The sequence below is a fragment of the Hakea prostrata genome, chromosome 1 (assembly GCF_041222555.1).
Source record: "Hakea prostrata isolate BN-2017 chromosome 1, UWA_Hpros_2, whole genome shotgun sequence".
In the NCBI taxonomy this organism is placed as follows: Eukaryota; Viridiplantae; Streptophyta; class Magnoliopsida; order Proteales; family Proteaceae; genus Hakea; species Hakea prostrata.
In genome coordinates this window covers 60,646,795-60,718,883 of record NC_142600.1, presented here as the reverse complement: position 1 = coordinate 60,718,883, position 72,089 = coordinate 60,646,795, and the positions used below count along the sequence as shown (strand labels likewise).

The following is a 72,089-nucleotide window of genomic DNA, read 5'->3' as shown; positions in this document are numbered from 1 at the left end:
GCTAACCTCTGCAATAAACAGATGAACAGACTTATTCATGTTAAAAAGATCCCACAATGATCAATTACCAATAAACAAGAAAACCACAGATAATATAGCAATACAAAATGCAAACATACATGTCAGACACACCATTCTGTATCTTCCATCTCAGATCTACAAATGTTTTGGGTTAGAAGGGTTTCTTAAAGTAGTTTCAGACCAGGATTTGATATTATCATCATCATTCAATCAACATATCCACAAGTATGGAATGGATGTGAACATCAAACTTGGTCAACTTTGGCAAAAAGAAAAACATAACACTACAGCAGTGTGCTTTTACGGGCTGAGAATGACCCCATATGAAGCATATGCACCACCAGATATGCAGTCACTTAACTTCGGTAAGGTTTATAATTTACTGTCAAGAAGGGACCTTTCTATTCTATAATCCCAAGAATGACACTAACCCTCCAATTGGCGTGGGGTGACATCAAATTCTTGCCACCAGACCTTCTCGCCATCAGATGGAAGCTTCACTTTCAGGAACTTGGCAGCAAGGAAAATGGCTCCTGCCGCAATGTGGTGGGGCTTAAATTGCAGGCAGAGAGATGTCCGCAGCCTACATGCCAATTCACAGTTTGTCACCATGGAATTTAAACAATTGGGAGCAACAAGAAGGAAAATAGATATCCTTTCATACCCATCATTGACAAAATTCCACGCTACTTGGGCAAGTGCATTCTGTGCAACCTTGAACTTTTTTATTGCTTCAACAAGAGGTTTATATGGGTGCTGCACATTGAGGTCAAAACCAAGAGTCGCAAGCACAACCCGCTCTCCAAGTAAAACCAGCTCCTTTTGTTGTTCATAGACTTCCTACATACCACATGCAGAACAAAACAATAAATTTTAAGGCCAAATAATTGCAACTACAACAATTAAATTTAAACAGAATCTAAAATCCCATCAGAAGGATGTGGACTTATCGCTTTTGGCTGGCCAAGAAAAGCTTTTTTGGGGTGGGGAGGGGGGAAGGGGGATGAATACTTATTAAAAACCTAACACCCATAATCATTCTTGTAGGAGCCAAAAAAAATACATAAAATAAGGAAAAGAAGACTAAAATGTATTTATAAAGCATCCACATGTCAGATTAGTCAACAGATAATACTAGGTGACTTTGACTCCCCTCCCCTCCACATGTCTACCCCAATATCATGGTTCATCGTGCTCAATGACTATTGTGGTAATCCTAGATTCCTATTTCACAAAATACAAGAAATCAATACAAATATGGTTTCACGGTAACATGACCAAGAAATATGGAGAAAATTAATGTAAAATTCTGAAAACATGTAGAAAAAAGGTAGAAACAACCTCAAGAACAACAGCCAGAATGACCAAGTACAGACATAAACAGGTACAACTGTACAAAGCACCCCACCAAAAGGAATGGTACCTTCTGCTTGATTCTCTGAACTGCAGCAGGATCCTTTTTATATATTATTTCATAAGAAACTAGGATAACATCCTTCAGCGGCCGAGGAGTCTCCTCAACCTTCCCCGCAAGGAACATGCATACAGTTGCAATTGTCTGTTAAGTATTATAGTTAGAAACTTGTATTAGAAAATGACAAAGTAGTACAAACTAGAAAGCTTACAATAAATATGCAAAAACAATCGTTAGAACATTGTTAACAAAAACACTAAAAAGTGTAGCATGCAAAAACAGCCACCTGAACCTTAGGATGACAAACAAGAACATCCCTGCAACTTTTGAGACTAATGACCCTGATTGCAAGATGTGATACCCTTTCAGCCTACTTTATTTTTACCTTTTTAAGTACACCTACCTGTCTACCTGCTTCATTGTCTTTCGACATAGATCATAGGTCTCGTCAAAAGTAGTAGACAAGAATTAATAAAGTGTAATCTACATTTAGCCACTACACTGACATAGAGAGCTTGTGCCATAGAAGACCATTAGAACTTTCCTTGAGTTTAATAGAAATAATTCAAATAGTCAAATGATCAGTAGACTTTGTATGCTCAGAAAACGTGGCAGCATCAGAAAGCATAGTACTGCAGGTTGAACTCAATAAAGCCCTGCAGTGGATGGCACAGCAGCAAAAGTAATTGTAGATAAATAGCAGCAGCACTCAACCAGAACAGGTAGTAACGGCAGTAAATTGGGAGACCTTCAACGAACCAAAATGCCAGGTAAATCAAGATCAATTGTGCATGGCAAAGTCAACCAAACAATACTGGATAATGCTAACCCAGGCAATTGGAGCCTTCAGCAGCCCAGAGACTCAGAGAAGAAGATAAACCCGACCAAATTTCAGAAAAGAAAAATTAAAAGAAAAATATTTTGCTAAATTTCTGTAACACAATCAGTTTGGGCAGAATTGTTAACTATTTGGGGTCTTCAGATAGGTATGCAGTCAGGATTAGACCACCTCATGCATAAGAAGTATCAATCTGAAACATTATAGCTGCAGTGACAGGTAGCTGCACACAGAAAGAAACAGAAAATGACTCAAAAGAGGAGAATCGAGTCTCTAGTTCTTTGATTATGCTGTGATACCAAATCACAATTCAAGCCTGTAACTAGAAACAAGAACAAGGAGAAGCCTAACAGAGGAAAGAGAAGTTTGAACAAGGCTATAGGGAAGAGCCTAATTAAGCTGCTGCTACTATTTATACAATAATAAATGAGGTCAAAAGGTCCTCAATGCCCTCACAAGAGGTGGTACATTGAATGAGCAAAATAAATCCTGAGACCCTATAGAACAAAACAATAATGCACATGACGAGAACGTCCTATTAAAAAGATCAAGTTTAATAATATTTAACGGTATGTAGCAGCTCGTGGAATCGATACACCAAGAAACTCTGCGTGGGATTGAGTGAGTGTTAAGAACCTTCTTTTCTTCACTTACGTGCCTGATTTTGTACTTATATGTTAACTTTTACCTCAAAAAAAGTACTTATATCTTAACTATATATTTGTAATAGTGCTATCAGATACTGTAAATTTGTAACCACGTATTTAAAATTTTACAGTACCCTAGTAAATTTTTTAAAAACCATAAGTACTATTCTGACATTCTTCAACAAAATAGTTCATGAACAGCATTTAGTCAAAACAAGGCTGTATGCAAAAAATAGATAATAATTAAAATATAAAAATATACATAATAAAAGAAGAAGAAAAACAAATAAACAAAAATAAACAAAGCAAAACAAAACAAACATATTGGCCTCAAAACCACCTCAACTAGTTGGCGGGGGAAATCCCCAGGTTTTGACCACATCGTGGTTTCTCTCTGGTCGAAATCAGCCTCAACAAACTTTGCATCCTTGGTTGTTGATACTTGGATCTGTGGCTTTTACACTAACTGCATGTGCTCTATTTTCTCTCTTCCTGTTCTAGATCTGATTTATCTGAATAACATCTAACCAGCAATTTACATCACATTTTCAGGATATAAATCATTGCCTGTCAAGGTATATACTAAACTGGATTCTTATCTGATTCTGTCGTATGGATGAAGAAATCTGTACTGTGTCAACCAACCCACATCTGAACTTTGATTCACTATTATTTTGAGCCCATACAATGATGGTTGGGCAAATTACTTGGATCAGACCTATTCGTGTTAAGTTATGCAATTTCTGTCATTCAGCCATGTCTTTCTTCCCTCTTGGCTATGCAGATACCGTTTCCGTCTTTTCCGGTCGTGTCACACCAAAGAAGAAAGGCTGTTTGTGCTACTGCAATGGAGTTTGTTCATGTGATCCGACCTCTTTAAGACTGAAGACATATTAGATATTAATCCTTGCTAGGATCATAAAATCCTGTTTCTTCCAAGACTTTTCAACCCTCCATTTTGTTGACTTGTATGTATATCTCAAGGTCTATGCATCAGATCATGCTAATATTTTACATTGCTGTTGTGCTAATTATTCTAGTCTTCAAACAGAGTCTGAGCGAGCAAGACCAGCAATCGGTTTAAGTCTGACCTTGATTTTCTCTTTCTTCCTCTGTGGCTGGATTTCTTAAGTCCATTTCTTGCATTATGAAATATGTGTTGAATAATAAAAATATGATGCTGATGGCTGTGGTTAGCCAACAACACGTGTTCTTTCAGCCTAAAGGCTTGCTTTTATGCATTTTCTCACTATATGGCCAGATATGTTGTCTAATGGTGCTTTTTAGGGGATTCCTCTTGCCATGGTTTCCATAACCTAATACAGAACTGTAGTCAGGCCCTAAGAGGAGTTCAACTGTATACTCTGCTTTCATATATCCTGAAGTTCCTAAATTCAAAGAACTCTGTATCATTTTTTAAACTGTCTGCAAAGCCCTACCAGGCAGTTGGGCTCCATGCATATTTGGTTAATATGTTCTCTTTTTCTAGCCCTACTTTGATCAAAGTGCAAGCATATTAGATCTCCTTAATAGTATGATATGGAGGATTCGTTTATTCGGAATTTTTTCCCTGCAATAAGCATTGTGGTAAGTTGTTCCATTCTATATGCTGCAAATGTATTCTTACAAACACAACTCTGCTTTCCTGCGTCATCCCTACCAAAGCAACTGCACAACAAGAGGATTTCAAGGACATCTCGACCACAACAATAGTAAGTGTCTGACAGATATTATATATCACACTTGTACAAGGATATGAAATATGTTATGATGAAGGGAATTAAGCAGAATTCGGGTCTCGATCCTCCAGTATCTATTCTACAATAACCTTGGGTACATATTGGTATGGACTTAGTGCTAAGCTTGCTGCAAACACCAGATCAACACAGTTCCACACTTGTGCTGGTCGAACAATTCCCCAAGATGGTCCATTTCATTCTTTTCCACAAGACTTTTGTCAGACTGACTGACTCCATTTTATCAAAGGAAGTTGTATGACTAGGAAAGTATGTAGACTAGACTACATGTGACACATATGTGAAGCTTACAAGCAACTGCTTAAAGCCCCCATCAGAGAGGCATAATTCCATAATCACCCATCGACTTTCACTATTTACACTTACACCCCCGCTTTCCAAAACAATTAATTATTAACCACCCCCCCCCCCAAAAAAAAAAAAGAAGCAAAAAAGAACCCCCTAATTTGATCCGAGGATATTTTGGTAATTCTGCTCAAAGTTATTACAGTTAGGTATGGATCCCACCAAGTCAAAGATGTGTCTGAAACCTTATATATATTTTTATTTTGTTTTTCGATTAGTAATCTGCCATTTATTCAAGATTCCTATTTTAGGGGAGACTGCCAGAGATGTTGGGATCCCACAATTTGAGAACCCACTAGTTTATTTTTAGGATTCCATATCTACTCTTAGAATTTGAATTGGAATCTCCTAGAGTTAGTTATAGAGTTTTTTATGTCAAAGTAGTTGAGAAGTAGTTGATTTGCTGGATAAGCCAATTAGAGCTCTAGTTGGTTGTCCAACTCAGAGTTATTTTCTATTTCTTATTTTAAACTATAAATAAAGCCTCCAACTATGCAATTGACACGTTGAATTGAATACAAATTTGAGTTTCGAGGAAATCCAGATTGTGGTCTTCTTAGGAGGGCCACAATTAAAAGTATTAGCTTTTCCTTTTCAATTTCAGCAAGAGTTCTTGATTTTCAGCAACAATTCAACAATAAAGCAGCATTCTTCCCTTCTCCAAGCACAACCCCATCCCTAGCCTTCCCTTGTCCATCGCACCCTTTCTTTTTATTTACTTGAGTTTTCGGACTTTCCTTGAAACCCAAATTTCAAGGACAAAGCTACACTAATCTAAACTTTAGACATATCCCAAACTTCAGGAGCATCATCCCCCCAACCCTAGTAGTGACCTTAGATCCTAATTTGACCCCATTCTGACTAACCAAATTCAAGATATAATTATTTTGTTGAATTTTTTTTTTAATACTTCCCAAGACCCTAAAGACAAGAACCTTAATATCTTTCAATTTAGCCATCCAAACCACACCAAACTTGGGGAATCACTTTTCTATATTATTACCTACATTCATCTATGTTTTAACCTATTCTGACCCCTATAAATAAAATTTTCCATCTCAAGGAATTTATCCCATATCTCCCATGGGATGGGTTTGTATATCCCTTGACCATAAACCACCAACTTAACCGATCCCTTGGGACATATTTTCTTCACAACCCTTATCACATAGAACCACGTATTCCCTAAATTCCTAATCCTACACCTTTCCTAACCCTGGAATTATTGTTGTGGGTTATATTATTTGGCCTAAAATTTATTCCCCTTTCCCACAATCCCATCCCATCTTGGGTTTTGTTTGGGTAATACACCCTAATTTCTTCCCACATAATCCCATAAGGTTGTTGGTTCTCGGAGAGAGGATCCTGGAGTGACCCAATTTTAGGTTTGAAATCAAAATCCCTAAACCATAGAATTTGGGTTACACATCAACTCTGTTGGTTATTGTTGCGAACAGTTTTTTCCCTCTCTTCCCCCCCCCTTTTTTAATGTCCAATATACTCTTCTCTTCCCCTAATTAAAATATTTTAATGACCTATTTTCTCTTCTTTTTCCCTTCTCTTTGTTTATTTCTTCTTCCCCATAACCCAAATTCCGTTCAATCCGTGTCCTTCCACCCTTTCTTCAGCAGATAAAGCTAAAGCAGGCATTGTTGGTCTTCAACAGCTTCAAGATGATTTGATGGCAGAGAATTAGTGGGTTTCTGAAGAAGAATTGGAAGATTACTTGTGACTTGTGAGCTACAGGTGCTACTTCAGGTGCGCACTGAGAGATTCAATCAAGGTTGTTAACAAACTAAAAACAAGTCAAAGAACAGAAGTAAGAATCAAAGACAAAGATGAAAGAAGATGGCGTCCGAATCTAACCCTTTCCTTATACAACCCGAGGAAGATATATCAGACTTAGATGTGGAAGAAGAGGTAACCAATGTGAGCATTCAGGGTATAAATCCACGGGGATCAAGACTTCTTTATTGCAGTGTTACCTTATAGAGTTGTAGGAGAATGAGAAACAAGTCACATAAGCAGTGGAAAGGGGCTCTACCAAGACCAAGCAAGAGAGACAACAAGAGCCTCTAGAAAAGTGGCAAACATTTTTGTTGCAGTGAACTTTTGGGGGCTATCGATAACAGCAACCACAATTGATAAAAGGGGGAAATAATCAAAAGATTAGCAGCAGCAGAAGCAGGCAGAAGAAAGACAAAGAAAGGTCCCTTACATCTAACCCTCATCTTTTCTCTTCATCTTTAATCAAATCATGCTCACCTCATTATAACAACATCGAATCCTGACATTTTGTCTTCTCTGGCAGCAGCCGTTCGAATACAACAAAACTCAGTACATGAGCGAAAAGATAGCAAGAGAGAGTTCTTCCTCATCTTCAGTGGGGAAGATGAAGAAGCACAGAATAAATCCAACCCATCCTCTTTTTAGAATTTACCAAGTATAATCAATGACAATTCACACATCGAGATTGCAACATTATAGCAATACAAACAGCAATATAGAAGCGAATAATAGCTGAAACATCAATTGCATACAGTAGCAACCTTGATAAAACCAGAAAATCATTATCACCATAAACCAATATTTTTAAACTGTACAGGTCATTGGACCTTTTTTTTTAATTATATAGGGTACTTTTTATGAGATATAAGAAATACATGCATGCAACTGCATATGTGAACTGGGACACTCCTTTATATAACAGGATGCTCCTGAAGACTAGGATGGCTCAACTATCAAAACCATCCAGTCTAATGAATCAGGAAACAAATCAGGTCATTAGAAGAGAATGCTAGGGCTGCTTGGCTCATGGTCTGACGGGTCCTATCCAGCATTCCATGAGAAGAATGCCATAAACTTGTACCCTCCTTGCAACGATTGTCCCCTCTGAGAAGGTCACAAGTTTAAGGAGTGGTTATAGCATTAAGACTCTTATTTACCAATGTTGCCATCCCATTACCTGTTTACTCTTCAAACTGCACACAGTACAAAATGAATGTGGCAGCCAAGGCAAAGAAGCAAAACTTATAAAAAAACTCATTATTTGATTGGAGACATGAACACAGAATTTGGTACAGCCAAAAATGGAAGGACTGTCTATGCAGACTGAGGGGTAGTTAACAATCTAGTTGCAGAAATAAATCCTGTGAAAGGAATGGAGATTAGATCAATATATTTGCCACAAGCCCAGCCAAAATGACACAAATAGTGGGGAGCACACGACATAAAACATATAGAAATAAATTTGGAATAAAATTATTAGTACTCACCCGCCTATCATTCTTCACATGAGATTGACGAAGAAAAAAACGATGGCAAAATATTATTGCTGTAGCTATTGTTACCTGAGGTCTGCATTGAAATCAATTTGTAGTCATACATTTTGTACTAAACCATAACTCGTTGGTAACAGTTGAGTATAGCTACAATACTGAATAGTGCAAAAGTAACAAAATGAAATGAAGGGGACGGGGGAAAAGAACTGTTCTCATATCTTTAAAATTGTATTCAAAGAGCTTCCACCTAACTTTCACAATACCAACTCAAATTTAATGGCTTAAAGCCTACTGAGGACACGTTTGGTAACATTCTTAGAAAATGTTTTTGGCATTCTTCTGTTCTTTCGAAATGGAAGAACGGGTTAGAGGCATTTGTTAGAACAGTTTGTTCTTTTGTTCTTCACGAAAGGAAAGGTCAGAAAAGTGGTCTAAAGAACGCATTTTGCACAACATCAAAAAGATGTTTTTATCAAAGAACAAAAACGGAAGTGAGAAAATTGGCCCTGATTGAAACCTTAAAACGAGTTTATCAAACACCAACTTATTCTAATAGTGTTCTGAAAATATTTTTAGAACGGCTTTATCAAATGCCCATTTCCAAGCAAAGAACGGTATTTTAGCACAGAAACACTAAAAAATTATTTTGCATAAAAACTAGTCTCTCAAAACATAAACGTTACCAAACACATTCTAAATGATTGGCACATGATTCCAAGTGGTTAAAAGGCCCCAACTGCATCTCATAAAATCTCAGCTAAATGAGCAAATAAAGTAAAACAACTTCTCTCCTATTCAAAAATAATAATAATGAAATTGCTACAAGAGGTATATAAATGTAAAAGTAAGCCATTAAGACTTTTTATTTTCTCTCTTTTTCCTTTTATTTTTGAGATACTACCTTTGCCAGTTGAGATTAAGCATGTTGCAAATAAATAATATAAACAAGATGGATGCAGGACCTTATTGCATAACCAACCCATATACTTCCAAATGGGGATTTTTGTTCATCCCGCGCAGGCGTGAAGTGGTTGACACCTAGTGTTGGAAAATCCAACGATTGGAAACAAGGGTAAAATCATAAAAGTCATTTACTATTATTACAGCTTTTTCAAATTTACATCTTGTATCCATTCAACTTATCTAATTCACACTTCAAAACCCATTTCATGATTGGGGAAAAATTCAGCCTTTAACCCTAGATATCCTGCCTCACCGATGAGCGTGAACAACAGAAAGTCCAAACAGACCCTTCACCATTTCCATCGCTTGCACTCGGTCTTGGCCTCCCCCTTCTTCTCTACCTTGTCGTCGCTCTCATGGCCATATCCAAGACCTTGAAGCTCCAGCCAGAACATCCCATCGTCTTAAAATTTCAATAGCGTTTCAAGACTCCTCCATCTACTCCCTCTTCCTTGTAATCCTCCCATCTCTCAGATCCTAACCCACTACAACCATTGTTTGTTGAACCGTTGTCCACCTTATTCTTCCTCTGCTCCTCTTTCCTGTTGTCAATACCTGTAATCGCAAAACCATGTCTCTCAAAAGTGAATAGAAGGATGGCATCGGTGTATGTTGGGTCAAAGGATTTGGTAGAGCAAAGACAAAGACGACTGAGAAAATGAGACATATTAATGGGCTGATGGAGAAAAGAGCAGAACAGGGGCCAGGGCTAGGGTTAAAATCCCTTCTTTTCTTTTTTGGTTCGCATGGATGTTGGCTTGTTTTGTAAATTTGATGTTTTTTGGGAGTTTTTATATAAAAGAGAAGTGTATTCTAGAGGGGTGCAATTATAATTTAAAAAACTTCTTAAACTTAAAATGCTGAGAAGTAAAAACTAATTTTATTAACCATTGAATCTTTTAGATGACACCTGCAAAAATCCTCCCAATGGAAGGTCATGGAACATTAACCTTCACTACGGACAGAAGAGTAATCTGCCCTTCAATAAAATGTGGCATTGAAGCCTCCTTGCTCCCTTTAAACCAAAAACAATAATAATAATAATAATAATAATAATAATAATAAAACAATAAAGAAAGAGTAATGCGAACATAGATTGACCTCCCTGGCCGAAACCTAAAGTGGGCCCCATGGCCCCCCAAGCAAGCTGGCTGAACCCTATTCCAGGGGTATTTCTGATATTTTAGTTACTGCTGGGATCCAAATTCCAGAATTTTAGCTTTATTTGAAGAATCCCAATCCCTTTGAAATTCTTAATTGAGTTGTGTGAGTTTCCATCAGTTAAGTTGTGGATAAGATAAGAGTCATAAGACTCTCTTACTAGAAGGGTTCCTATATTTTAGGAGTTTGCTTTTGATTAGAATGCCTTTATTGGTGGGTGTGATTTACTTAGTTAAGGAGTCTTTTCTTTAAAGAGGACTCTTATTGATAAGTCAGTATTTTGTTTCAAGAAGTCCTTTATTTAGGAGGTCGTTAAGTTGCTCTCTAAGTCAGGTGGTAGTTAAGTTGGTTTCTAAGTCTAGTTGAGTCTCCCAATTTGAGTCAAGCTCTTTCTTGCAAGGGCTATAAATAAGCCTTAATACTCATTGTAATTCTCAAGTCTGATAATTGAATGAAAATTTATTTGAGTTGAGGACTGGGTTCTTGTTGAGGGGACCTCGGCAGATTCTACAAAATTCTTCAATATTCAGCATCCTTCTTCAAGCCTCTTTAAGATCTTCCAATTCTCTACAGCCTTCAACAAATTCCAGCTGCCATTGACAAACGCAGCGACTTCCAAAACTAAGTACAGTATTCCCATCCCCTTCCCTCACCTCCCTATCCCACTGCGCACCAGCCCCTACCCACCTCCCCTAGACCCCACAAGCTCTCCCCTGACCCTTCCCTGTCCTGCGCACCACCCTAGGTGCCTCCCCCTTGCCGCATCACAGCAGCAGCATTCCCCACCTCGGGAAACCCCTTAGCCCTTGCCCATACAAACTACGAACTGTCCGAGCCCGTCCCCCAACAATAGCCCCCACCCCCTCCTCTCTCCCTCAGACTCTCCTTCCCTCCCCCTCTCTGCCTTGCGGCAGATCTGAAACAGAAAAAGAAAAACCAGGAAAGAAAAGAAGAAAAAAGAACAAAAGAAGAAAGAAAAGAAAAGAGAAGGAAAGATTCAAGAAAGATTTCTCAAAGATCTTTCCCATATTGATCATTCCCTATTTTCCCTCTTCCAAAAATACAACCGATACCCATCACAAAATCCCTTCTTTATTTTCCTTTGAATTGCCATCTAGCCATAAGACCCATTAAGATTATTGGAATCATTTGCTGGAAGATTCTGGGTGAATCTTCCAATTGTGTTTCTTTATTTTCCTTTCAATTTCCATCTAGCCATAAGACCCCTTAAGATTATTGGAATTATTTGCTGGAAGATTCTGGGTGAATACCTAATTCTAGGGAATCTTTCCAAGAAACCCTAATCCTAGACCTAGATTCACATCAAAGCGACATATATGCTGACAAAGATTAGGGTTTCTAATTAGAGTTGGGTTTGAGAAGGGATCTTATGAGTTGCGATGTATAGGGGTTAAAGGGAAAGATTAGGGAAACTTTGGAGGGAAAACAACTCAATGAATGGGATGGGATGGAACACAGTTTTGAAACTTGGGTAATCTTTCTTTCCTTTATTTTCTTTTCTCTTTCTTTTCTTCTTTCTTTCTTGTTTTCCTTTTCCTCTTCATTTTTTTCCTGTTTCCTGCTCTTTTCTGGTTGCCGCAGGACAGAGAGGGGGTGGGATGGGCGCCGTTGGGTTTGAGGGAGGGGGGAATCCTACAGTGTTGTAGGGGTGGGGAAGGGCTTCTGGAAGGCTCGTGGGAGGGGCTGCAATGGACGGCGTTCGTTCTTGGAGTTGTGTAAGGGGGAAGGAATGGGAGGCTGCAGTGGGGGCTGGAATGGGTTCTGGGTGTTTCTTGATTCTGAAACAGTAGGGAATAGGATGTCGCAGGGTAGGGGAAAGAGGGGATAGGGTGCTGCAATGCTGGGGGATGTTTTACGTAGGTGCGCAAGAGGGAAAAGGGGATGGGGAGGGGCTGCAATGGGGAACGGAGGTGGAAGAAGAGACTGGGGTGCTGTTACTTGTCTAATTGCTGGAGATGAGAGAGCGCTGCTGATTTGTTGAAGAGAGGCTGCTGCAATGGAGTAAAGAAGCTATAAATACGCCAAGGCCCTCCCAAAGAAACCCCTGACTTGTTTTCCACATGCAATATTTTCAATGCATGACAAAATTTGCAATCAAAGGTTGGCTTATTTATATCCTTACATCAAAAGAAAGAACTTAAATCAAACTGGGAGACTCTATCTTGACTCAACTAAGACTTAGAGACCAACTTAACTAGGGTTTCCTTTATAAGTTAGGATAGCCTTGTACAATTAATTAACCACCTAAATAAAAAGAATTCTTCTTGAAATAAACGACTAACTTATCTATAAGAGTCCTCTTTAAAGACAGACTCCTTACCTAAGTAAATCGAAGGCACTAATGAAGACTAATTTCAATCAAAAACAAGCTCCTAAGAGATAGGAACTCTTCTCGTAAAAAGTGTCTTAACTACTGTTATAACAACTTAACCAACTCAATCCCTACTCAAATAAGAAATTTAAAATGGACTGGGACTCTACTAATAAGGCTAAAATTCTGGAATTAGATTCCAGCAGCAAGATAAGGCCTAAAATGCCCAAAATGCCCCTGTATTAGGGTTCGGCCAGCGTGCCAGGGTGGGCCCATTTCAGGGGGGTCAATTTGTGTTCACATCACAATGATGCACTGATGCAGCTATGTACAGGGGTTTCTATGGAATTAGATTCCAGCAGCAAGATAAGGCCTAAAATGCCCAAAATGCCCCTGTATTAGGGTTCGGCCAGCGTGCCAGGGTGGGCCCATTTCAGGGGGGTCAATTTGTGTTCACATCACAATGATGCACTGATGCAGCTATGTACAGGGGTTTCTATGTAATTGTTAGGATTGTATTTGTCAACTTCTATTTTACCATTATGTTTTTAGTGTCTAGTAGTCAATCAAAGTTAGCTTGGAAATTTATTTTCAGTCTTAGAACACCTGACTCAACAGGAGCCAGCCAAGGATTTTTCTCTGGCCTTTTTCTAGTAGAGACTGTTGTCTGGCTGGCAGCAGAAAAAGTGAAACCTGGCATCTTGCTTAGGAACATATCTTTCTCTTTGTATATTTGAACGATGTGAATGTGATTAAACTACTAACCTGTTGTATTGTCACGCTGGTGGCAAAAAATCTAAAACAGGTAAAACCTGGTATCTTGTTTAGGAACTGGCTTTTCTTTTATTAATTTGAATTGAAGGTAGGCCAAAATGTGATGATTGGATTGAATAGAAATTCCTGAAATTTTAAAGTCTAGACGCGACTGCTAATTTCTAACCTATGGTTTCTCCTTCCTCCACTATTTAAGTTCTGAATCCTCCCTCCCTAATTCTTTTCTTCCTAAAACCCATCTCTCAATTTCCTTTACCGACATCCATTTTCCTTCTGCTTCCTTTTCTATGGTTCTTTTCCTTCCTAATCCTTCCTATTATGTCTCTCTATTGATGTCCTAGCTTTGAGACTTGCAAAATCATCTCTCTTTATTCATGTTCTCTTGACTCGAGATTCTGCGAATCAATATCTATTTTGTGCGTCCCATGCAGGTTGTGCTGTTCACTTTGGGCTCAAAGACATCACATGAGAAAAACTGAACTGTTACTCCCATCCAACCAAGTTTCCAATTATTCGGCTCATTATCAATTATACACATCAAAATGTGCTTCTTTGCATAGGAATAAGTCTAGGGTTGGGTTATAAAAATATTAGGCCTTCAATCCCAAAGGGTTGTTTATGTAATAGGTGATGTAAGCATGAATCCTCCCCTGGCCGAAACCCCAAGAATGGGCCCAAAGGTCCCACAAAAATGGCACACCTAGAGGGCAGGTGGAACCCCCCCTGGGCAATTCGGTCAATTCTCACTTATTTAGCTAATTATTTTATTCCAGAATTTTGTTTTATTTTTATGAATCCAAATCTGACTTTATTCCCTTGTTTGAATCAGTAAAGTGAGTCCTAGTTAGAGCTAGAGTGCCATTAGGAATATATTTTAAATTAAGATTCCTTTGGGATAAGTAGGTATTTTTATGCAATTTATTTTCTTTTATTCATGTGGTTGCTATTTAATTCGTTGTAAGGCTATAAGTAGCCCCACCCATCTCATTGTAAAGGCATGCTGAATTGACTACAAATCTGAATCTGAGGGAATTGAGCTGTGGCCTTCTTGGGAGGGGTGGCCATAGCAGGGTTTGAGATCATCTTCTTCAAAGCTTCTTCAATTCTTCCAGCTTCTAATCAACAACCAGCAGCATCTTCAAGTAAGTACAGCAGCCTTACTGTTAAGGAGTTGCTGACTCAGCAAACAACTTACAATAGTTTACATTAGTTGCTGACTCAGCAAACAACTTAACACTTACCCTTACCCCGTCTCCTCTTTCAGTTGATGCCAACCACAACCCTCCCCCTTCCTTGCGCAAGCACCCACTCCCCACTCCAACCCAACAGCCGCTCCCCCTTGCAGTCTCCCCTAGGCCCTTCCCCCACCCCTACGGCAATCATAGACAACACCCCCACCCTCCGCTTGACCAGGCGGCACCCCATCTCTCTTCTTTCTCCCATTTGACCCCTCCCTTTTCTCCCTTTTTCTTGCGACAGATCTGAAACCAGAAAATGAAAAGAAAAAAGTAAAAAAAGAGAGAGAAGAAAGAAAAGAAAGAGAAGAGACACCCAAGATCAGCACAAATCATCCCTAAACCCTACCATACACAACTGCAGGCTCCCCTAGTCGTCCTAGGGTAAGTTTGGGTATCCCAAGTACACTCGTATCTTGATTTGTTAGAACCCTAGTACCTCAAACCCATCCCATAAGAATTTGTTAAAACCCTATCTATCCCCAAAAGCAACCCATACCAAATTTGCCCATCTTTAACTATCTCACAGTATACCCATATGGACCCAAATTCACCCCATTCCTTTTCCTACCAGCCTTAGGTCATCCCATACCTCTCAACAAAACCTGAAACCCATCCCATATTTCTTTGTTAACCAAATTCGACAACCCATTAGGTTTTGTCAATCCCCATCCTCACCAAATTTAACAATTTTATCCATTCCATTCCTAGATTTGTTAATTATGTTGCTGGTCTCAAGAGGAAGGATTCTGAGCTAACCTTAATTCTACGGAAAACAATCACAAAACCCTAACCCTAGAATTTGGTTATATCAATGGGTCAGCTTCAAGCACATTACGCAGGGGTAATTAGGTTGCACATGGCACTGGCTTCAATATTTGGTTTATTTTTATGTTCTGCTCTTTTCAATTGAACTGGTTTGGCTGGTTTGAAGCAATTGTTCTTTAAGTTATTTTGGGATACTTTCTGTAATTCCCTTTCTTAGTTGTTTTAATTTAAATGTTTACTGCATCTAGATTATGACTTGCTTGAAGTCTATTCACTTTTCCTGTCAATTTAAGTTAGGTAATATGTTAAGGATTGAATTAGACTTACCTTCCCAAGTACAGGGGTCTATTTTTCAGTATTATATATGAGGTTATAATAGGGGTAAGTATTAAAGATTGATCCCACCAGTCTTGATCAAACACAAGACAAACGTCTTCGTTGGAGAAGCAACAAAGTGCAGGAAAAGCTTTTTCATTAATTGATAATTTCATCCTAAACTCAACTAATTGACTGAAACAGACTGAACCATAGTTATCAAAGTGTTGCTTAACCGTCCAAGCGGTATAAAAAAGTCTGAGCAACAGTCGCTTTATTTGAAATTAAAAAAGCACCTGCTTTGTCGACCAAGGTGTTGCTTAGGCGTCCAGGCAGGCACTTTGGACGCCTTGGTCACCCAAGCAATCGTTTTTTTTTTGTTTCTATTTTTTTTAACCTTTTTTATAAAAGATACCAAATCAATGGTATCCATGTGATTCCAATCAAAAAGATTTTTTATACTAACAGTGATACATGGAATCAAACTAAAAAATAGAAAAAAAAATTAAAAAGCAAAACGAAACAAAAGAAAGTAAGGAACCGAAAATCTTAAATCGAAAATGATCGTCTCTATTCTCTCACTATCAAACCCTTTCTCCTCACAGGATTTTGTGGCGGAGTCTCTACTCCGGCATCTCTCACTCTTGTTGAAGGTAAGTGAAGACATCAAGATTCAAGTCACCACCTCTGTGAAGCTGTCAGTGCCGGATTTTTTTCTGGTTTTTTTCCCCCTTCACTATGAAGCTGTCGTCGCAGGGAGTTGCAGGCCTTTTCAGTTCTTCACTTCTTCCTGGCATCTCTCACTTCCTCTTTCTCCGACTTGTTTTTTTTTTTTTTCTGGCTTTTCCCCCTGTGAAGCAGTCGTAATCTGGTCCACAGAAGTCGCAGATTGCAGTGGTCTTCCTCTCCAGCACTGTCTTCTTCTCAGGCAAAGTCAGGTTTTCTTTTCTTTTTCCTTTTTTCCCCCCTCTTCTCTAATCTCTGAGTCTGGATAATCTTAAATATTAAGTAGCATATACGTAGTAGACCTTGTGCCCTAGTAATTCAGGTTTTGGCAATCATGATTTGATGTTAGAACTTAGAACAGAATAGTTTCTGTTCAAGTGTAGTAAATAGACATTTCCACAGTTTTCTTTCCACAGGATCTTAAGCCTATGCCTTTATAGTTTTTCAGGTTTCATATTATAGCATTATCATTCAATATGAGGTACACTGCTGTGTGGTACATGCTCTTTCTCTTTCTACTTTTGGGTGTGTGATCAATTTTATTCTAAATCAGGAGGCAACTTGCTCCTGTTGGCTTGAGTGGGAAAAATGCAGTGTGCAGATTTGAAGTTTGATTTGTGACTTTGATGCTGTTATGTTTGAAGTTAATGACTATGTTTGTTTCCAATCTTATATACTGATTATATAAATGAACTTTTCATTAAGTTTGCAAGCGTTTCATACTTAAATGCTAGGAATTTTATGTAACTTTTGATATTTGAATCAAATATCAAAAAATAACACTAGAACGCTTAGTCGCCGCTTTATTGGCATTTTGTCACTTTAGTTCCTTGGAAGCCCCATCGCCTTTGTCGCTTTGACAACCTTGGACTGAACCATAAAGAGTCCACCTATCCCAGCAAAACATTCCCAAGACCCAAATCTCCCATGGCACCAACCGTTCATTGAAACATCAAGAAACCTTCATTGATGGATTTCCTTACAACTAACATCATAAACACATCAAGCCCTAACTCATGTGGCCCTAGATTAAATAGAATCAACTAGGGTGAGTCTTCCAGGATCTTAATTCAGAAGGTTAGGGTTTAGGATTTTGGGGTAGTTTAATGGGGGTATACAAGAACATAACTTATAGTGGTTGGATGGTATGAAACTTAGAGAACACTTAGGCATTATGTACAGCCATGATCCCTAAAGTTTGGGACGGTTTTGATAATTAGATTGGCATAGACCTAAGTTTTAATTTCAAGTTTACCAGCTAGGGTTTAAGGAAAACAAAAATAGAAAGAAAGAAAGGGCGAGTGTATAGGGTTAGGAATTGAAGATTAGAAGATTGATGAATGAGGATGATTCAATTTTACAGTTTTACAAGAGAACAGCAGATTGAATTGCTAAGAAGAAGATTTGATCTTTTAAGAAACTTAAGCAATACGAAGAAGGTATGGCATAAGAGAAAAGAGATCAACATATGCCAGTAATTGCCAGGAATATCACATAACAGTTTTCTGGCAAGGATTATGGCATCAAGGTAGAGATTACAGAGTTAAAAGGCAAGAAGAGAGCAGAAGATTTTCTCCCCAGTCCTTTCCAAATGACAATGTTGTGCGAAATATTCTCATCATAATCACTAGGTACGCTTGTTCTTGGTGCAATGATGTTTTGTGCATGAAAGCTATCAGATGATTTAGACAAGTCACAAACTACGTAAAAGTCAAAATAAAAATTGAATGACAAAATTGTTCTTCCAAATTTCGACAAAGTGCTCTTCCATAAGGTGGTCAGCTTCCACCAAGGCAACAAAAGTGTGCAAAGAAAAGAGATTAAGGTACATCAATGGGCTGAACAAAGAGATTCCTAAATTCACCTACAAATGTGGACTTGAAGAGATAGACTGGCAGTGATATAGAGGTACATCAATGAGCTAAACACAGAGATTTGATCAAAGGCTTAACGCCTGTCAATGGAGACTTTATCAGTCAATGCCCAACAACATATGCCATGACCACAGCAGAAAAGTACAACATTTTGAAGGAAATTCTCCAAAACTCCTTCAACCTACAGACCATCATACAGGGATGAAGAAAGGGAACTAGGAAGCTGAGCCATATAAAGTTGATGAAAAGAAAGTAGAGGCCTCCAAGTGTAGTGACTGACTAAGAATATTGTGAGCAACAACTGAAGTGAGAATGGTAATTCAATAAGAAGTGCCTCAAGAAGTCCCGAACTCCGACTAGGCCCTAGTGATTGTCATCGAAGGTAACTAGGCTAGTCTTACTTTGTGAATGGGCAAGTAGAGAAACTCTGTGACTGGACTAGTAGAGAAGGCTGCCCTCTAATGTACACCCAATTTTAGGGATAGGGTTTCTAAGATGGTTTCCCTAAAATTGAGGGTTTGCCCAGAATCTTTCAGAAAATAATTCAAAAAATATTATGGGACGCCTAACGGTAACGAAAGTTGTTGGAATCTCTTAGGAGTGATAAGAGTTGATAGAAGATGTGAGAAGACCAACATCAATCTAAATTAACAAAGGAAACTCAATTAAGTCAAACCTAAATAGCTGGGATATTTTTTGGGGAAAGGGAAAATTAGAGTTTTTATCAACAGCTAGGATGGGATGGTTTACTTGGTAATAGGGTATCCACACTTACACTAGGTAAGATAGAAAGAGAAAAGGAAGCTTGCAGTTGGGTTTGGGTGAGGGTGAATAAATCTTTTGGACCAAACAATTGATAAGGAAAAGCATAATCTTTTGGACGAAACCTTTTTTTTTTTTTTTTTTTTTTTTTTTTTTTTTTTTTTTTTTTTGGGGGGGGGGGGGAGTTCAGATATGCTGCAAGTCAGAAACAGGGGAGGGTTGTGATGAAGAAATGAGAGGGAAAGAAGGAACAGCAGGGTAGGGGACTAAGGGGAGAGGGGCCGGCAAGGATCCAGGGGCAGGATTTTAGGAGCAGTTGGGGGCTGGGGGAGTTGCTGTCAGAGGTGTGACAGTAAGGGGAGAGGAGTTTAGTTGCACAGACAGGGGAAGAGGATGGGGTAGGGGCTTGCTGTACCCACTCGAAAAGTGCTGTAGATTCTTAAAGTTGTTGGAAACTGGAAGGAGTGCTAGAGCTTGAAGAAGGTGCTGATCTTTGAAGATAATCTCAATCTTGACTCAACTGTGACCCCCTCAACAAGGCCACAATCCTTAATTAATTCTTTTTCAAAATTATCAGACTTCAAAAATACAATGAAAGACTAAGCTTATTTATAGCCTGCTAAGACTCCTAACCTAAATGGGATTCCTTTATAGGTTAGGATCTCCCTTAAAAAAATCTCAACCATCCAAATAAAGGAATTCCTTGAAGTCGCCGGAGTTGGTGATGAGCGATATAAAACAGGGGCCGAAAACAAATTCCTTCAAGTTGCCGGAAAATCGGCGATTTTCGCCGATTTTCCGGCGAACCCGCGAAAGATAGCAAACTTTGCAGCCAGCTAGACCAAGAAATAAGAAAAATTAGGAAACAAGAGGTTCATGGGAGATTCTGTAAACCAAGAAGGGAAGAGGAATGAGGAGAGGGAGTTATAGAGATGGGTTGAAATAGTGTGATTTTATGGAACTTGATTCCCTAGTATATGAAGAAATATCAAATTACCCCTGAACACCAGAGTAAAAGCCAAAAGCAGGAACCCCTGCGAACGGCGAAACCCTCAAGCCCATACTTGAACAATAGCGGTTTAAGCAGCTTGAACTTTGGAGAGTGAATGTGGACCTCCATTTGCCTTCAAGTATGTGCCATCACAGGACCTAAGCTTCACCTAAATCCCATCTCTCTGGGTTCCCACTGTACAGAAATTTCAGACTTGGAAGACAGAGATTGAATCACACTCTTCCCTGACATACCCAGAAGGAAGGGTTCTTCGAAAGCTGTGAGATAGCGGCCATGGCAACTCTTGAATCGCAGAAAATGGCTTGACCCTTCCACGAACTCCACCGTCCACCTTGCTCTGCTGGAATTCAGGTTCCGGCTTCAGGTGAACTTTCGGCGAGATTTCGCCAGTTCGCCAAGTAGCGAACCGGCGAACTCGAGTGAAATCTCGCACCTTGGTTGTCATGGACAACAGTTGTACCTCTTCTATGATCTTTCTAGGACCTTGATATCGGTCCAAGTGGGTTACCTTATCACTGGAATCTTCTAGGGCTGCCTCTGGTGGTGGTCATGGGCTCTCTTGATCAAGAGTTGGTTGATAAAAGTTGGGGACAGGAACTCCCCTTCTTTGATTAGACTCTTCAGTTGGGTGATCTTCCACTCCTAGGGTAATTTTGTCAATCTTTTCTGGTACACTCTCTAGAGGAAGCTTCTAACTTGGTGGACATGTCCTTTTGTCTAGACTCTAGAGAAGAATCTAGAGAAAAGGATTCTAGAAGGAAATGTCCTTCTGTCTAGTTGAGTGATCAAGTTAGGGTTCTAGGGTCTTGCGCATGAGAGAGAGAGAGAGAGAGAGAGACAGAGAAGACAGGGAGTGTGCTTGGCTGGATCGCATGGTAGGGAGGGGATGTGCTTGTTGAAGGCTGCAGAACTTCTAGAGGGGCTGTACTTAATTCTTGAAGGATGTAGAACTACTGTTGTTGGATTTTTTGCGAGGCTTGAAGAAAAATGTTGAATATTGAAGAATTTTCTAAAATCGCCGAGGCCCCATCAATCAGGAACCCCAGTCCTCAACTCAATAACTTTTCATTCAATAATCAAGCTTAAACTTCAAAGAAAGAAGAGGCTCTTGTTTATAGCCTACTAAAGACTCTTAAAACCAAGTGGGTTTCCTCAATAAATTAAATTCCCAACACATAACCTCAACCACTGAAATAGAATTTAAAATATCTAATAGACACCTGCTGAAATAAAACTTTAAGTTAACTTAGACTCTAATAAGCACATACTTAAACTCTATTTTAATTTAAACTCTAATTGCCATGTGCTAGACCAAAGACTCAAAGACTCCTAATCAACTCAAACTGGACTTCCTAACTAACTGAAACTCTTCAAATTAAAGGTAAAATTCTGAAAATAAAACCAGCCAATAAATTAGGACTAAAGTGACTAAAATACCAATCCTAGAGGATTTAGCCAGCATAGAGGGCCCACTTAAGCGTTTGACCAAAAGGGGGGGGTCAATTGTGTTCGCATCATCAATTTTCCTCTTCCTTAATTTCTTTGATTCTGTTGCAATTGAGCTCCCACTGGTTCTCCATGGTTTGAGGTCAAATATGTAATATATTTAAATCTTAAGGCATTGAAAAATTACAGGATATATCTGCATAGACCAGTCACCTGACAGCATTAGAAAAAGCAACAAATAGCAGGCAGAAGGTTGAGTTGTGAAGGCAAATTTGATCGCTTCCCCCCCCCCCCAAAAAAATCTTATATAAACTAAAATTGAGAATTACAAAAGATCAGATGCTCAAGGGTGTAAACGTTGGAGGGTAAAACAGATTCTCATGTGAACTTACACTTTAAGCCTCATACCCAAATCCTGCAGAAATGTACAGTAAGACTTGCGTAAATATGTCTCCTTCTTTAAATCAATGCCATCTCTTCTAGATGACGAGTTTTCTTCAATTTCTTTCCTAGAGAAATACCATCGACCACCTCCTTCATCCTCAGGCTTCTCATCAGAAAAGTTGTAAGGCCCACTTTCAACCATTCCATGGTGTGAGGGATCTCCAGGTAACAGTCCAGCCATATGCACTAGTCAGTGACTCAAATACAATGCTTAAGGTAACTCCACTATTTATGGAGCAGATGGGAATGCATAATCCAGTAGCTTCCCGTCCATGAAGTATCAAAATATTAATAACATAGGAGCAGCTGAAGCCTGTAAAATAGAAAACAATCATAATGACCGGCAAGGATCTAGGAAGGAATAGCTAATTAGTTAAGCATAATCACATACAAAACCTTCAAATTTTTGGCACCAATTAAAAACAAAAGAAAATCACAATATATTTATCAAAGGATCTAACGTGACAAGAAACCATTAATGATTATGGAAGCCCATAAATCAGTTGTCAAGAAAACAATCTTTTCCTTCTCCATCTTCCATAATCATGCAGCCTGGAACTGAGGGGTTCAATCAAGGACCAGCAGCCAATACCTTTGTAGAACAGAAACACAAACGGGTGTGGGTGTGGGTGTGAGAGCAGTTTTTGGGGTTAATAAACTATGATTGAGAAGGGCTTTAGGGCATTAGTGTGTAGGCCTTAGGGGTGGACTGATGTATGTTTCAAGTAATTCTAAGGGCTCCTTGAATTAGGAGTTAGTTAAGCAGAATTTGAACTCCAGATCCAAAGGGTTCAGGGGGGTTATAGGGCTGTAAATTGGATCAGATGGCGGTTAACCTAACCAAGAAAGGTTTACTCAAAAGGACAAGCAAAATTGAGCACAGATAGCCCATACAAATCTTAATCGAAGGTTAGAGAGCTGGAAGGCTGAACAAGCTAACCCGAAATTAGGGGCTGACAATGGGAGAAGGGACGCCAAGGTGTGTGATTCTAGGGATGTAAATTGGTTAAAAAGGGGGTTACCTAAACAAGAAGGGTTTAAAATAACCAGCCAGGACCACTCCAAGACAGGACGAAAGAAAGCCTCGGGTAGCCCTTTCCTACAGCGCCTCCAGGAAGGCCAAGCTTCAACAAGGCCAATTAGTCATTTTGACCCTTATTTGGAGTCATAACGGGTCTAGCCAAGTATTGGATGATTTTGGGAGTCCAGATCTACCCTTTTTTGGGGGGTTATTTGAGTTCTTATTTGTCAAGTTATGATAAAGTCCCTGTCTAAGTAGGACTCCTTTTATTTGTCAACTTAGTTTAATTAGGACTCTTTGTCTGTTGAGTCCTAGTAGGTTTTCCTTATTTTAGTCTATAAATTCAAGATCTAGGCTTGTAAACAACTTAGTCATTAATGATTAATAAAATTAAGAAGAGAGGTTTGCAGCCAAGAGAGTGTGGAGAGGTGTAGCTGTGTAGGGTTTCCAAGTCTGAGGAAACCCAGCAGCACCTTGTTTGATTGATCTCCTTCAGCAATTTTCAATTCCCAGCAGCATTAATCAAGTAAGCCATCACCCCTCCCCTTCCCTATCTCATATACCCTCTCCTTTCTCTCCCCAATCGCCCCTGCATGCTTGCAGCACCTAGGAATCCCTCCTAAGTCCTAACACCCTGAAACCAGCAGCTCCCTATTCCCTCTAAATTCTCTCTCCTCTTGGAATTACCGTCGCCCCACTCCCCTTGACCTTCGACCCTAGTACCAGCCCCAAACCTAACCCCAAAACCATAGTTTCCCATTCCCCTTGTTCCCATCAAGCCCTAAATCTAGAACAAATCTGAGATTGAAAAACAGTATATTCAAAATTAGTTTACCATCAAATATCATCTTAAAAACCCTTGACTGAACCTAATTGACATTCCCTTCAACCCTAAACTTACTCTAAGCCCCAGCAACCACAACCGCAGGGTTAACCATCCTTTTCCCTATAGAAAACCCTAATTAGCTACTGTCTTCAAGAAAGAAATCCTTGAAAACACTAGCTGCTGAATTTTAAGAACCCTAATAGCTGCTGAATCCCATTAAGTGATCCTGAAGACTGGCCCTCAGCTTGGGGTTTACATCAGGGCTCCTCCAAAGGACAAGCAAAATTGAGCACTAATAGCCCATACAAATCTTAATTGCAGGTCTGGGAGTTGGAAGGTTAAACAAGATCACCCAAAATTAGGGGCTGACAAGGGGGGAGGGAAGCCAACAGGTTTCAGCCTAGCTTATTTGGGAACTAGAGCTTTCAGGGGGAGGGGAAACACCAAACCGGGGGAGAAACATAGCAGGCTTAATGAAGTTTCATCCCAAGACTGAAATATAAATAGAGGGCCGGCCCATGAGCATGCAGATCTCTATGACTGGAACATGACAGTGTTGGATATTCACAAAGTCACAAGTCACAACTGGGCCAGCCCTCTTTGGCATTCACTGCTGCTTCTGGAGATTAGGGGATTTAAGCTTTCAAACTTTTGATTCTTGAGGGAAACTAAAAAACAGAGTAGTTAGGAAAACAAGAAATGGGTTTGTTGATTTGGAGACAGTGAAAGTGTGAAACATGGGGTTGATATTAAGTATGGGAAAGGTAATCATAAGAGTATGAATACATATGGCAATCAAATCTCTATTTAAAGGGTCCAGCACAATAAAACATGTACAGCAATAGTACATACATATCTAGATGCCTGCTCAGCTGCTCTATAAGCAATAATATGGACCTATACAATAGATATGCATAACCTAATAAACAAAACTTTATTATCAAGCGATATTCATATCAACCGGGTGAGCAGATCACGCTTAGCCAGACAAAAAAAAAAAGGAGGGAAAATAAGCTAAAGATCGAATAAAATAGGTCGCAGCTTGCACAAGGAACACCATGTGCTACAAAGAGGACAGAAATCTTGGTCCCTCAACGTCGTCGGTGCGTTTTGTTTGTTTTTCAGTAAAATGGATGATGAGATAGTGGTGTTCCGTTAATGGTTTCCCTTCTGACCGAACTCTTTCAAAATTCGAAAATTAATCCCTGGTTTCATGCTCATAAAAATCAAAGCACCTCAAGGATCGAATCAAATATTAAGATGAGAAGAATAAAGTAACTATACAGCACACTAGTTTCACCACAAGCCTTGAATTTCACATTAGCTTAATTATCACCACAAGCCTTGAATTTCACATTAGCTTAATTATGAAACCATGAATAATGGAAACATCAAAGAACCAACTAAATCTGAGATTTATTTAGCTGACCTTTAAGTTACTGATATGCTCCTCAGAATCCACCACCAGGAGACTTCGAGAGGAAGAAGATGCAGAAACGATGCACCGCTGCAACTGTTAGGCGAGTAGGTCACCGGAGACGGAGAAGAAGGGGAAGAGAAATCGTTTGCGCAATGACAGCGGCTAGGGTTCGAGGCCTAGTTCGAGAAAGAGGAGAGGAAACACCTTCTTTTGGATGTTATGCGCTTTTCCCCGTCCATTGTTTCCTTTTTTCTAATTTAATTTAGTAGTAGCACCTTTCGTAGATGTATGTATGATGTTATACATAAGCGTTAACGTTTAAGTCGAATAAAAAAATTAAAAAATTTACGTGTGGGTCGTTTTAGCGGTCACAAACTAATGTCAGGTCCTCTTAATACAATATATTACATGCAGATCCTAACCAAACTAAAAACCATTAGTCGCCATGAAGTATTATTCAAAATTCAAACGTAGAGGGACAAGAATGCCCCTCAAGTTATTCAATACATTCTGTTTTTGTATTATTTTCCTTTTCTGAATATATATTTTTTAATCATATAAATATAATTAATACTTAATGATCAATTATCTCTTTTTAAAACCATAAATTAAAACAATGTATTAAAATAATATGATAGGCACTTTAGTCAATTCATATTTAAAATTTAAATATATTTAATGGCGGCTATCGGTGTTTGTCTACTTGGGACTCACACATAATATATTGCATTAAAATGACCCAACATTAATTTATGATCCACTAAACAGACCCACATATAAAAAACTTAAAAAAAATAAAAAACATTTAAGTCGAGTTTATTTCAAGGTAATACAAATTACGAACTTGTACTTAAGTGCGTCTTTTGCCTTTGAGTTTTCTTCATGGCATCCATTTAAGTTGAGTCTAAATTATTGACTAACCACTTGAGAAAAAAAAATATAATAAACTGTAAATATTATTCATAGCTAATTTTTTTCGTTAACTTTAATATTAAAATAATCATTTTGCCCATGGGGCGAAAGGAGATATAAATTTGTATTTTTACCAAATCTTACTTAATTTTTTAAATTTTTACAAGAGAACTCCCCGGTTCACTCGATTCACGACCCCTCCCCCTCGGCAACCACCCCCTTCCGCTGCCCAAAAAGAGCAAACGAACAGAAATACCTGGCAAGATCGTCGCCCAAAGATCTAGTATTTCTACTCGTTTGTTCTAATTGCTTTTGGGTACTGAGGAGACCCACTGGCCACTGCCATAAAATTCCTAGAAAAACAAAAAAATAAAAAATTTAAGATTTAAAATTTAAAACTAGTTATGAAGCTGAGTGTTATGAGTCTTTAGTACTTGAAAAGTTGATATTCCCCGAGTAGATTCTTGCTTCTTCACTTTTGAAGATTCAAAGAACTCAGAAAAGGTCCTTGTGTCAACCAGTTATACGCACTTAACTTGTTGTATCAATGGGTAATAAGGAACATTTTTTAATTGCTTCAATTTTGATCTTGAATAGTGAAATCAAGTTCAACAACACTAGGTTTCTTTCTTCTATTAGGGTTTGAAAATTGGTCCGCTCTTAATTGGGCTAAAATTGTTACCTCGGCTTGGACCAGTAACAAAACCGAAACTAATGAAACCATTTAATCAAAATCATGAGCCGTTCGATAATTGTGTACCTTACCTCCTGGGTATTTTTGCATGTTTGTTCTTCTCCGGTAGGGGGTGTTGGTAGGGGGAGGAGGGGTGGTGAACTAGGGAGTTTTCTTGTAAATGTTACAAAATTAAGTGAGGAATTGGTAAAAATCATAACTTATATTTTCCTTCATCCCATGAGCAAAATGGTCATTTCAATTTCGAAGTTAACAGTTGATAACTTGATATTTTGAAAAAGAATCCAAAATAAACAGTTTGATATAATACACACTTAAGTTGATAGTCAAGAATTTAGGGCCAACTAAGTGGGCGCCATGAAAAAAGCTCTTTACCTTTTGGTGCAATAAAGTGTGTCAGAAATAACGTTTTCTAACAGAACTTCCAAGAATACATATAAAACTTGTACGCTAACTAAAATAATATATATATATATATATATATATATATATATATATATATATATATATATATATATATATATATATATATATATATATATATATATATACGAATTGAGGTTTGTCCATGCCAACATACATGTAACTCAACTACATCCTCAGGGAATAGCTTTATATATAATTTAACATATAGGGCAGTGGCTTCGCTACGTCGCCCTTGGCTGAAAGGAGATTCGGACTCTTGACCCATACTATGAGACTTGCTTGAAGTAACTAATGAGATTCTTAATGTATAAAATTTGATTTCTCTCTTTACCAAAGAGGTTCTTCTTGTTGTTTGTTGTTGTGCATCATGGATTTTGGCTCATCAATGTTTGATGTCTACCATAATACAAATATGCATTCATTGTACTTGATCAAGAATGAAAGAATCCCTTAGCATGGAATCCATTCCCTTACAAAAAATCTTAAGGGAAGGGAATGTTTGTGTATAGTTGGATAAAATATTTGGATCTAATGTCATTATATAAAATGTTTATAAATGTGAAAAATCATTTGAGGTGGAATGGTCATATATCAATGAAGGCCTGTAAAGCCCTCGTACAAGTTAATCAAAATAATTGATGAAATTAAAGAATTAGGGTAAACATAAGATAACTATAAAAGAAGTGGTGGGAAAAAGAAAAAGAAAAAAAAAAAAACTTTCCCTTTTTATCCACTATGGCCTTTTTCTTCTTGGTAGATGTATAGTATGGCCTCAAATAAAGAGAATTGGAAGGTAAAGATCATACATGACCTGTTAAGTCTGGACAAAGCTCGTTGTTGTTGTTAGTGTGGTGTTATAGTTTGTCTTTATCTTTGTCTGGTCATTGACATATACATATGGGACCTATACATTGAGATCTCTTAGTACATTGAGATCTTTTACGAACTAAGGTTTGAATGATCTACTAAAAAAAGGGTTTGGATGACGATATGGTAAATTGCCCTACAGTCCTTTTATTTTTATTTTTTCCTTTTCCATTCTTTTGGGGTCAAAATAGAAGTTTATTTAGAAAACTCTTTAGGGGAAATCCTCGAGTTAAGCAATGAAGGAGTTATAATGAAAGGAGGGGAATTCACCCACCACACCCGGCTTAACTTGAGGCACCTCACACCACAAGCAAGAAAATCCACAACTTTATTTTCAATCCTCATAACACACCTAAAAAGAAGTTGATGACACTTCGAAGAGAAACAAGAGATAGCATCACATAAGCTAGCTGCCATTGGTCCAGACCAACGTGGGAACCATGAAAATGCTTCACAATGCTCAAACATTCTAAAATCACAATCACCTGGTTGAATACCCAAAGCCTTAGCCAATTGCAAGCCATCTCTCACAGCTTCTACTTCACAAATATGATATTACTTATATATGACTATATGATTAAATTACAAATCATTAACTTAAGAGGGAAATATTATTGACTTATCTATTGATATTATATATAATTATAGCTAGATTGATTTCTCAAGCTTTTACACATAAACAAGACTGAGTAGAGATGTAATAAATAAGGGAAGTGCACAGAAAGATTCATATCCAAATTCCAAATCAGCTCGAAAACCAATTGGATGTAAATATGATAAACCCTATTACCCTTATCCGGCTTTGTAATTGTTGATTTTGTAACTTTTGTAACTTCTTAGGAAGAATTGATCAGTTGAACAATTCCTTATTTGACTCAGTTGCTTTTCAAGAGTCTTCTACTCCTTAATGATATTAAGAGGTGGAACCTGGCTCTCCTTGATATTAATAGTCGAGGAAACTTATTGGCTTCAAAAGTCAGAGATCCAAATTTTAGTTGTACCATAGCCAAAATTCATTAATTCAACTGATATCATGTCCAATATAATGGATTATTGAGGGAAATATGGTTTCATCCCCCCTCCCTGACAATTGCTAATGTCTTTATTAACCATTTTACATCCTTCTGCATTGTTTACCATCCTCTTGAAGAAATCAACATCGTTGTCTTTAGTATGAATCCTCACAAAACACCTAACTCAGATGGACTTCAAGCTTTTCTTTTCGAAAAGTATTAGAAAATGTTGGTCATAATTGTCACACCCCCACCCAATCAGTATTAGACTCACCCGAATACTCATGGATGTAATCCACAATCACAATAATCAAGTATACGTTCAATCCACAACCAATCTGCACAATAACATAATTTAGGAACAAGGATAATAATAAAAATATCCAAAATTGTAATAAAAGTATCAGCAGAAGTCAATAGAAGTAAGTATGTCAAAAAGTGAAGGGAAGTATGTAAGCTTAGTTACAATTGTTCTATCTCTTGAATCAAATGGTAAATGTCCCACTCTAAAGTTTATGTGCCCCTAAAGATAACCAAATGTCGGTCGAAAGGGCTGAGTGCCATATGAGCACTCCGAGCATGGACATGTGTCACCATGAACCTTGAGATCATCCACAGGTGGTAGGTTGTACGATTCCGATGGTACTGGGTCCTCCTATACTGTTTGGTCATCATATCCTACAATACAATCTGAAGAAGAAAAAAATTCCACAATAAATGAGTTCCAACGAACTCAGCAAGATGTCCATTCAAATTCTCAAATGCGAAAATGGCCTGACCTGGAGCATGATGGGCCAAAGATGTGATTATGGGACAACTCCAAAGTATTTTAGAGATAAAGAAGCAAATTTTGATCTACGGCTGAGATTAGGAATTATTAATCAAATCTACAGAGATATTATTGAAAGAGTCCTAATGGAGAAAAAGAGTCATTGCACACCTCAATATCTTATTTCTTATTTGGGACTTGGTCAAAGAAAGAAAAAGAGGAAAAAGAATTATATTCAGAAAGAAAAAGAGGAAAAATCCCATTTTTGAATGCCTCTGTCCAGTTTCGATCAAGCCCTTCATCGAACGGTCATTCGGTGTCCGATCGAGCTGGTTTTTGGAGGAGAGCTTCACGACTTCTTAACCCCAAAATCCAAAGGTGGAATTATGTATTTGATATCTCTAAGTCCGTCCGATTGGTACGCCAAAACCCTAATTGGTTGAGTCAGATAAGAACTTTGAGTTTTATTCAAATTCAGTCGTGCCTCATATCCCATGTAAACTCTATAAAAGGAGAACATACTCCATCAAGGCGGAAGGTGTTAGAGCTTAGTAGAAGCATTCTTTCTTCTCTCTTCAGTTTATTTAGGCTTTCTCTAGTTTTCTTTGCTTGTATTTGTGAGATTTAAATTTCTAGATTGAATGTTTAGGTTTAATTTTTTTATGTAATGCAATTCAAGTTCAAGTTTCAAGTTTTTAGATTCGTTTTTCTCTGGGTCTAGCAATTGCAGATTTAGATCATTCTAGATCTAGATCTGGTTGTTAGGGTTGGTTGAGATTTGAATCGTTTGTTCAATTCGCAAGTAAGTAACCTTCTTTATTAATCTTCTCTCCTCCCTCCATTCCCGCTTCTATCTACCCCTCCATATTCTTAATTTAGGATTTACTTTCAGCATTTATTTATTGTTCTCCCTTCCCTTGGATCCTTGATCAGAGATGCCTACAGTCATGCCTCTCTTTGGTTAAGGTTTCCATTTTACTTTCTGCAATTTACTTTATATTATTTACTTTCCGCAATTTACTTACAGCATTTATTTATTGTTCTCCCTTCCCCTGGATCCTTGATCAAAGATGCCTACAGTCGTGCCTCTCTTTGGTTAAGGCTTCCTTTTCCTTTTATTGCTTTGTTATTTACTTTCTACTGTTTTTTTTCCCTTTAATATCCGTTCCCCCGATTGGTGGACTGTAAGCTACAGCAAAAGGTCCACGGTCAAAATCATTATTATTATACTCCCCTTCCCTCGATCCAGAGCTGACATTCGGATCACTTCCCTTTTCCTTTTATTTTTATTGTTCTCATTTTTTTTCTTATCTTTTATTTATGCATTGATTGTGTTCAATTTATTTTTCGTTTCAATTCGATTGCATTAGATGTATGGATTAGGATCGTTTAGTTTAGTTAATTAGTTAACAAAAATTGAATCATTCCACTCTCGCATTACTATTAAGAAGTTGAATTCTAAGTGGCATATCTCCTTGAGATCGACCCGTTAGCTACACGATACCGTGCGCTTGCGGTTACTTTTAATTTCACAAACAACCATGACTAGGGATTAGGACCACAATCTCTCACCACTACCATTGTTATGAGAATTGGCGCATGTTGGGGAACTTCCTAGCCCAGTGCAAGCGAACATCTACTCAATCATATCATACCAAATTTATATACCTTTCCTACGGTGCCAACCAACTCGATCAGTTATCGGCACTTATATAGAGAATGTCAATCCTCATGGAATGTCTACCGCCTGTCGGTAAACACCCGTAACCCTATGATCATCCACATATGATAAGACGAATGCTCCCATATCCCCTCAAGGGATGTCTATTGATTATTAGGCGCTGATGGGCCCAACCTCTATTATATGCAACTCTACCATGAATGACACGTGATCTGCTTGGGTCTCCTCATGGGATGGTTACGATTATTGGATGCCCACAACCTAGCACCCCTGTCATGGGCCATTTGGCCTCAATACCCACGCTAGTAGGGTAATAACATGATAAATCGAAATTCATGGCCATGCATCTAGATGCCTAAGGCAATGCATGTATAAATCTATGTGATGTGCAAAAGTACCAAGGGCAATGGGCGAACCCACAACCCCTGGTAGATATGATCCATGAATGCACCATATCATCTCGTTTCTAACATAACACATTCTTTAATTGATAACAAAATAAAGTAACATAGACAACATGTTAAATATAAAATCCGTAAGTTACCCATGCATGCATGCCCTACAATATCAATCATCTCTACGATAGCATAAGCAATATATGGTAACATAAATGTAGAGCATGAATCAAATACATGTATATATGAGATTGTATCTCTCACCTGACAAGAGATTATGGATTCCCAAAGATTCAAAGAACTCCACAAAGTATAGGCTAACAAGTAGTAAAAACCTCCTAGAAAATACGTATAGGAAGTTAGGTTTAAGTTGAAAACCAAGCTGAGGAACACACATGACCAACTGGCAAACCAAAATAGGAGAAAATAACTAGGATATAAAATAGTGCCCACTGTACCATGAAATAGGGCATTTGCTATCGGCAAGGCTTCATAACAAGCTTTCCATAAAAAGTAGCTAACTTTTGGAAGAGTTCTAATCTTTCAAAGACATGACCAACACTTGACATTGTAGAAGATGATGCATCATGATCCTGCATGATATTGAAATTTAAAAGCAAGTACTATGCAGATTTTACATTGAACACACTAGTTCTAGTATGTGGCCACACCCATGAATCAGGGGTATGTTGGGAAAGAACTGGAATTATTTGGATGGCCAGTGCCTCATGTGCAAGAAATAATTGTCTTAGCGAAGGAATATTCCACTGCCTACAAGGCCAATGAATAAATCCCCACTATCCGAGTGCTTATCATGGGATAAAGAGAATATAACTTTGATTTTGGAAGAGTCCAAACCCAAGGATCTTGGTAGACATTCGTGGTGCTGCATTTGCAATTTCTCAAAAGGCCCTGTTTAAGGACATCCCTCCCTTTCTTCAGACTCTTCCAAGCCCAAGATGCACCTAGAGAAACATGTGCATCCATGTACGATGTATGGGGAGAAGTGTTTTCCTTTTAGAAATAATGCCTAAGGTGAGTTTGGATTATGTAAGATGCACCAAACTTGTTTGGCCAATAGAGCTTGGTTAAAAGACACAGATCTCTAAAATTCATTCGCCGAGCTTTCTTATATATGCAAAGAGTGTCCCATTTTACTCAATACCCTGATGTGGTTCCATTTCTCCACTAAATTGTCTAATGATCCTTTGCAACTTATTGGTGACTTTCTTTTGAAGAATAAAATTTGGCAAGGCAAAAGTGGGGAGAACAGTTGGCGCTGCCTTGTTCAATACTTCCTTACTTGGATTCGATCTTTATAAAAAAAAATTTGACATGGCAAAGTTAAATTTGTTTTGCAAAAAGCCTTTTCGATTGATTTTGTTTCTTGGAAACGATGAAAAGACCTGATTTGTTAAATACATTTTTGTTGTTTTTCTCACTTTTCAAGAATGATAGAACATAAAAAACAATTCCCCATATTTTTTCCAAATGCACTCCTATAAATTTTTATTGGAACATAAAAATTAGCTATCATACAGTTGCTTCTCTCTCTCTCGCTCATAGATTTCTTTTCCATCCCTATATAACCTTGTCAAATCCTCTTACTAAATAAAAAAAGAAAAAGTCATATCATTGGCATCTTTTCTATATATTTTTTTTTTTGCGGTCCAAGGGTGCTTTTTTATATATGGGGGGGGGGGGGGTGTTACATATGCCATCCGCAAAAGTCACACCCATGACCTGTTTACTAAGAGGTGTTGGTCTTACTAATCAAGTAACCACCCATGACATCTCTTTCTGTTTTTCTATAATTCAAAAAGTTTTATTAGTCATTTAGCTTTTGATTAAAAAAAGAGAAGAGAAGAAAAGAAAGAGTAAAATGACATTAATGACTTTAGGGTAATATAGTGACCAAATTACCCCCCCATACCCAACCCTTAGGTGGGTGAAGGGATTCTCCCTTCATCCATCTTCTTCGTACACTTCGCAGGAAACCCCCACCACTGCGATAAACCAGCACACTTCTCCCCTTACGGCCACCACCTATCCCCTGCCGGAAACCACCCACCGCCGGCCTGTAGCAACCCCCGTATTTTTAACCAGGGATCCGTATTGCAGGTCCGAGAACCCGAAGGTCTAGCCGGGTAAATCTGTGGAGTGTCTGAATAGAAGTTCATGATCTATACCCTGAACCCATGGATCCGGATTCTCTTGTTGAAGAGCCTGCCTTGCTTGGTAGTTGGACTTCTGGAAGGCAAGTGATGTCTGGAGATGTCTGGATTGAAGGTAAGACCTCCCCCATGTCTTCATTAGGGTTAGGTTGTACTTAGACATCAACCCCCTGAGCAAAGCACCCTTTTATAGCAATATACTTGGGGGCGGTTGCTAGTGGCGGTTGATTAGACCAAGCGACCGCCTGGCCTGGTTGCGGGGTTTTGCCCTATTTTTCCCCCAGACGTCTATAAATAGCAACCCTCATTTATTTTACCAATATTATTTCCGGGATTGCTGTTTTTGGAGGTTAGACGGCTGTGGAGACGTGCTGGAAGGAGATCTAAAGTGCTATTAGTGTTCGAGAAGGTTCTACTGTCCTTTATAGCTGATCTGGTTGAGGTAAGTGATTTCCTGTTCACTCAAACTCCACCTTTTGCTATGATAAAAGTAGATTATTGTTCCTCTTTGGTTGTTCATAATCCTTCTATTACAGTACCTACCTTTTTAATGATTTTGGTGAGATCAGATCCGAAAACGAAACCCTGCTTTCGTGAAAAGGGCTGATCTAATCAAGAGGGAGGATTCTGGATAACCAAATTGACGTCATTGGTTAAGTTTAGTATCACCCTTGGTTATGGGAGTAATAGATTTGAAATTCGGACTATGATCATCCAAAATTCAGATTGAAATCGGATGATCAGAAGCCTGAGTTTCGGATTGAAACTCTCTGTTTTTGGGGAGGTCACTAGTCGCAGTCGCTCAGACCAAGCGACCGGCTGGTTTCCAGTGACCAAATGACTTTTGGATTTTGACTGATTTGATTCATTCAACTTATACCTTATTGTAACCCTGTATATAGGTGTTCTCGGTTTCAAATAAAAGTCTTATAATTGTTTCTGGTTTGCAATTCAGAGAAATTCTACTTATTTACAGGTAAGGACATACAATCCTATCTTTATGAAATGACTTGAACATGCTAGTCCAATGTCTGTTATTACTGTTCTTTCATTTCATATACTGCTGTAACCTTGTTTAGCATGCAGATCTTATTATATGCTTGTACTGTCTTTACATATACTTTGTCAATTATGAATTTGATATGATGATGGTTGATGGTTTGTGGTTCTGATGGAAGGGGTATTTCATTGGGATATCTTGGCTTGAGATATCAGACGGCTGTGGTATGGGACAAATGCTCGGTGATGTCTCCAGCACTATCATAACTACTGGATGATATACCTAGGTAGAGTCTAGAGTTGCATGGCTAGGTACTCCACATGCTACTACCCTTTCGGTAGGGGAATTGAAGCCGGATGACCCGTGATGATAGTGATGTGACAATGGTCCATTGTTGGTCATACAATGGTAGGGTTGCATATGTTAGGGTTGGGCTCATGGACGTCCAAGAAATGGACTGGGTGTCGTGAGGAGTCATGAGGGCATTCCACCCCAACAATATGTGGATGACCATAGGGTTATGAAATGGAGTCCAATAGCAGTAGCCAGTTCGTGAGGGTTCTCATTCCTAGGTTGCGAATGATACTGAACCGAGTTGGTTGGTGCCATAGGGGATGTATCTGGACTTCATGTAGTATGTTACCATTATGACCTGCATTGGATTAGAAACCCCGACATGCGCCAGTACTCATGCCAATGGTCGTGGTGAGAGAGTATTGACTTAACCCCAGCCATGGTTTGAGAGCCAGGTGTGGACTTTCCATTTTACCCAAGATCCCTACAGAGGTAACCAGTCCTTGTCTGATCAGAGTGATTAGACCTACCTAGAGGAGGGCTGATGTTATATCTTAAAGCATGTCAACTGTTAGAAACTTGCATAGCTAGATCTTAGTGGTATTCATACTTGCATTCATACATATCATATATGCATTTCTGATTGGTTTGACATATGGATGGGAATCATTGTTTGTTCTCATTGAGTTCTCCAGAACTCATTCCTTTATTTGTCTATGTTTTATTAGCCTGTACAAATGGAGGATATACGACGGAAGATGGATTGGTTTCCCATGAAGGAGCCTTCTCGTATAAAGAAGATGTGGCACCGGTAATGGGAAATGGAGATAGCCTATGCGGTAGTTCCTGCGAGTGCATGGAATGCGCTAATAACACCCATTGATGGGCGGAGGAGATAGGTTGCTCGGCAATTTTCTCATCGTATGGAGAAGAATTGGAAAACCCCTTTTCTAGAAATTCACGAGAAACATTATCTAGCTTTAGAGAAAGAAATTGGAAAGAAAATCATATAATTCTTTTTTATTGCTTCCACTGAATTTATGTTCATTTTGATTATTTATTATTTCCTTGATTATTTTATTGGAGTATTTGGACTCCTGTAATATTTTTATTTAATTATTGAACTTATTATTGCTCATGATTGTCTTTACTTGCATTTATTGTTATTGATAGACTAAAACCGTGGATCCTGTGACGGATCACTCCCATGGGTTGTCGGGCAGGTAACCGAGACCTGCAGATGGGGTGTGACACGGCCCTTGCTGGAAACATGGTCAAGGTGAAAGGAACAAAGATGAGAGGCCTACAAGTCACACCAAGAAATGGCCTAAGAAGCTATAGGTAGAAGAAAAGCATAATAGAATCTGAAATTTTGGAGAGTAAGGATAATTGTTATCCACTGTTGACCATTTTGTGAATGTAGTTTTGGGTAAATCCAACTATCAAATTGGTTGAGAACAACATCAAATAGAATTAAGCTAGATGTGTGCAGGGTTTTCGAATCTACAAAAGAAACAGTCAAGCTGCTGCTGGGGACTTATGGACATAGACAATAAATGGACATGTAGTTTAGGAGTCATCCAAGCTTTCGTCAGGGGGCTATTTCATGGGTGTGTCATGCTACCCAATTACATGCCCAAATAAATATACTTTTGTGTAATGAAGGAAAGTTGGATCTATATCTTCCAACTCCAAAGAGAACTTGGCCGCTGGGTCTAGCATCAGATATCACTTAACCTCAGTCAATTGCCAGAAGCTACAAAGATTCATGCATGCATTCCCGGATCAAGAATTACAACAACGGATGACAACTTGGCAATGCAAGCAACATATAATGATGGGTGAGTCTTCTAATATGTAATATGGACTAATTTGTTTTTGTTTGCTTTCTTTCACCCCCTACCACTAGTAGCACGAACTCTAATTCGAAACTCAGGAGACGTGCGTGTTAGTTTTGTTTTCCCTTTCAAACTCTTCCATTCTTTGTCTTACGAGTAGTCATTCGTTAGAAGGGTTTTGAGATTCCAGCGAAGGTATACCGGTGCCTGTGGTTCTTGTTGTTATCTTTATGCGCAGGGTCATCTATTGAATCATAAGAGATGTAGTTCGCCTTCGATGAGTTAGTACCTGCAACTCAAGCTTAAGGCTAAAGGGTGATGCGGCAGTTTAACTTGCTAGGCCTGATCCCTAAGCCCTCTATGCAAAACTGGAAGTAACCCACCCAAATCAAGAAAAAAGATTAGACAATCAAAGCATTACATTCTATTTATTTGTGTTTAAAACTGACCGATCATATTCCTCTATACATTAGCAAGATCCTCATCCGAGACGGTGAAGCAGTCCAACAGACGGAGATAAGGGTTTGATTTTGTAACTTTTTTAGAATAGAAATAAAAAACTTTGAAGGTAAAAAAATAAAAAAATAAAATTATATTTACATTCATACCCTGTATTTTTAATCTAACCGTTAGATATTGTTTTGTAAACGTGGTGAAATCTGGCAACCAACCACAGCTACCGCAAATAAAAATCCAATAAAAGGGCCAAAGGTGATATGTTAAAGCGGTTAAAGACTCAACTTCTCTAGGGGAGGTCTTGGGTTCGCACCCACTCGGCGGCATTAATTTAAAAAAGCTCACCCCCTGAGGAAGTAAATCGTGGTGCGTGCAAGCTGGCATGGATGAACCTCAGTTCCAAAAATAAATAAAAAATCCAATAAAAAGTGACAGTTTTTTAGGGGCGAATTGGAGAGAGATAACTCTCTCTTTGTTGACCCAAACAAAAAAATAAAAAATAAAAAAGTTAGGACTAATGATTTTTTTTACTAGTGGCCCCTGAGTGAGAGTTAAACTCTGGGCTCATTTACCGAAAGAAACCTCTAGGCTCTCTTTAAATGGAAAAATTTATTGGTAACTCAATTCCAATAAAATTGAAATTACCCGTTAGTCACTGTTAGTAGTTGACCCAATATGTATTAATGCCTTGAGGGATTGTCATGACTATATTACCCTCCCACAACCAACCCTTAGGCCATCTTATTCATATATCTCATCGGAAACCACCACATCCCCTCTCTCTACGGGTGACTACTGCCCCCACCTTCTCTCTACCAGAAGCCACCCCCCACTATCCCTTTCCTTAATCACTGTCAATCCCATGTAGATGCCTTCAAGGTTTGACGAGATAAGTTTATGTATTTAGGGTTTCTATAGTACCGTTACTTTCAATTATTTTTTTGAGTTTATCTATTCTTTTTCGTAGTTTCAAGCTTAAATATATTTTTTTGGGCAGAAGAGCTGCGATGGATTGATTTTGATTTGGATTTCATCTATTCTTCAATGGGGAATAGCACGCCGTAGATACCCTTGTACAGAAATGCGACCGTCGGTGTAGAAAACATATAACATTAGTGAGATCCTCATCCTCGACGGTGAAGCAGTCCGGCAGATGGAGAAAAATGTTTGATTTTATAAATTTTTAAAATAAAAACCCTTTGAAAGAAAAAAAATAATTTATATTTACATTCATGCCCTCGTATTTTTAATCCAATCATTGAATCTTGTTTTGTAAACGTGGTGAAATGTGGATCATTGGCGGCAGCCAAGCGGCCACTGCGTCTGCCGCAAATAAAATCCCTTTTATTACATATTTTTCCTGAAGTATATTCACAAAACGGAAATTTTTAAGTGAAACGGAACCATTATTTTAAAATAAAAATTTCGTCCCCAATATCTTGCCAAACGTTTCAAAAGAATTGCCTATAAAAAACGCAATTATTGGCGCCCCTCGCCTTTGTATGATGAAACAGAACTTTCCAGAAATTCATTCCCTCCGTCCATGCAATCCATCCATCCATCCGTCTTCTCTGCCTCTCTTAATTTGTGACACTAAAAAGAAAAACTGTTATCGCAGAAATGCTTACTGGGTTAGCTTCTGCTGCACTTCCTTCAACTGTGCTCGCTTCTTCCACTCGTTTCTCCCCCTTCAATTCCTCTTTCTTCCCTGTGTATAGAATCTCTACTAAGCCATCGTCGTTTCCTTGTAACTCTAGACCCTCTCACTTGTCCGCCATCAGCATGAGCTGGTTAGGGAAGCTTGCATCGGGGTTCGCAACTCGAGCTTCAGATGTCGCCGTGGATTCAGCTTCTTCAGCAATAGCTCAAGGTCCTGATGATGATATTCCTGCTCCTGGACAACTGTTCGCTCAATTCGGAGCTGGATGCTTCTGGGGTGTTGAGCTAGCGTTCCAGAGAGTCCCTGGCGTTACAAAGACGGAAGTTGGGTATAGTCAAGGGCATTTACATAATCCGACATACAATGATATCTGTTCCGGCACGACGAGCCATTCTGAAGTTGTTCGGGTTCAGTATGACCCGAAAGTTTGCAGTTTTGACACTCTGCTCGATGTGTTCTGGGCTCAGCATGATCCCACCACGCTCAATCGTCAGGTAAACCATCGGATGTTTTTGGGAAATTGTTTGCTTATCAGTAGGGGAGTTTTGTTTTTAGTTCTTTAAATTTTTACATGAGATAGATTCTTTTGTATAATTCGATTGGGCTTATTCTGCTTTATCAAATGCTCTTTTGTTGGTTGCACTGAATGCTGTATTTCTTGGTGTTTTATGAGGAATGCTCCGTTGAGTTGTTGAAACTTGCTAATATTCTTCTAGTTTTGTTTACCTTAGTTTTCAATAGCTCAGTTTAGTAGAAATGATGATGCTAAGATTGGATGAGTGGCAAAACTAGGAAGGGTAAGGTAAGGAATGATCATATTGGAGCTGGTTTGGGAGTAGCTCTGATAAATTATAAGTTTAAGAGAAAGCCAGGTAGCACAGCCATGTTCAATGGAGGCCCTTTCGTGCCCCTGTAAGGAGAAGTGATCTAATCCAAATAGAAAGAATTATAAGAACTAGGGGCAGACCCAACATAATTTGAGGAGAAGTGGTGAACAAGGATATGCATAGGTTAGGCCTTGTATCTAGCATGACCCCGATAGAGCTTGATTGCATGCAAGGATCCATGTAGTAGATACCATATAGTTGGGAAAAGGCTTGTCCTTGTTGTTGTAGTGCATAAATAGTTCCTCTACCAATCGACGTTCCGGATTTTCTTCTGTTGCTTCTGCAGTAACTTGAGGAGGAACCCAAAGAGTTTGTTTTCCCAATTTCTTGCAAGTAAACCAACTGGAACTTTGTTCTCATAAATGCAAAGGTAAGTTTTTAAATGAGAATAGCATGTACGCTGTGACCATTAGATATAAAAAGAGATATATAAAAGAAAACAGCAATAGGAACTCCTGGATGCCATTTCTGTCCTTTCCAAGTAAATGGCCAAGTGAATGTCCTAGAAAGTCTGCTACTACCATGGTCATAGCTCTTAAAAGGACTATAGAGATCACAAGATGAACAAGAACTTAAAGTAAGAAACTGATCATAAGTGATCAACAATCCTCATAAAGAGCCTGAGAAGTGCTTTCAGGGTTGTAGTAATAGTTGATTGGCGGGGCTTGGGGAGTGATACTGAAAAAACGAAGTAGATGATTAGAGAATCCATGACTGGTGCTCTTAAAGGTGAGCTTGAAAAGGGAAGTCATAGCCATAGAACAAAATTTGGTCGAAACTTGCGAATAAAATTTCACATTTTGGGAAGCTTGAAATGAAAAATAAGGGGACTGAATAAAAGTCACAAGTTTCGATTGAAACCTGTCGAAATTCGACACTGGGTTGAAATGAGTACCAAACCAGTTGGACCATGGGTCGAAACTATTGAAATTTTGACATTGGGTTGAACCTAGTCAAAATATGAACCGAACCGGCTGAACTAGCTGGTTCAATTTTATAAAAGTCTTTTTTGATCGAAACTTTGCAAAAGTAGAGTTTTGAGCGCGGTCTCATGGCAGAAGCAGGAGGTTTCGACCTCATTTTCCCCCTAGATTTCGACAAATTTTTAATGGTTTTGGATCATTTCGAGCACTTCTAAGCACTCTTTTGTTGATTTCGGCCCTTTTTGATGGATTATTTCACTGTTTTCAAGCTTTGTTGCAAGGTAACTTAAGTTTTCCCTATTTTTTGATTTTTTCCTTTCTTTCATGGTCAAATGGTGTTGGAATGTTTTGAAAATTTTTTCCAGTCTCTAGTAGGTAGATTTACTAGTGGTTGTTGTTGGATTTGATCTTTGTAGTGTTCTACTATTTTTTTTTTTTAAATTTTAAAAAACCTAAAAATTTATATTTTTTTATTTGCTTTATGCTCAAAGCATATTGGATTGAGTTGAAATTATTATGTGTTGCCTTTAAAAGGTAAATTTACATATGTAATTTATAGAATCTGATTTTTGAAGTGTTATATTATGTTTTCTGATTTTTGTTGTATTAAATAATTATTATAAAAATATTTTAATTAAAAAAAGTATTTTTAATTAGTAATTTTTTTCTCTCAAATGTTTGTGAATACCTTAGTTTACATTGTCATGTGTGTTTGGTGTCTTTAGGTTAAAATTAAAGTGTTGGGTTGGTGTTTTAATGATGATTTTTATGTTTGTTTGTAATTTTATAGGACCGTTGTTCGACTAGCTATGATGTATAGTGCAAATTGTTGGGTTGTTAAAAAGAATCATACAGATAAACTCAGTTTAGTAGAAATGAGGAGGCTAAGATGGATAAGTGGCAAAACTAGGAAGGATAAGATAAGGAATGATCATATTAGAGTTGGTTTGGGAGTTGCACCCATAAGTAATAAGCTTCGAGAAAGTTGTTTGACGTGGCACAACCAAGTTCAATGGAGACATATAAATGCCCCTGTATGGAGAAGTGATATAATTCAGATTGAAGGGACTAGAAGAGCTAGGGGTAGACCTAAGATAATCTTAAGAGAAGTGGTGAGAAAGGATATGCATAGCTTAGGCCTTGTATCTAGCATGTCCTCAAACAAAATTGATTGGAAGGCAAGAATCCATGTAGCCGATCCCATTTAGTTGGGACAAGGCTTATTGTTGTTGTTGTTGTTGTTGTATCAAACACAAACTTTTCAGTCAGAGACTCAAAAGTATGATGTTAGACATAGCTTGGCAGCATGGTAGGCCTCTGACAAATGACAGGAAGAAGTCAGAGTGTAAATATTGTTTGAAAAAGATTGGATCAGGTGGGGCCACTCGACTAAAGATCCATCTAGCTGGAGGGGACCGCAATATGGCTGGATGTTGCACGGTCCCTTATAAAGTTAAAGTGACAATGGCAAAATATATGAGAGGAGGGCAAGAGAAGAGGGCAAGAGAAGAGGGCAGAGAAGAGGGCAAAGATGGATGAGTTCCAGACAACATGCTTAGAGGAGGTGGGAGAGCAGAATGTGGATCCAGATGATGCATCATCCTCAGAGCCAGAGATGGAGAGAGTACTTAGGATGAGTAGGGAGTCTCATAGACTTGATGAGATACGGAGGACACAAAGGGCCATGGGTGCAGGGTCATCTAGAGATCTGGATTTTGAGAGGGCAAGCGGAGGCAACTCCAGTATGAGGAGGAGCTAGAGTGTCAGAGTGTCAGCTCCCTTACCACGGGCCCCACAACTTTGATTTAGTGCCACATTTGTTGCACATAGACTCAGTGCTACATCTGCTGCTTTTAGACCCATTGCCATAGATCTTGATGTGTAGGTACTACGCACTGATCCTGACTTGTTTGGGAGGCCATAGACGAAACAAATGAAATTAAAGCATATGTGGGGTAATGTGAAGGAGAAGGTGGGGATGGCCTTTTCTAAGTAGGCATTATATTACAGTGTTCCTGCAAATGCTGCACAGGGTCCTTATTATAAGGCGATGATGGATGAGATCAGTGGTGCTAGAGATGGGGTGGTTGGGCCAACCCCATATAAAATATATAATGTATATCTCCCACGGCATAAGGAAGACTTGAAGACCTACATTGATAGTCTTAAGCTGATGTAGAGGCACTATAGGGTGAGGGTGATGTGTGATGGTTGGATTGGTCCCACTAGACAGTCTATCATCAATTTTATGCTCAATTGTGATGGGAGGACGATGTTTCTCAAGTCTGTTGATGCATTTGGTTACAAGAAGATTGCAAAATACATATATGGGTTACTGAAGAGTGTGGTGAAAGAGGTTGGAGTCGAGCACGTGGTGCAGATTGTGACTGATAATGGCTCCAATTTCAAGAAAGCTGGGATGAAGTTGATGAAGAATTCCAGCTATAGGCTCTTCTAGACTCCTTATGCTGCACATTGTATTGATTTGATGTTGAAAGACATGGGGCAAATCAAATTTGTGTATAAGGTTGTTCAACGGACTTAACATGTGACCACGTGCGTATATAACCATGGATATGCTTTGGATATGTTGAGGAGGATATGTGGTGGTGACTAGGTGAGGCCTGGGGTCACAAGATTTGCTACAAATTTGATTGCCTTGAAGAGTTTTGAGAAGAAGAAAAACCTACTACGTGCGATGTTTGCATCGCAAGAGTGGTTTGATTGGCCCCAGTCAGATTCACTGGCTGGCAGGGAGAGCAACAGAGGCTACCATATCCAGTGATAGTGATAGCTTCTGGGCAAATCTAAAAATTGTTGTGAAGCTTTTAAACCCTGTGGTGAAAGTCTTAAAGTTGATAGATCAATAAAGGGATCCAACTTTACCACATATATGGGCTGCAATGGAGATGGTTAGGAAGGTATATCCTAAGGGCAACCAGAAATTCCTTGATATCATCCAGGAGAGGTGGGAGAAGCAGTTGAAACATCCATTACATATGGCTAGTGAGTTGAAAGTTATTAAATTTTCCATGTTATTACATAGTAGTTAATACTTATTATGTTGTTGTATAGTTTCTTACCATCTCATTTGTTGGCTTGTTTGATAGCCTAGTATTTGAATCCCATGTACCATTACTGTAGAGAATTTGGGATGATGACAGATTTGATTCAGGTAGTCCAACAAGTAGTGGAAAGATTGGAACCGGATCCGGTGAAACAAACATTAATTAATAACGAGGTAAGATTGTGAGTTGTGAGTTGTGAGATGACTAGTAGTCTAGTACTTAAGGTAACTACTTGTTTTTTTTTTACATTAACATTGTAATTATTGATTGTAGTTAAAGGCTTTTAGAGATGCTATTGGTAGCTTTGGTTGCTAAGTGGCTATTTAGGCTTGGGAGAACACCACTTTTGGTTAGTTACTTAGTCTAAGTCTTAGATACTCAATTTGAGTGGGCCAGAGAATTTATTTTTAGCATTATTAATTTGGTTGGTTATGTTTCTTGTAGCTGAGTGGTGGCTGCGATGCGGGTTAGACTCGGAGTACTTGATTAATATTGCAGTTAAAGTGCTCTCCTAGACATCTTCTGCCACCGGCTGCGAGCGTAACTGGAGCACATTCAATTTGATACATTCTAAGAGGTGGAACCGTTTGGGGGTGAGGTGGCTAGAGGATCTTGTATATGTTCACTATAATATGAGGTTGAGAGATGAGCACATTAAGCTAGGTCAGGGTCGAGGTAATGGGGACAAGATTGTGTTGGTTGACATCTTTGCTATTGATGATGATGATGAGGACGAGCCCCTTTTAAAGTGGGTCAGAGAGCCATTGTTGGATGAGGCAAGAGGTCGACCCAACAATCAAATTGCACGGGAGATGGGAGCTAATGTGGATGAGTTCTTGGCCACAGACGGGAGAGTGCACACCGAGCCTAGTCGTCCCTTTGTACTACACCCCGATGCATCCAGTGTTAGTGAGGATAATATTGTGTGGTCAGATGCTGATAATGATGTTACGCAGCCACCTGCTAGTCAGACACAGGATGATGATGATGATGTTAGACCTGGTAGTGGGGATGATAGTGGGAGTGATGATTGACTTGGTGATTAGGATTCGACTGATCCTAGGGAAAGACCACCACCACCGGAGTCAACAGTGACCCCAGTTGAGAGAGTCAGGGACAGGGAAGGCCATTGAGGTTCTCGAGGGAGACTCAGTTCAACCACACTACCTAGGATGTCGATCACGGTCCACCATCATCTCAAGGTCGTACTTCCACCTACAGTCGGAAGGGGAAAGGGAAGCAACATAGACATGGGTATGAGGATGACACCTCATCGTACGGTTCTTATCATCCCCTACGAATGTGAATAGCTTGGCAGGCTCTATGGGATTTATGAGTCTAGATGAGTCAAAAGGCTCCACGGCCAGATGCTGGCTATCGGCAGCAGCAGCCGAGAGTGGTTGGAGAGTGCTGCATCTTCTTCTGGGCTTATGGTCATGCATCTGATGGGCATGTGTTTCCTCATGATTATGGGAGACATAGACTAGTGGAACAAACTAGGATTTATTATCCAGCGTTTGACGGGAGGACGGTATACGTGCACAGGGGTGCAACTTATATGGATGCTAACTAGGGGCACAAACGTTTGAGGAGCAGATCTTTGGCGTGCAACCACAACCCCTACCCCCTATCCCCTGAGGTTGAATCAGGACTTCCCTGTCCGTACTGCATATTCCCTCATATTAGATATCTTATGCATGTTGATGACTGGACCTATAGAGTTGCAGTTTTCGATTACCTTGACAACCATAGGCATCACATGTCATGGGATGTTTGTGTTTGTTGCTTAGAGGAGAGGATGTTACAGGCATAGTACTACTCAAGTCACGGGATGGATCCACCGAGGCACTCCTCTTGGCATTGAGTTAGTGAGTTGTGCTTCCTTTTATTTTTATTGTTAGTTACATTGTATTTGATGTTTCGAGTTTATTTGATGTTTTGAATTGAGTTAAGTTACAAGTTAGAAGTCATATATTGAATGTTATGTACTTATGTAGTTAAGTTTATTGTGTATTTCTCGGTCGACTCTATATTGATGTTATGTATTTTGAATGACATATCTACATTGATTTTTTTAGCAAAATGCTGTGCCAATGTGTTCTTTATACTCTAATTAGCTTAATGCAGAATCCGACCCCAAAACACTCCCTAAAACCTGTTGAAACTTGATGTCGAAACTTGCACGAAAAAATCCTTGGTTTCGAAATTTACCAGGTTTCCACCTAAGTTTCCCATTTTTACTTGGTCGAAACTTGAGTTTCCCTCGAATTTTGTTCCTTGGTCACAGCGCAAATGTATGAAAATATGTTTTCATTTCACTTCTGGTATTAACTACGCTTCAAGACATGCTGGTTCTAAAGATGCAGCCAGATAAAAGTTGGAAGAGAAATGAAGCTTGCTGGTTCTTCTCTCTCAGGTACAACGACGGAAGGGGAAAAAGGAGTGGTAGAACTTACCTGGATGACGCTTGGCTTTACTCCCAAATTGGAACCTCTCCAAAAATGCAACTTCTTCCACTGATTGAAGGACAAGGTTCAGTGGTGGATCTTTTTAAATTTGAGATATTGGGTATGATTGTCTAATGGGTGAACAAGTGTAACAGTGCTAGGAGTAGAGGGTCTGGTTGATAATTTGATTACTTTTGGGGTGGCATTAATTCTAGTAACTCAGGGAGTGGTACTGAAAATTTCCCTTTTAAAATGGTTGGCATTTCGTGCAAGACCATAGGCTTGGTAAAAAAGTTAGTGTCATGTGCATTGCTGGCTGTATCTGATATGCATACCTAGGGATGTCAGACAGTCAGTTTAGCTCAGTTTTTCAACCAACGAACTGTTTCTCAGCTGAACTGGGCCAAACTGAGGCTTCCCTGATAAGTGAAAAGCTTGGTTTTGGTTTCAGTCCAATTCCAGTTTGGTTTTCTTTTATTGGGTTCAGTATCTTTCTGGTTTCATTCATTTAATTTGGTAGGCCTGGTGCAGTCCAGTCCGGCAGTACTGTAATACCCCAAAACTAATGACGGCCTGATAGATAATCGGTTTGTTTGGTTTTAACTGGTTTTGTTTCTGGACACCCATATATACACCTTATTTTTCACTCATGTATTTTTCTGTGCATTCTTAGGGTAAAATTTTGTTGTGGTTGTCAGTACACTTTTAGTTTTGTAAATGAACTTCTTTTATGACATTGCATTACATCTTTGGTCAGGGTAGCTACATAGGTATTGTCCAACCACATTCCCTTGTTAAGACGATCAACTGGTGATGGAAGAGTGGGAAGCTCAATGGCATCAGCTGAAGAGTTTTAGGAACAAAATGGGGTCCGGTATTCTTTGGCAAGTTTTCTAATTTTAGGGGATTTGCCTTACAGAAAAGTCAGTCAGTGTTTTATTGTTTCCAAAATATGACAGAGATTGAGCTGCTAGGCATGACAAATGAGTGCCGGCTCAATCAGAAAAACCTGATTATTTCAGGTATTTTGTTGAAATATTAAAAATGCTAACTTGAGGGAACTCTTGAAGTAACAAAAAAGTTGCTCAAATTGTGGGAACTTTGAAGACAAAGGAGGCTTATATTATGGAAGATTGTATTAAGACCCTTATAAGATACTTTTCTACCCCAAGAATTATAATTTTTGGTTTACTGCACATTTTTCTGTGGCACTTCAATTGAAATCCAGTCTGTATGTTGCATTTGTGGTTTAGACTCGCAAAACAGAGGATTGTATAGGTTCTAAGAGATTTGCACTGTCTGTCCAACAGGTTATTTGAGTGTCCAGTATTGTGTGTTAGATAATGCAAGTTGCAGCATGGGAGTAGAGTACAATTGAAGTGCATAAGACGATTGATTTATAAGCGTGACTAAAAATAGCTAACTATTGCATATTTTCTCTTTATCTCAGTTTTATGGAGATCTTTTGAACGATGCTGAGAATTATGATTATTTTCATGTAATGATGGGCCATGTCAGATTCAGGGAATGGATGGTTAATAAAATGTACACGATCCTTGTATGCTTAAACATATTCTTAGGATATACGGATTCTGCAGTAACTGATAATGTGTACATGGGATAAATGAATTGAGTTAGATTGTGCACAATAATTGAGGTGAAAATTATTATATGGTGGAAGCATGGAGGTTCTTTCCATGTCCTCTGTAGGAATGCCTTCCTAATGGTCCATCAATTGTGCCACGTGGAAGGATGCTGTTGCAATTCTGGCGTTGGATAGATGGGCTTCCGTGGAGTCTTACTTGAGTCCAGTGTCCATTTATGGTCAAGCATTTCTTTTCAAGAGTTCTGTCTCCATACACTTTTGTTTAGGCATTTATCTATCAATTTTCTTTTAAGTAATGGTCATAGGCCCTACCAATCCAGAAAATCTGGGCTCTGCCCAACCTGCCATGTGGTACATATTGGTACCATAGAGTTGGGCCTTCCTTGTGGGCTGAGCTGGAATAAATTCCAGTGTTTTGTTTCTATGGTTGTACATCAAATAACAGTTATACTACCTAAGGTAACATATATAATGTTGTTGTTTGCCTTAGCTACTTTAGACAAACGTTGGATATTGACCATGATAATAATGTTGGAATTGGGAGAGCCAGTCAGCAGTCCTTTGTTAGAATCTGAGAAAGGAGTAATTATACTGTTTATTTTTTATTGACCTCAGAAGTCTGAGCATTGGGCTGGCCCTGCCTGGCTCAATATTTCAGATGGTCAACTGGCCTCACGCAGTGTTTTGACCTCCAGTGTTGCCTTTGGTCTGGTTGGTTAGCCTTTGTCCTCCTAAGCCTTTCCAAGTGGTAGTCCAAGGCCTAAGCTGAATTCTTCCCCCACAACACCCCCTCCCCCCCCCCCCCCCCCCCAAAAAAAAAAGAAAAAAAAAAAAGAGAAAGAATCAAAAAAAGAAAAAAGAAAAAAAAATTGATATGCATGATGTGTATTATATATCCTTTGTTTTGTGTATATTCATGCATATACTTTACTTGATGTCAACTTCTTTTCATCTGCGCTATAGGTATGTCTGAGTTGCTCGAGTTTTCTATTTGCTATAGATTTCCTGAGATATCTTGAGATTTTAATTGGGACTGCTTCTTGTTTTCATATGTTTGTCAGACCAGGCCAGCCAATTTCAGCCTACCCTGAGCTTGGGCCAGGCTGTTGGTAGAGCCAAGGGTAGTCTATATTGTTTGGGCCAGGCCAGGCCAAACCTAGGAGACTATTTGAATTTGATATTTTCTTGCATTTTTTGAGTTTTACGGGCCCACCGGGCCAGAAGCTTCTCAAGCTTAAGCATTTACTTTTCTAGTTAGAGACCAACGTCTTGGGGCTAACGTGGGATCCGCTCAAGGACCTACCGGTTTAGGTAAATATCTAATGCGTTCCCCGACCGGAGAGGTCATTTTGGAGGAGAAACTATGCGCTGTTGGGATCTCCGTGCTCCCTGGTTGGAACCTCTAAGGGGTCCCAATCTGTGTGTAAAACGTAAAATGTAAAATTGGATGTAACCTATGTTTTAACATCCTTTGGAGTTAGCTTTACAGTATGATGTGTTACATGTCATCCAATATCAAGTAAGTTTCAAGCTAATGGTAGACCAATTTCAACCCAGCCGAGTCCAAATCACATTTTTGGCTGACATGATTCGCGGCAGCAGCCTGTTTCTGCCTTCATGAACATATTTATATTTTGAGACTTTTCTAGGCAAAGTGTCTGCATGTCAGTCAGTCCACAATGAAACTTGTTCTTAGTCGGGGATGGGGGCCATTGTCCACTGATTTGCCTGCATGTCCTGCTAGACTTCTGTGTGCCTGGACTGCCTCTGTATTGATCCTCACTCCTCAGCTTGTAGCGTCTAGCATCAGTCCCATGGAGATTTTTACGCTTGCCACCTCATTCCACCCAACCCCCCCCAAAAAAAAAAAAAAAAAAAAAAAAAAAAAAAAAAAAAAAAAGAAAAAGAAAAAAAGAGAGAGAATTATGTCCCGTTTCTCATGATGTCAGAAATTATTTCCTTTCTGTTTTACGTTGTTGACCAAAAGTTCCTTGTAATTTTGGGTTCTGAGTTTTTCTTGCTCTACACAAATGTCCCACTCCACCTTGAGGATCATAGAGACATACAGACCGACCAAAGAGGAAGAAATGAGGAAAATTGTCAACCGCCAGGGGAGAACTCCAAGCTGAATGAATCATTCTACTTTGAAGCGCTGATCCTGAAATCCACCACTGACCTGGACTATTAGTTTGCCAAATCATTCACATTCCCCTTTGCAGTCTGGTTCTTGATTCCTTGTGAGCCCTTTCCCACTATCAATTTTAGATTAATACAGCAATGCATATGTACAATCATCACGCATACATAATTTCTATGCGTGTAGTCTACCCTCAGTGCCAAGATCTGATAGTAGGAGCATAATCAGCACTCTACTTAATCATAGCTTGTTTACATTCAGACTTTTATATGGCATTGACTTTGAGAGCAATAGCATTGTCCAATTTGGGAGGGTCTGGGTGCTGGGAGGCAACTGTCTTTTTGGAACTGTCTAGTGTTTTGTTAATTTTATCTGGTTCATCTTCTGACTCTTTGGATATTGCTTGATGGGCAGGGGAATGATGTGGGGACACAATACAGATCAGGAATATACTACTACACTCCCGAGCAGGAGAAAGCAGCACAGGAGTCAATTGAAAATCAGCAGAAGCTCTTGAACAGGAAGATTGTAACTGAGATTCTCCCAGCAAAGAAGTTCTACAGAGCAGAGGAATACCACCAGCAGTATCTTGTGAAAGGTGGCCGATTTGGGTTCAAACAGTCAGCTGAGAAAGGCTGCAATGATCCCATCCGATGCTATGGCTAAGTTGAGTGTCTTCCTGATACTGATTTTGTCTCCTGTGATTCTTATTAATATGTTGGTGCATCCTTCCCCATAATGAGATATCATAGCTAGCATAAACTGTATTGGTAGCAGTTGTATGTAGCTTTTGAACCAAGTAATGTATTGTTTGATGGACATATAATAAAAGACAAATACCTACTACCTGTACTTTGATTTGTTGGTTCTATTGGTGTATCTAGTTTTTGTTTCTTAACCTGATAAAAAGACAACCCGTTGAAGCTTCAAAAATAGAAGAATTTTTATGGCAATATAAGAAATGGTAATACTTCTCTGCTGAACAAGAGCAGCATTTGCCAATCCTCTAAAACAGTTGAAAAGGGTTTTATCCCATAAACAATAAGATGCATGTTGAAACCTTCAGCAGAGACAAAAAGGTAGGAAGTAGAGGAAGAGGCCAATGCTGATGTAGAACCTGGGCTGGCCTCCACCAGACTCAAACGGATCAATTGCACCAGGTCAAATCATTCCAACGGGTCTTCTAAAAGGATTAAAAAGACACAAAAAACTGTTCATGTGAAAAATGTCATAGCTCTTTTTGGGCCTTGATGGAATCTTATTTAAAGCTCTTGTGGGGCCAAGAGTAGATCATGTCAAGATCTTTTAAGAAGATTGAAGACATACTAGAAACCTTTTCAAAAGTTAATAAATTTGTTGATTCCTTAGTTTTTGGTTTTATTGGTTACTGAAAGTCTAAAATCAGAAGTAAGAAGTTTTTATTTTTGTCATTGCTGATTATATTAGCTAGCTTGCCAAGATCTAGTAGTTTCAATATTCAAGGTAACTTAGAGAACAAGTGTTAAATAGCACTCTATAAACATGTAATAGGCTCTTTTCAGCCTATAGATTTTGTGAAATTGATTAATGAGTCTCTGCTTTGAGTTTATTTTCTTGTCTCATGCTTGAGTGATAAGAAGGGTGAGGGCCTTGCTGTTGAGAGCTAAATACTTTGGGCTGAAGGAGCTTTGCCGAGAGCTAAATCCATCTGTTATCATTCTTTATTCCCTTGTCTTTTTGTTTCTATTTTGTTGTTTCTAGTTCTCTGATTTGTGGGTTTAATTGGTGTGAAGTCATCTTTGATCTTAGCTTTACACTAAATGGGCCTTAGTTGGAGTTTAAGAACAGCTTGTCCAATACACCTTATTTTCTGTATGTGAATATAGAAATAGTGCATGATCTAGTCCCTTCTGAATACTCATCAATGTCCAACCTGAGTTAATGATAAGGAAAACCTCATCCAAAAATGAAATAGAAATTTTGTGTACCCAACTTGATCTTTTTTTGAATGATTAATAAATATATTAAACAACTGAAAAGAAAAGACAGGGGGGGGGGCACATGGCACAGCTAGGGGACTGTGCGCCTGGATCAAAATAGAAGGATCTAGGTCCTAGGTAACAACAATGTGCCTTGGGGAATCTACAAGGGTTTGGGGGAGGGGAGAAGCTAGCCTAGGGTAGACGTCCTTACAGATGGCCTTCCAAAGTGCATCGATGGAGTGAGATTTGGAGGATCATCTGCGAAGGTTATGCTCTAACCAACAGTTGGAGGAATATGCACCAAAGACAAGCTAGCCAATATAGTCAACGATGAGGAACCACCGAAACAAGAGATAATCCAAGCACATTCAAGGTCAAAGGGGCGGGACACTTGCAGTAGTGCCAAATGGAAGGCAGGGTTAGAAGCCAAGTGAGTTTTGTTAGAGGGCAGGAGAAGTGGGGGGGGGGGGGGAGGATGGTTTCTAGGTCGGAACTGCAAAGGATGCGATAAAGGGGGGGGTTGCTGGGATATAGCAATGGATGAGGAAGGGTGGGGAGGTAGAGGGTAAGGGCTCTCCAGACATTGAAGGATTTGGGGATGCAAACCTTGAACTAGACAAGCTTTGACCTAGGGACCTTGGGGGAAGGTGATCGAATGAAGTGCCAGGCAAAGGAGGTAGAGAAGGTTCTATTGTAGGAGGGTCCCTAAAGGGGGTTAGGGTGGGGCTGCCCAAGAGTGATTTACATGTGGGTCCCTTTAGTGGACCATAAACTAATGTTGGGTTCCCTAAATGCAATATATTACGTGTGGGTCCCAAGAAGACTGACACTGTCAACTGCCGTTAAGTATATTCAAATTTCAAATGTGAAAAGACCAAAGTGCCCCTCAGGTTATTTAATACATTTTGTTAATATATGGTTTTAAAAATAGATAATTGGTCATTAAGCGTTAATGTGAAAAAAATAATATATCTAAAAAAAGAAAAAAAATATAATAAGTTAATAACACAATGTATTAAATAACCTGAAGGGCATTTTGGTCCCTCTACGTTTAAAATTTGTTTATATTTAACGACAATCAATGCTGTTAGTCTGGTTAGGACCCACATGTAATATATTGCACTAATGGGACCCAACATTAATTTGCGGTCTACTAAGGGGACCCACACGTAAAAATCTCTATTTTTAAAGGTGAAATTATGAGATGTTGCACACAACAAATTTCTGAAAAGTAACAGATCAAACGACCTATAATGAGAAAGATTAGAGGAACCAATAAAACTATTAACTTGATATTCATCCAAAAAAACAAACAATTAAATTGATCAACAAGACCTACACTAGGTGGTTTGGTTTGTAAATCATACAACCAGTTATAAACATGAGGCAACATCCGGTCAGGTTACTTCTTGTCATGAAAAATTTTGTTTCTAAGAGATCAGCTAAAATAACAAATTCTGATCACAACTGGGAACAGCCATCAAAGGGTAGGTTGATTAAAAGACTTACTGATGAGTAAGAGTGACAGAGATGTAGCAGTGATCTATAGGAGAAGACCCGGTTCTCAATCCCAGAGGCCTTGTAGCTCGAATATGCTTAGCCAGTCCCATAAAAAGAAAATGTATCGGATGGATTAGCCATATTTCCACACAACACAGAACAAAGATCAACCAAGGTCCTTTGGGACAAAGTGATATTAACTGGGATTTAGAAGTGAAAAATGATAAATCCTTGGCAGCTAATTTGGAGAAAAAGTGTCTACTGGATAACATAGGAAATTAAGTATATAAAAAAACGTAATGGTATTGAGAAATGATTAAGATCCAGTGATCCACGAGGTAGACTGAGAGACGTGAACAAAACATGCTTGAGTAGGTTGGTGTGGAAGACAAAACATAAGCCGTCAATAATCAATGAGTTCTTACAGGGTTCTTGAATAAGGACAGCTCCGTTAAGAAAATGCTACAAAGTACCTTCTTCTCCCGGATCTGAAGAAGGTGTAGCACCAGTGATGGAATGTCGGGGGGTGGTCGATAGAGAATGGTGAGAAAACAAAACTTTCGACTGTCCAGTAGCTTGGTTCCTTTGCTATTATCGTGTGCACGCAGCTAGAACATGATGCTTTTCATGAAAGTGTAGCTCATGTAGCAGATTTGATTGAAGATACAGATTGGGTATTTTGCACTGCCGTGTCTAAAGTATTTAAATTGTGGTGGAACTCGCACGTACCTCGTAAATACCAGGAGGTGGGGCGAAGTATATTTTTCATTGATGTTTAACATCAGATGGTGAATTCATATATGGTTACGTCCACATGGGAGTATGTGTGAAAGAAACATGCAATGGTAGGGTGGTATAACCTGCTATGGAAATCAGACTTGGTTCCTCAACAAAGTTTATTTGGATGGAGGTTGCTATTGAGGAAGATCTCTAAACTGATGATCAGCTGCAAGGACGGAAGGCCAGGTTTGTTTCAAAGATGTGATTTGTGTAAAGGTGCTGAAGAGAACTTAAAACATTTCTTGATTCAATCCAACTACTCTTATTCGGTTTGGAGATCTATTATAGAGGCTTTTAGTGTTGCTTGGGAAAGCTAATCATGTGGAAAATCTTTTCAGATTGTGAAGATCCAGATCAACACAGCCTGAGTTTAAGATGGCTGAGCATTCTTGTTCCTTATTTCTTATGGCTAGAAAGGAGTAATCTGAGATTTGAAGGGAGAAAAATAGCTACTTGGACGTTCAAATGTATCCAAAAGGAGTTATATAGGGGATGTATTACGACAGCTGGAAGGGTGTTGTCTCAAAGTGACCTGATTAAGGCTGGAAGGATGGGCATTAAAATGCTCTAATAAAACAGCCTAAGGATCCATCAGAAGTTACTTGGACGAAACCTCAAGAGGGGGTAGTTCAAGTTGAATATTGAAGAAGGCTCTCTGGGGAACCCAGGAACGGCAGGTGCAGGTGCGTGGATAGGGGATGAAGCGGCTCAAATAACCTTATCATTGATTTCGAAGCTGAAGTGGAAGCCTTGATTTGGGTCTTGAAAATTCAAGAGATTTACCAATCAATAATCTTTGGGTGGAGTGTGATCTGTAGCAGTAGTAATGTTAGTGAACAAGAAGAAGATCCTATGGCGGTTAGACAGAGATGGATGGTGCTTCAGTGATATCTGAATTCAATAGGTTGGAAAATCAGCCATTGTTTCAGTACCCAGTGGCTGATTTTCTAGCAAGCTCAGCACCAAAACTGCAAACGTTTAAGAGCCACTAGGCAGATGAGAAGGAGATGAAATCAAGTGCAAATGGAAGACCATAGTTTAGGTTTGATTGAGTAGTGTTCTCTCTTCTTGATCAAGAAGAGTGATCAAATGACAGGGAGTTCATACAACTTCTGATAAGATACCTCTTTCTTGGGAATTATGTGATACTATTTGTATACTAATTTTTCTCTTCTTTCTTTCTTTTTTTTTTTTTTCGTTTTTTGTTTTTTTAAATAGTACAATCGACCTTTACCTCTAAAGTGGATGGAGAGCCACGAGGGATAGACTCTGAATCAAAATCATTCCGGATTGAAAAATGGAAAGATCAGCTACTGTTGACCTCCACAATGTCCAAGTATAGAAGGGATCCAAGGAAATTTTTTGTTTGGTGAAAGGGATCTGAGGATTGACCTGAAGAAAGTGTTTTAACACCATTATGCACCCTTCAAAAAACCAAAGAGTATGTTTGGTTGCAAGGGGAATGAGAAAGGGAAGAGAAAGAAATTATATCTTCCTTTTATGTTATTTGGTTGCAAATGAAGTACAGTGAAATGTTCTTTTTCTCCAAGTTGCATGTTTGGTTGGGTGTAAAATTAATGAAAACTTTTTTTAAAATTTATAAACCAACCTATTTTATTTAAGTGCATGTTTATGGAATTCCATGACCTAGGACTCATAGCATAACATATTGCATTAGGAACTTCACATGCCTTGTCAATAGACCCACTGTTAGCATATATATATATTGTATTGTATTGTAAATATACATTCATCAATGTGCTCATTTCGCATGAACGCATGAATGGTCTTGTCCTTTGACGTTTGTAATTTCAGGCTTGCAAGTGATGAAGCCCAAGCCCCAATGATCAAGAGCAATTACTGCTCTTGACCGTTCAACCCCCACCCCTCCTCTCCCTCTCTAGCGTCTCTCTCTTCTGATTTTCATTCTATATATGTAGTCCCATCATGGAAGGAGGTCATTATTTGGAAGATAGTTTTTTGCTTGTATACACTTGTGTTGAAGCGTTGAGTGAATCCTTTAGGGTTGAGTGAGTCCTCACCTTGGGTCGAGTGAGTCCCCAAGTTTTATGATTTCCTCGTATCACCATTCAAGATTAATAGTGAAGATCATTATTTGTATTGTTTTTCAATATTGGAACCTTTGACTATATCAATGGGTATCAGAGCAATGTTCGATTTAGACGCATCATGCCAAGGAGGGTGAATGTTCGCATGTCAACAATGCAAAAAATTGCATTATGAAATGAGGTGAATCAATTGAAAGAAGCAAATCAAAACCACCAACAAATGATGCAAGAGGTTTTGTACCGACTTCCTGCTATGGCTTCTAACACTCACCAAACAACATTTTAATAGACGTAGACCAAAATTTTCACATCCCGGAGGAGCGCTAAAGTGAGGATCGTGATGGCTCTTCAAATTCTACGTCCATTCAATCCTAGCGAGTGCTTCCACAAACACTTTGGGCAATTGAGTGGTTAGCATGAGCTTTGGAGCAATTCGATAAAGGTATACTAGAAGACGTAAACGATTTTGATCATAAACTCGATCTCGAACTCTGTTGATTGGATTGTTTCTATTGAAACTTTTTTTTAATGGAAAGAATTATCTAAAGAGAGAAATATTGATTTTGTTGCCACAAAACTTAATGGTCATGCTTTGATTTGGTGTCGACAATTTCAACAAAGTTGAGAAAAGAGAGGACTCCGCCCAATTAACAATTGGGAGGATATGAAAGAAAGATTAGACGAATATATTTTTCCTTCTTGATTTCTTTCAAACTTTATATAAAAATTTTCACCATCTTCGGCAAGTAAATGACCAAAGTGTGAATGATTACACCAAAGAATTTTTCAAACACTTATGTCATTTTGATTTACAAGAAAATGATGGCCAATTGGTGGCTAGATATGTCAGTGGTTTAAAGCTTTCTATCTAAAATGAGATTGCTTTACACCATTTGAACACCCTTGATAAAGTTCACCAATTAACCATCAAAGTCAAAGAAAAATTGAAGATGAATTATTCTAGGTGGCTTGAGAGGGCTCCCAATATTACTATAAGAGAGAAAATTATTACGAAGAACTATTCAAGGCTAAGAAGTGATGAAAGCCAAAACCTATGATCAAAGACTAAAATAAGGGTAAAGAAAATTTTAATGTGTATCATCGATATGGGGATGTGGGTCATTTGTCATTTTATTGTTCTATTAAAAAGAAAGAAAATTGAATTAATTTGAATGAGGACGATGGTAATGAAATTGCCTATAAAAATGAGAAAAAAGATGTCATCCTTCAAGAGTATTGTGATCCCGATAGTGAGGGTGAAAACCTTGTAAGTAAATGTGTTTTGACGCACTTAAGTGTTTAGAAGATGACCAATGTCTAAGAAACAATATTTTTCATAATTATTACAATGTTTATGGAAGGAAATGTTTAGTGTTAATTGATTCCGAAAGTTGTGAAAATATGATTTTTAAATAAATGGTTTAAAAATTAAATTGGACTTGTGATAAACATCCTAACCCTTGTCACATCTTTTAGTTTAAAAGGGGAAGTGAAGTCTCTGTTAGAGATAAATGTTTAATTAAATTCTCCATCGGTATTTATTTTGATGAAATTTGGTGTGACGTGTTTCCTACAGATATTTGTCATATTTTACTTGGTAGATCTTAGCAATTTGATAGGAAAATTAATCATAATGGGAAAAAGAACACATTTATTTGTCTTGAATGGAAAGAAATATTTGTTTGACTCCATCGAAAAATGTTCTTTCTCATGGTACCTCAAAAGATGAAAAACATAATTTCTTATCTTTGAAAATTTTCGATTAAGCTTGCAAAGAAAATAATTCTATGACATATGCTTTTGTTAGACGACATACATGTGAAATAGAGAAGAAAATAGACAATTCTAAGTGTATAGCAGAGCTCTTGAATGAGTTCTCCGATATAGCATTGGAAGATCTTCCAGACAAGTTACCACCAATGTATGACATCCAACATCGAATTGATTTGGTGCCGGGTGCTACATTACCAAATTTACCACATTAGAGGATGAGTTCAACCGAGCATGCTGAGTTACAAAGGCAAGTTGAAGAGTTATTAAAAAAAGAGTTTATTTAAAAGAGTTTGAGTCCATGTGCCCTTCCCACTTTTCTTACTCCAAAGAAAGATGGATATTGGAGGGTGTATGTTGATAGTAGAGTAATAAATAAAATTATAGTTAAATATATGTTTCTCATTCCCTGATTAGATGATATGCTCGATATGTTGCATGCTACAAAAATATTTTCTAAATTTTATCTTTAAAATGCTTTTCACCAGATTTGCATCCAACTTGGTGACGAATGGAAAACCACTTTCAAGACATGGGACAGACTTTATGAATGACTTGTGATGCCATTTGGCTTATCCAATGCACCAAATACTTTTGTGAGATTGATGACTAAAGTGCTTAGGCATTTTATTGAATTTTTTTTTTTTTTGTTGTTGTTTTGATGATATTCTCATATTTAGTTTTTCTTGTGATGAACATGTTAGTCATGTACGTCAAATTTTTGAGGTTTTACAAAAAGAAAAATTATATTTACAACTCATTAAATGTTCTTTTCTAGTCAAAAGTGTTTTATTCTTAGGTTTTATTATCACTTTGTAAGGGGTTAAAGCAGATGAAGCAAATATCAAGGCAATTGTGAATAGGCCAATTCCTCGATCTTTAATTGAAGTGAGTAGCTTCCATGGTTTGGCTACATTTTATCGACGGTTTGGGAAAAATTTTAGTACTATTATTGCTCTGGTAACCGATTGCCTTAAATCTAAGTCTTTTATTTGGACCCAGGAAGCTAATAAAAGTTTTAAACTAATTAAACAAAATTTAACCGAAGCTCCAATGTTTGCTTTGCCTAACTTTGAAGAAGTATTTGAGGTTGACTGTGATGCTTCACAATTAGGCATTAGAGCTATTTGAAGCCAAAAGGGTCACCCAGTAGCTTACTTTAGTTATAAATTTAATGATGCCAAAAGATTCTATTCTACTTATGACCTTGAATTTTATGCAGTTGTGCAAACTTTTCGATTTTGATGTCATTATTTGATTCACAAAGAGTTTGTCTTGTGTACCGACCATTAGCCTTTTTTTTTTGGTTGTTTGGCAACCCCGGTTTATAAATTGGTGTTCGACCCGCGTCGCACACCTGGCTGTGGTGGGTGAGTCTCCCAGCGGGGAATTTTTGCATCCACAAGGATTCGATACCGAAACCTTGCTTAAGCGAACCAAGCTGCTTACCACTTGGACCAACCCCCGTTGGTATCGACCATTAGCCTTTAAAGTTCTTAAATTCTCAAAAGAAATTGAATTCAAGGCATTCAAAATGAATATTATACATTCAAGAATTTAATTTTGTAATTCATCATAAATTCGGTACAAAGAATATAGTTGCTGATGCTCTTTATCCTAAACATTGTCTTATGAACTCATTGGATTTGATATTTTACCGAAAAGTAACAAAATGATCCATATTTTGCAAAAATGTGGGAAGAATGTGAGAATAATAGAAGTGACAATTTTAACATTCTTGATGGATATTTGTTTAAGGAAAATCAACTTTGTCTTCCAAATGGGTCTCTAAGGCTTTATGTCTTCTCCGAATTACATAATGGTGGTTTAGGAGACCATTTTGGAAGAGACAAAATTTTAACATTGGTAGACCGTTATTTTCTACTCAAATTAAAGCATGATTTGGAAAGATATGTTAAGCAATGTATGGTTTGCCAAAGGGCCAAAGGAAAGACTCAAAATCATGAGCTTTATTACCCATTACCTATACCAAATCACCCTTGGGAAGACTTGAGCATGAATTTTATTGTAGGACTCCTAAGAACTCAAAGAGGTTTTGATTTTATTTTTTGTGGTGGTAGATAAGCTTTAAAAAAAATGTCTCATTTCATTCATGGCAAGAATACCACCAATGCTTCAAATGTAGCGAGACTATTTTTCAAAGAATAGTGAGACTACATGGTGTTCTTAGGACAATTATCTTGGATCGTGACACTCTATTTGTCAGTCACTTTTGGATTACCTTGTAGAAACTCATGGGAACTAAATTACAATTTTCAAGTGTTTATCATTCACAAACTGATGGTCAAACTGAGGTTATGAATATGTCACTTTGTGATTTGTTTTGTTGCTTTGTAGGTGACAATCCTTGTCAATTGAACTTGATTCTACCACAAGCTTTGGCTACACTAGTTCAAGTATCGATCTACTAAAAAATGTTACTTCGAGATAGTGTACGGAAGAAGCCATAGTCACATTTTAGATCGTGTTCCGATTATGAATCCTAATAAGAGAAATCCAGAAGCAGAAGAGCTTGCAAATCATACTCATAAAATCCAAGCGCAAGTTCAAACCCAACTCCAAAGAGTCAATGATCAATACAAAGAACATGCAGGTGTTCATCGACACCATGTGGAATTGGAAGAGGATGACGATGGTATACTTCTGAAAAGAGAGATCCCCAAGTGGTACATATAATAAACTCAAAGCAAAAAAACATTGGTCGTTATTGCATCATTAAGAAAATATGACCTAATGCCTACCATATTAAGTTGCTTGAAGGCATGAATATTAGTCCTATTTTTATCATCCCGAATCTCTACCCATATTATGGTGATCCAAACTCAAGGATGAGTACTTCTCAAGCAGGGGAGGATGATGAAGCCCAAGCCTCAACGTTAATGCTTTTGATTGTTCAACCCCCACCCCTCTTCTCTCCCTCTCTAACGTCTCTCTCTCTCTCTCTCTCTCTCTCTCTCTCTCTCTCTCTCTCTCTCTCTATATATATATATATATATATATATATATATATATTCCTCTATTTCTAATATTCATTCTATATACATGTAATCCCATCATGGAAGGGGGTCATAATGTGGAAGATAGTTTTTTGCTTGTGCACGCTTGTGTTGAAGAATTGAGTGAATTCTCTACGGTTGAGTGAGTCCCCCCACCTTGGGTTGAGAGAGTCCTCAAAGTTTGACCATTTCCTTGTATCAACATTCAAGATTAATAGTGAATGTCATTATTTATGTTGTCTTTCAATATTGGAACCTTTGGTTACATTAGTAAGGTGGATATACAAATAGGTCTGCTTTCGCCACTAGAGCCTCGCTAAAGATAAAAGCATCGAGAGTTGGGATTCCTAGGATTCTAATTTACTTGTGTTTTTCTTTTACAAGTAAATTAAAATTAAATTTTCATTTGAAATGTGAAAATTATTCTACCTTAAAAAAAAAAAATCCTAGTAAATAAACACCTAGATTATTTTTTCTAGGAAAATAAACTTGACTTCACATCTAAATATATACATTTCAAACTGATGCGTCCGAAAACCGTTCAACATTCACATTCGGGAAGAATGGCATGCAAAATCAAGTTAGACGTGGTCCTACCGCACGATTGGGTGGCCACTTCCGAAGGTTAAGTCAGTAATTAAAACACCACAGAGCTTTGGATAGTTGCAGAGCTTAATTGAATAATGTTAATGGAGGGAAACGATTTAGATACCTCAGTTGTGCATGAATCTTTAGTTCATATAGGGTTTACCTCTTATTCTTGACCATTGGATTCGTTCTAGATCCTTTCTTTGCAGCCGTTCGATCATAGGGTTTTTACCCTTCTTTCAGAGTTGTTGGTAGTTTCCTTTCGTGGCTCGATCGTGGATCCCGAATTTCATGGGATTGGGTTTTTTTATAATTGTTAAGCTTCCTTTGCCCTCACGTTACTTACTGGTTCGAGCTTTGGACTGGTCCTGACCGGGTTTCTTGACCCGACTGTGGTTGAGCTCGTCTCCTACTGGAGTCCATGACCGGACCGCGGCTGGACCCAGTTTGATGTTATTTTATCCTCATCACAAATTAATTCAATTAATGGTAGAATCTTAGCGATGCTATGCCATGCCCAAGATTCCTTCTGATTTACCACCTTCATGTCAGAAAGGGAGGACCTATTAAAACATTTGGCCCTAAGGATCCAGTCCCAAAGAGAATCAAGAATTGATCTTTGTTAACAAAGGTAGTTAACTACCACACAGAAGGTAGTTAACAAATTGATTTTAACACTTCGTTCACAAATCTATGCCTAGATCATCATGGCAGTTAACTACCTTTGTTTAAAAATTGATTGGAACATGGCCTGGACATAGAAGTCATGTTATCCCAATGGGAATCTATGCCTAGATCATCATTTTGTAATCTCGTTTTTTTTTTCCTGGACAAGCTTTCTTCTTCTTCTTCTCATGTTCTACAATATTCCAACTCGAAGGTGGTTAACAAATTGATTTTTCATCTATTATATAAACTTTAGTATTGATCTTCATAGGAAGGCCAAACACAAAACAAAATATGATACCAAAAAGATCCTTAATAATCTTATTTGTGATAGAGAGTGTTGCGTCTAGAACTTCTTCGAGAGCCGGATATTGAGATGACCACCTTAAGAGCTCTCCAACCAAGTTGGAATAACTGGGATGCCTGCACACACAAAGAAAGCAAGAACGGTCCGGCCTAGTTTTGGCCGGGGAACCGCCTCCGACGCTCAAATCAGCCTAGGTAACAATAATGGTTCTTGAGAGAGTTCTCAAGAACGTAATGAATAAGTACTCAGATGAAAGTTCTCATTCCCTTTCTCCATGTAGGAGGTAGGTTTATATAGAAGTTACCTGGAGGCGGCGATTCCTTAAGTTCCGGATCGATAGTTGAGGAGTGAGTGGAGTAGTGGAATAACGGCTCCTTCTTTGTCGCACCTGATAATGCCGTTATGCTGACTCACCTCCCCAATTCTCGGAATAGATATGCTGAGTGTTTATGCGTAACTAACTCTTCTTGACTTAGTCAAGAGAGTTTTCTGAGAAATGCTAGAGTTGGATATAGATATATATTTTCCCCAAGTGTGGCACTTCTCCAACGAATAAATGAACCTGCCCAAGAGGGAGGTATCTCTCCCAAATGAGGCCCTCGAGACCTTCTCCAACGAAGAAACGAGCCTGCCCAAGAGGGAGGTATCTCTCTCGAATGAGGCCCTCGGAACCTTATCCAACGAAGAAACGAGCCTGCCCAAGAGGGAGGTATCTCTCCCGAATGAGGCCCTCGGGACCTTCTCCAACGAAGAAACGAGCCTGCCCAAGAGGGAGGTATCTCTCCTGAATGAGGCCCTCGGGACCTTCTTCAAGGATGAGATGCACCCGCCCACGGGGGTGCCTTTCTCTCCCGAGATGGGGACTCGGGACTCTAGCTCCCCACAACAGAGAGTCTCAACAGCGATATAGAATCTATTGTGATATAAATTTGTTTTCGTCGTATCCATTTCAGCCCAAAAGGCTTTCCTTCAATCTATCCTCATACCAAGAATTCACCTGCCGGGAAGTAGGTCTAAAGGCCCAGGCCAGCTCATCATATCCAGCAAGGCAAGGACTGTCTAGGTGGCACAAGCCCAACATGCTTAGATCCAATTTTCGTATGGGAATTCAATTATATCAAAGACACTGAATGACCAAAGATCTCCTTGAGCCTTGGGACGACAGTATCTCTGTGCCTTTCAGGAGGCTCCGACACATTGTAAACTGGGACGAGGCGCCTCGATTGGACCTTCTTGATGGCTAAGGCGACCATCTTGGCGGCGCCTAGAGTCCATAGATAACGGAGGCCACCTCCACCTTCCACCACGATGATAGGCAGGCTATCTCCGAAGGTATGAATCCATTATATATCCCATCAGTGGACATGAACAAAAAAAAAAAGAAAAAGGAGAAGGCTTGACACACTCCAACCATCATTCTTTCACTTTCCAACCCTTCAAGAGCTTGATCTTCATCATCTCTTTGGGTTTGCACTCCTCTATGGAGTCCCTTATTTGATGGCCTGGACTAACTAAATCGTCGGAGGTGGCTTCCCGTCCCCAGAGGCGGCCCACTCTCACCTTGTTTTGGTCTCAGGAGCAAAGGCTGGACCAGGAGCATACCTTGGAGCTAAGATAACATTTCTTGCACTAACAAAATTATATACACAAATTATGTTGAAGATATAGCTGATGTAAGCTGATCTTAATAAACCTCTAATTAAAAAAGATGTTATGGTTTCACTCTGTATAAAATCTTTTGTGAAACCAAATTGATGAACCCTTGTTTGGCTAATTGGCTTTGGCAGTCGAGTGGCAGCTCTAGTCCTGAACCCCAAGTACAGCTCAACTGGGGCCGGGTCTATTTGAATTCTTTGAATCAGGTGAATGATCTTATGTAATAATGGGCCTTGAAAGCCCGTTTGGTTCTGAGTCAAACCTTACCATCTTACACCATATTTTGAACAAATTGCTCGACACCCTCAAAACACAAGTCTTAATGCATTAACGCCTCTTTTATGTTTCAAACATGGTTCGAAGTGTCGGCGATATATCACCATGTCCGAGTGAGACGACACGACATCCTCCTCCGACACGAGGTCAACAATAAGTCGACGATATATCGCTTATATGTTGCAAATGTCGCTTCTCTCTATTGTTTCTTGCATTTTAACCATATTTTGCTCTGATCTTCGACGTTTACAAGTACATCTTGCTTCGTTATCACCAACTATTACATTGTTTGTGTCGATCAACTTGAATTTCATATAAATCCGCGAGTTTACCAGACTTCTAGTTTGACCGCATACAGTCGGGCATGTGTCGATTAAAAACATTAGTTTTTGTGATGTTTTAGGTCAAAATATCGCTCCCAGTATGTTTATTGGCCTCAAGTTAGGCTAGACAACTAGGGGTCGATTTTTCATCGACACCTCCAAATCGATTTTTCAAACCTTGGTTTCAAAAGCACAGGCATTGTAGATCAGCCTAATTATTTTTCAATAATTTATCAAACTAGAAGGGGCTAATGGAAGGTTAGTGGAATGGTTGAGAATCTCACCTCTCAGTGGAGAGGTTGTGGGTCATCCTTACTGGTGGCATATGTAATATCCCCATTCCCAATTTTCCTATATATAAAAAGCGCTTTTGTAAAAAAAAAATAAAAAGAAAAAGAAAAAGAAAAAAGAAGAGGGTAAAAAACAATGAAAAGGGTATAGTGAATTTTTAACTCTATTGCTAACACATTACACATCTAATGGAAAAGGTGACGGGTGTTGACGAAACTTTAAAATGGAGTACTGGTGAATAACGTTTGCAGTTTTGGGGTGTCTAATGTATTCTTGTAGTTTTAAAATCTCACCTGCCCTCCTCCATTCTCAAACCTATTTCAAATTTCAGGAAAAAAAAAAAGATATAGTAAGGGTAAGTATATCATTTTTTAAATAGTTTTTCAATTCTTTTATTTATAGAAAGATATAGTAAGGGTAAGTATAACATTTTTTTAAAATCTAAAATTAATAGTTTTAAACACAGGAGATGTTAGTAATATAATAAATTCTTGGAGATATACACATAATAATTTATAAACCTAGTGGTATTATGTAATTTGCTCAAACGACCATGATATCAAAAGATCATTGATCACTTCTGTAGAACTGTATAACCAAATTATTTTTAGTACTTAAAATGAAAAGAGTCGTTTGAGTCGATAAATATTGTTTGTTAGTTATGCAGAAGTGGTTGCAATCATTTCTATGTGACAAGATTTATAACTACGAGAAATTTATTAGCTTTCAAAAAAAGGAAAAATAAACTCCTATTGTAGAGGTATTTTCCCACCAAGGGGCTAAGGGTCTTTCGTCAGCGCATCTTTCCAAACGACACCATTAGCATTCCAATAGGCCGACCACAAAAATAGTGGGGGCCCACAGGTGAAAAATATGAATTTTTTTTCTTCTCCAAAATGTGTTTTTCATCTGTAGGCCCCACTTTTTTGTGGCTCGGAAGCCGTCGAGGAGCACTTTGTGCTCCCGGAGAGCTGATCTCGACTCTCCAATAAAACTACAGTAGAAGCTCATGAATGCCTCAAAGTTCTTGCCTTCACCAACTGCCTCCCTTCTAACTTTCATGGCGTTGTCATAATTGTTACCAAAATCTTGCTTAGCTTGCTGGAATCTTCTTTGACATGCCTCTTCAATAGCCACTGTACTCTAAATGGGAACGTTTTTCTCTTGAATTGCAACTTCTTTCTCATGAACAACAATGTCCTTATCTTTAGTAACAATTGCTTTTTCCTTACCCAGAATATGAAGTTTCCCCTGGTACGTGGTTTTCTCCGTTTCCACACTTTTGCGCATCTCCAAAGCTTCACTTCTTTCTCTTTCCAGAATATCAATCCTTTGTAAAGATGCATCCCTAGTCTGATTGGGGACTCCCTCATTTTGGTCTTGAGTAATACCTCCAGAGGGACCAAGGATATCAGAACCAAGGACAAATGGGGCTACCCAAACTACGGGGACATCAGAACCAGAGACAACTAGAATAGCTTGAACTTTAGGGACTTCAGAATTAGCAGTTTTTGGGACTGCTTGAGAACTAGGAACAACATTGACATTTTCAAGAATTGTGGTTTGGGTAACAACTGTAGCCACTTGACTGATCTGAGTAGTGTCAATGACCTGCTCCTCTCGCATCCTTGCTTTAGTTTCCACTCCAGATTTCCATCTGCAACACTCCTAGGGTTGTGATGCTAGGGTATTCTTCCAACACCGTAGGATGAACAGGGGATCGAGGGGGAGAGATCTTGTGGTCAGAGGATGGGATGTCAACTGCCATCTCCTCAGTCCTACCCTATCCTCTAGGACTCTTCTCAACATGCTGCCTTTTGGTTTTCTGAGCTCCTCTTTGAGCCCCAGTTGCCATACTGCTTGAACGAGTCCTTCTCCTAGACTTCAAGAGACTCCACGTGTTTGCCTTTTTTTTCCCCTAACAACTTTCTCTTTCTTTTTTGGCACTTCTTTTTTTTTCCCCCCTTTGCACCACCAATATTAATTCCCTTCTTATTGCTACAAGTATCTCCAATCACGAGACCTTTATCTTTTCCTTTCCTTTTCGATCCTCACCTAGGGCTCAACCATGGACTCTTTTTTTTGTGGAGGTCTCGTTCTCATCAAGGATCCTCTTGGTGATAGCATCAATATCGGGGATTGAATGCACTTGCCATTGAGTTTAGAAGCAAATAGTTTGAAAACGGATAAGAGAAATAAAAAGAAGAAGAAAAGAACTTTTCATATAGAAGAATCACTTGGGAGAAGACCAATATCCACTAGGTCCTCATCATTCTTAATTCTACTGGCATCAACCTACCTCCCCATCAAGAACTTGTCCCAAGTAATTTTGTAAGATCCAGCCTTATCCTAACCCTGACCCGGCCCGGATTTTATACTGTTGCAGGTCCGAAACCCGAAGTGGTGGTAGAAGAGACCTGTGGGCCCTCTTAGTGGATGATTTGATGCTTGATACAGAGCCTATGGACATTGACAATGATGCCCCTTACTTGAGCACATTGTCAGTGTTGAATGAAAATCTGCGCATCGATGAAGATTGAATTAGTTGAAGCACTTATTGGAACCTCGTGATCAATCCGAAGGTATTTTCTGAAACTAGACTTGTTGATTGACTGGTAGGAGAAAAACCCGCTCGATTTGACCCTGTATAGCCTCCCGAATCCACTCCTGAAGTTGCTGGCATGGCTTGGTCGACTGACAGTCGACCAGCCAGTCGACCAAGAGTAATGGAATTCGAAAATTCACTAAATCTCTTCCCATTTTCCCCCTGCCTTTTTGGAACTCGTGAATGAGGACCTAAACTAATCATTGGCACTCCAGAGCTCGAGGTTGGACACTCTCTTGGGCTATTCCTTGATGTTTGGGAAGATCTTTGACTCCAATCAGTAGTTTATACATTAATCATCAACTCAAGGTATGATTTCTTCTATTCTTCTTCTAATCTATTCATTTTTCTATCAATTGATGATCTTGAAACCATGGCTGAAGTGCTGCAACCTTGCAAACACTTAACCATGAGTTTCCCCCTTTCAATTCCTTAATCCCTCCCCACTCATGCTATGTTATGATTCAAATGAGATTAATTGCACTCCATCACTTTGATTCTATTCAATTTAACCTATTTTGATTCAAATCTGATATGTAGATGCATGTTAAGCTTAGACTATAATGAAATTAAGATTCTAACTTGATTCTTAACACTCATTTGATTGATTCCTATCATCCTTTACAATTTCTATAAATTCCAATTTATTTCTTGTTAAGTATCATATAGAACCTAAGATTTCGATTTGGGCATTTTTGATTGAACCGTTGGATCATCATGAAAAATTAATGTGTAGTATCCTCTTACTGTTATAAACATGCCCTCCAAATTTCGTGACGATCGGAGCACCGGAAGGGCATTTTCGGATCAAGTTTCCATTGTTGTCCTGTAGTTAACAAGTCTTGGTCGACTGACAATCGACCAAGCCAATCAACCAAGAACTATTAAGACCCCTGTACTCAGCCGAATTGATCCATTTGAACCCCGATTCGATTGCTTTCTTCTCTGACATTACTTGTATGTTACCGAGGGTATCAACATTGATTTTGGAACCATACTTGGTGATCATTGAATCTATTTACAACTTGATTAAGGTAAGGACAGTCGTTAACTCAAGTGTGTTAATTATACCAACATGTTTACATTATGGGAACTTAATGGTTATGTTCATATGAGTATTCCTTTACTATACATGACTGTTATATGTTTTCTTACCAGTAATAGAATGTTATATATCATTTAGAATATCATGTTCAATTTTACTTTATGATTTTATATATGATCAATCATGTTATGATATGTATTGTTTATATGATGGATCATTGATTTAGCATGATATGATGAGATTGAGCTTGTGATTGACTATGTACGACTTGGGATTGAGAAGTGTCCTTTCGACACTTCTGTCCTTGGACATTTGAGAGAGTAGTATGGGATATTCTCCAAAGGTGTCCATCGACGCTTTCCCGGGTTGTTGGATAACATGTATAAGATTTTCTAGGTGTATGGTTCGAATATTTTCCTTGTCGTATCAGACCCGAATCGGAAGGGTATTGAGACCGAACGACCCGTGGTAGAGTATGGTTGAAGGGCGCTCAAGACCGGTATCCACTCCGTGAGAGGACTTGAACTATACTGCGGGTACCCGAAAGGGGCCATTTATTGGTAGGATTGCAAATGGATAGACCTGGGCTCACGGGCACTCAAGACCGGTAACCAACCCGTGAGAGGACGTGAGAGCTTCCCGTTTACCATTTGTGGATGACCAATAGGGTTGATGAGTCCGTAGTCTGAGTTGGTCGGTGCCATAGGATACGTTGACTCTAGTGTGAAGGATACGGAACCAAGTTGGTCGGTGCCATAGGGGAAGTATCCGGATCTGACATGATACGACTGAGTAGATGACTTGCATTGGGCTTGGCTTTGCAGCGACATGCGCCAATACTTATACCAATGGTGATGTGAGAGAGTGGTGACTAAATCCCCAACCATGGCTTGATGAGGACCTTACCCAATTACCACGGTAGGCCCAAGATATCTTATGATTGAGGGGGAGTGACTGGCGACCCAAAGAAGTATGGTGCTATGGCTTAAAGCATGTCTACCTTAGAGACTAGCATACTTAAGATTAGAATCATATTTCATCATTGTCTCATATCATATTTCATCATATTGTGACTTGTATCGAATGAACTGTGTATTATGAAACGACTTGCCTAGCTGAGTTCTTTTGAACTCATTCCTTTTGGTGCAATTTGCTAGATTATACTACAGTACCAGAAGACCTTGATGGCACGTCCTATGACCCGAGCTATGATCCCGCATACTACCCTTCGGGTGATGGCTACGCGGAGAGTCAGGATTGCTATACCGAGGAGGATTATGGTGCGTACCAGGGTTAGCCCGACCTTAGTGAGGGAGCGGCCACGTTGGGTTTACTTCATCCACACTTATGAAGAAGAAATCATTAGGATAGAAGAAACCTATGTGTAGGCCCCATTTCCTTGGATGACTGTAATCATTTGGATATTTTCACTCTAGTTCTTATGGATTTGCTCTTGACACAGATTGTAATTTAACTTAATTAACCACTTTTTCGCTACTGCTGAAGGAGTGACTTTTGATCACTTCTTCTCTTTGAGATTACCTCTATGTGAAGTTGATACTTAATATTTCTGCACTTTGATTTACTATCTTTTCTTATTCAATTGATCTACTTATTGCTTGTTTTATACATTGATTATATTGTTCATGATTATGTTATCTTGTATGTGGGAGGCATGGCCGTTCGATCTGGATCTTCGGGCTGTGGATCACATCCCGGGTATGCCAGATAGGATACCGGCTGGGCGGATGTGACAAATTTGGTCATACTTGTTGAGCCGTACTTTATTGGCACTTTTCAGTGACTCCAGGGTGTGGGTGGCCCAATGCAAATGATAGTTTTGGAAGGGCACATAATAGAAAAATTATTTTCTCCCCCCCCCCCCCCCCCATTGTCTAAGGGGATTGAGCTATCAACAAAAATCTTATGGTTTTGTTGGTCTAGAGATTTGAAGACCCTCTTTGCAAGGTGATGGTAACCATGCTCCCTAGCAAGGTGATGGTAACCATGCTCCCTTGAACATAGATGTAAAAACAATAAATAAGCCTCCAACTGTAGGGGGAAAGTTGACTTGGACTATGCTTTTGAAGGCCCATAACTTGTTATTGAGTCCAGGAATGAAGGGGAACCCTAAATCCACCCTCTAAAGCATTAAGACAGATGGCAATTTTGCCATGTTCAGTGTCAAAGACGTGCTTTCCAAGGGCAGGAATCCAATGTTAAATCCCGTAAAATCCTAATTTGGTAATCCCTAGTTTCATGTCTACGAACCCAGAGTTGTAAAATCCAGCTTTTACCTAACCTTGACCCGACCCGGTCATTGTTATGTTTGTAGGTCCAAAGACCCGAAGTGGTGGTAGGAGGGACTTATGGGCCCTACTGGTTGATGACGTAATGTCGGGATTCCAGTTTATGGACATTGATGATGCTGCTCCTTCCTTGAGCACATTACCAGTGCTAAGTTAGAATCTGCGCATTGATGAAGAGCGAGACAGTTGAAATAGCAAACGGACTCCTGTGCGAAGGTACTCCCTGAAACTAGACCTCTTGAGTGAACTGTAGGAGAAAACCCCATGCAATTTGACCTTGTATAGCCCTCCAAGTCC

At 38.9% G+C, this 72,089-nt stretch overlaps 2 protein-coding genes across 2 annotated transcripts in view; one reads left to right on the top strand and one right to left on the bottom strand.

Moving 5' to 3' along the window:
* The window catches only part of LOC149029262 (cyclin-T1-3-like), a 27,412-nt gene extending 1,783 nt beyond the window's left edge, over positions 1 to 25,629 (bottom strand). The window contains 7 exon segments of the mRNA XM_089141342.1: positions 1 to 8; positions 453 to 604; positions 686 to 861; positions 1,445 to 1,579; positions 8,298 to 8,379; positions 22,064 to 22,428; positions 25,392 to 25,629. The exon segment at positions 1 to 8 is cut by the window's left edge and continues 1,082 nt beyond it. Of these exon segments, the coding sequence (XP_088997468.1) occupies positions 1 to 8; positions 453 to 604; positions 686 to 861; positions 1,445 to 1,579; positions 8,298 to 8,379; positions 22,064 to 22,296 (786 nt within the window). The 5' untranslated portion in view covers positions 22,297 to 22,428; positions 25,392 to 25,629.
* A 13,773-nt stretch (positions 25,630 to 39,402) lies between these two features.
* On the top strand, positions 39,403 to 51,481 carry LOC149029261 (peptide methionine sulfoxide reductase A1-like). Its single transcript, XM_089141337.1, has 2 exons — positions 39,403 to 40,055; positions 51,044 to 51,481. The coding sequence occupies exons 1-2, from the start codon at positions 39,522 to 39,524 to the stop codon at positions 51,293 to 51,295; spliced, it is 786 nt and encodes a 261-aa protein (XP_088997463.1). The 5' UTR covers positions 39,403 to 39,521; the 3' UTR covers positions 51,296 to 51,481.
* Positions 51,482 to 72,089: the final 20,608 nt, after the last annotated feature.

What these genes read in the sequence shown, in the direction of transcription:
- LOC149029261 (XM_089141337.1), top strand. Translation starts at nt 39,522, where the DNA reads ATGCTTACTGGGTTAGCTTCTGCTGCACTTCCTTCAACTGTGCTCGCT. An exon ending in CCACCACGCTCAATCGTCAG is followed by an intron (nt 40,056 to 51,043) that starts GTAAACCATCGG and finishes CTTGATGGGCAG; the next exon opens with GGGAATGATGTGGGGACACA.